Raw genomic sequence first — 72,089 nt, 5'->3', positions numbered from 1 at the left:
TGACTAAGCATTGGTCTTATTCATAGAAATGGAAATTACCAGAGAAAAGGATGAATTGTATTTGATCCTCTTTTCAGAGAATGGGATGGAGTGTGACCATTCAGAGAATGAGACGGAGTATGGCTATTGGATCAGGATAATTAGTTATCACTACCAGAAACTACAAAGAAAGACAGGTTCTTTTAACCTACTGTGCTAGCCCAGCATCCATGTACTACATTTGGTGGTCGTCTTCTTTCTTGCCCCAAGGATGTATATCACCTTACATGGGTGGGAACAGAGTCGGTATGTGTGTGTGTGTCTTCATTTTCTTCAAAAATAAATAAATAAATGAATAAATAAATGAAATTAATTAAATTTGGAGTTTCAAAACCAAAATACCAAATTACAGTTCTAACATATATGTATTTAACAGTGTTGCCTCAAAAGTTCAGACCAATAATTGACAAAGCTGAAGACAGAAAGATAAACTCAAATCAGAGTGGGACTGATAAATACACATCTCGCTGATCGCACAGAAAACATGAGAAGCCATAGGAACTGCAAATGCGGTCAGAAAATTTCATCACCAAACTTGCACTTAACTATTGGGAAATATGATCTCTATCAAATTCACACGAAAGTATTCCCAAAACTTCATGAAAGGGAAAAAAATTAACCTGCAAATGCACTCTTTCTAGGATGTTAATGGTCAAAGATCACAATCTTACATAAAGGATAATGTCATGATTAAAGTATGGCACTCACAAAATTGACAAAACAAATTCCTAATTCTTGGTACCTAAGTGTGACTGCCTTTGGTGACAGAGACTTTACAAAGATGATTGAGGTTAAGCAAGGCTAGTCCAGAATCTAATATGATTTATTTCTTCTTAAGAAAATAGAAGTTGGGATGCAGAGGGAGACCCCAGAGGAAGGACTATTAGGACACTGTGAAGAGATAGGAATCCACAGACCTCAGAAGAAATAATCAGAATCCTTGGTATTGATTAATTTCCTTACAGGTAATCCTTATAAATAAGAACCACAAATCCAATGATCATGATAGAACTGATTGTTATATCAACAGTGCGAATTCACCACCAATTCCTTTAAGTCCCTTTCAAAAACTGAGGAACACATACCAAGTAGGCACTCATGAGCCTCCCATATATCATGATGACCTAATCATTGGGAATTTGAATGATTAGTTCTGTTGAGGGTTATCCATTATTTATTATCATATGCCAATGCTTTTCGCACGATTTTAAAATTCTTCCATCTCCAAACCCTAAGCCGCACAATTAGTAACTGAAATGGAGAATTCTATTGTTGAAAGTCAATAAAATAATTAAAGTGAGTGAAACTTATTGTATAGCTTGCTGTGGGGATTTAACAGTTTAGAAGAGGACTGTTTCATCAAGAACAGAAACTCTCAGGACATTCTAGTGCTGTTTACAAAACTATTACCTGATAATTAAAATGCTTTTACAATGATTACAGGGATTTCAAAAGGAATTAATTTTTCTACATCATGAATTTCTATAACCCTATTCAAAAGAAGTAACATTGGAAGAAAATGATTTTATTTGACATTGAAATGGGACTTCGTAGTATGAACAATTGAAGATTCCTTTCATTTATCCTTTTAAAGTCAGGGAATATGATGGAGAAACATAAGCCAGTGTGTGGCCAATCACTTGACTATGTAGAAATTAGCTAAAGAAATAGTGATTGCTGTTTAATCAAATTACTACTGAGAAGGATACACAAATAGTAACTATGTGCTATTGTATATATTTTTATATATATAACCTATGCAAATAATTTATTATCACAAAGTGAAGAACAACATAATGCTAAATTATTCTCCAGATTAATTATCATCAGATGTGGTCTATACAATGACATGAGGAAAGGAGGGTATAGAATTGTACAGGATATCTGACACATAAAATGAATCATCTCTCTGCCATCCTTCGCTGTTTTAATGCAGATCAAAATTGTTACAGTCATTTGAGTATATTTAATGTTTTAAAAGGTAGTATGGAACATATTGTTTCATTACAGCATACTCACAGGACTTGATTGTATTTGTTCCCCTTTTTTCCCATCTTTTCTCCACACCCCTCCTGCTGGTCTCTGCCCTCACATACAAGTTCACGCTTCTTGTCACATATATTACAGTAGGCTTTCTTCCCACACTCCTTTAAGACCACTTCCCTCCTTTTCATGGTCCCAAACAGTTCCTCTCTCTCTCTCTCTCTCTCTCTCTCTCTCTCTCTCTCTCTCTCTCCCCTCCCTCCCCCTCTCCTCTCCTCTCTCCCTCTCTCTCTCTCTCTTCCTTTCTCCCCTCTCACATATATACACACATACACAAATAAAAATATAGAATCCACATAGGCAGGAATTGCAAATATGATTTTACCTTTTAAATGACTGAATAAAATTGTACTTATCATATTATTAGGTTTTCTTATACATTCATCAGTATATTCAACTGTAAGGTGGCTTTACAGTTTTTGAAAATACAGAGCGTTATAAGGCAAAAAGTTATGCTTTCCCACACTGGCATCTTAACTGCTAATCTCATTCTTTGAGCCCATGATTTTTTGCTACCTACCCTTTTCGGTGTTCTGTTTTCCCCTCCATATGTACTTATGAGCCTGTTTTTCAGTTGTTCATTTTAGATGATTCTGAACTTTCCATCTCTGTGAACCATAGCAAATTACTTACTCATACCACACCCCTCCCTAAATTGAGAAATTTCCCGTTTCCTTCCATGGAAGAATTGATGGTTCTTTTTTTCCCTTCTATGATCTGTCATCATAAAATGAAGTAATTTTCTGGTCTTATATTTTTATCTATCATGAAAATAACCCCAGTACCTCGAAGAAATGAATGAGAGAGCATTTCCATTTTCCAAAATACTCATTTGAATTCCATTTTTTATTGATGATAATTATGTTTGTCACTTGAATACAGTTGTTACAAAAAAAACCCTCAGAGTTAATGGCAGGCAATATTAGTTGGCAAATATACTTCTTCCCCACTGTAGAGTTACCATTTTCCAGTGGCTTATATATGCATTGTATATATACATTGTATATATACATTGTATATAATACAATGCTGGAAGGCAAAATGTAAGATTCATTCATGAGAAAGGCTTAGACACACAGTTGTACTTACATGCACACTGAACCCTTCTGTTAGGCAGAATACATACTCTGGTATTGTGAAATAGAATAAGTAGAATAGAAACTTAGAGATATCGTACATACCTATCTCTGGACACTGAGGTGAGCTGTAGAAATAACTCCACGCAAGGGGGTGTGGAACAGTAATGAAAACAAAGGTGATTTTTAGAAAATGCTTTGAGCAAATTTGCCCTTCATGTGCTGGGGATGGGACCCTGGGCCTCATGTATGCTCTGTGGACATGCTACCACTACCCCAAACTCTCTGTCCTTCTCCAGCTTTAATAATACATTCCACACTCTTGTGGAAATTAAGTCATTTTTTCACTTAGATTATGTTAAACACTTGAAAATACATAGTAACTTAAATAAACACAATTCATAAGTGTTTCTATCTCTAGAAACCCAAAAGATGTGTGCCCTTGCGGTTGATCTAGCTGACTAAAGATGCCAAAGACTCTCATCCTTTCCCACCATCGATGTCAATTACCTGCTCTGTTGACTCCCAGCATGCTTATCTGTCATTTCAGACTCAGCAGGGATATTTTCGCAGTCATGATAATGCTCTGCTTAGGGATTCCACTAAAATACCTGCTATGAATAGAAGAGTAGAGTGACAATTCCAACTTGTCTCCCTGTATGAGTCACTATTTAAAGAGCGAAACCACCGTTTCTCTAGCATGTCCCCAGATAACATGAGAGCTGTTAGGGTTAGTGAGAGCAGCTCATGTTCTGACTGGGGCTAGATTTAGCTTATGGAAATCTCTAGCTGACTCATCTATTCAGCCCAAGACTGCTAACCAGAAATGCTGAATAGAGAGTGCTGCTGATCCGTGCCAGAGTCCCAATCCTTGAAAAGTGTAAGAAAAATACATGCTTGCTATTTTAAGCTACTAATTTATAGCTATTAGTCCCGTGGTATAAAACAATAATCTACTGCGTAATACACTGGGAAGTGCTTTGGTACTCCCAAGACCCCATCATACCTGAAACTTTTTATGTGCATCACTACCCTTAGGAATCTATAGTTAGTAAGGCTTAGATGTTTAAGGAAGAAACTGCCTCATAAATGACTTTAGGCCCACCTCATGAGCAAGCAATAAGATTTGTCAAGGCAACAATTAAACATAGAGAGAATTGTGATTTGATGGTGTCAAAGGAAAAGAAATATGCTTACTGGTAGTAGTAAGCTACTGGTAGTAGCTATGGAGGTAGAAACAGGCAGTGATTTCATTAAATTTAAACTGTTTTAAATTCGCTCTCAGAAAAAGAGAGCCACTGGAACCATGGAGAAATTGCTCACCGAACAAGAGCAGAAAATAGATCCATGTGGTTTATGCAGTGGACTTACAGGCATTCTCTTCAATTTCATCAAGTTATGTCCTGGGTTTCGATGGTTTGTGAGGACATGGTTTTCTAATGTGAGTCAGCCCAGATAGAAACAATGGAGACAACAAAGCAGACTGTGGTGTCCATGGAGATGCGCTGTACAATGCTCTCTTTAAGGGACTCTGTTGTGCGGTTTACATTTGAAACTCATTTAGCATGACAAACAAGTTCAATGACTGAGCCAAGGCAGTGTGCTAGCTTACAGGGCATGCTTATACCAGCACTCATTTCTTAGAGTGGGAATTATTTGCCAGCTCCCTCTAGGCCTGGATGGGATGCACACCTAAGAGCACTGTGGTTCTCTCTGTTTCTGTCCAACACAGAGTGGCTGTTATGTTTTCTTCACGTTTGAAAGCTCTTCCCACTCTACCTCCTCCTCCATGCCTAGTGACAGAAGGAGTGTACACTGTAGCTAAATATGCCCTTTCTGAAAAGCCCTGAAAAAGCAGAGGGAAATCTAAAAAGCAACTTAACTTTTCATAAATTCAGGGGGAAAAAACAAAACCAAAACACAAACATAAAACAAAACAAAGCAACAACAAAATACTTCCAGCGAACGTTCTGTTGAGCTTCTGTTACCTGGACTCTCAAACAAAGAAACTAGGTGTTTCATCAAATTCTTTTTCTCAGAGGTAAGAATGGATAAAGAAAGCCGCCAGAGACAGCAGCAAGAGGCTAGATTACTCGTATTTTGGGGGCATCATGGCAGTAAGCAGGAGGGAAGGATGCCGTGGGTTTCTTTTCCTTTTTAAATGCTTTTACTTATGTTTTTGAGAATTTCATGGAACATAATTTCATCATATTCTTTCTCCTCTCCAAATTCCTCCCAGATCCTCCTGCACCTCCCTAATCATCCAAATTTATGTGCATTCCTTTCTTGAAAACCATGGTAGGTTCCTGACACATATACAGCAGAAGACTGCCTGGTCTGACCTCGGGAGGAGAGCCAGACCTAATCCTGGAGAGACTTGAGACCCCAGAGAGTCCTGGAGCCTGGCAGGGGCAGGGTGGGGGAGTGATGCTCTTGGAGACATGGAAGGGGAGGAATGGAATGAGGAACTGTGGGAGGGCAGAACAGGAGAAGGGTAATGACTGGACTGTAAAAAAATAAGAGCAATAATAGTTTTTTAAAGACAAAAAGGATACAGTCACATAAAAGATGGCATCCAATTTGTATTGGCCAACTGTTCTTCACACGGAGCTTGCCCTGGACTATGGTTGATCTATCCTCTGTCACGCCACTGAAAAATTAACCTGACTTTCTCTTCCCTAGAGTCTCTCTACTGCAAATAGCTTCCTGGTGAGAGGTAGGGCTCACTTCCCACTGTCCTTGTCAGGAGTAGGTTCGGCTTGAGCTTCTGTGTCTCTTACATGTGTAGAGAGAGCAAACTATGAAGACCATTTTTTTTAAAGGAGGAAAAACATTGAAGCTGCTAGAAAAAAAAGAGTGTTGTGAATTGTGGTATAGCAATATGAATAATTATTGATGTTACACCCAAGAAAATACTTAGGAATAAATATTAATAAACAAAAACCTCATGGGCATTCCTCTATTAAAAATCATGGTAGGTCCCCGACACACATACAGATGAACATACTACTGAAAGCAAAGGCTTAAAATAAATTCAGTAAAAAATATTTTAAGATGATAAAAGAAAACAAAATAAGGCAAAATTTAACACATTTCAAGGAAGTCAGTTTTCCCAAGTTTTCTCTGACATCACTCTGAAGAGATTAAGACTTTTACACAGACTTATACACCTGCTATGCTTATTTCAAAATTTAGATCCATTTCCAAATTCTCAGAAGCAGAGGAGCTGGACCAATGAGAATCTGCAGCAGTGGTCAGAAAATGAGTCAATACTGAAAAGATGACATTTCAAGTTTCATGGACCAGGTGCATCCATAAAATTTACCTTTGCTCTGGCAACAAACCCAGCAGCCATTGGCTCTGTGGACGAACAGCCAGGGCTGTCCACCAAGATACTCTCATTTCCAAGGATAGATGGCAGGCTGCATTGGGCTCTATCTCTGAGCCAAAGCAACTACCGTAAACTCTATAATACATATAACAACATAAAAAAGATTTTAAATATAGAAATATTAAAAACTAAAGACTGAACCAAAAGGATGCAGTAAAGGACTAAAAGGAAAACAGATAAATGTAAAATACTGAGAAAATTAATATGCCTAAAATCCAGTGCTCAAAAATGTACTTTTTCTACTAAAAAAAAAAAGGAAACTGTCTGACTTAATAATTTTTAGGCAAGAATTATTTTTTTCCATCTTTATTAAATTGGTTATTTCTTATCTACATTTCAATTGTTATTCCCTTTCCCGGTTTCCAGGCCAACATCCCCCTAACCTCTCCCCCTCCCCTTCTATATGGGTGTTCCCCTCCCAAACCTCCCCCATTACCGCCCTACCCCCAACAATCACGTTTACTGGGGGTCCAGCCTTGGCAGGACCAAGGGCTTTCCCTTCCAATGGTGCCCTTACTAGGCTATTCATTGCTACCTATGAGGTCAGAGTCCAGAGTCAGTCCATGTATAGTCTTTAGGTAGTGGCTTCGTCCCTGGAAGCTCTGGTTGCTTGGCATTGTTGTTCATATGGGGTCTTGAGATAGTTGATTTAAAACACAAAAATACTAAGATGCAAAAAGATGACAAAATTATTCTCACTAGTATTAATTAGCTAAGAAGCCATGTGACTCTGACTAAAACTCAGAGAAACCTTAATATAGAAGTCTTAGGAGAAGCAAGGAAAGTTATATAGACTCGTTTCTAAGGAAAATGTTCATTCTGTGGCTCTCTTTCTATCTCCTAATGGGGTTGTCAGCCCTATTTCAGTACATAACTTGTTTCAATGGTTGCAACAGTACAGTGTATCTTGGAATTGGTCAAGGGAAACTCTCATCTTGTTATCCACAGGAGTATGTTGGACATGATGATCCTTGTATGTGATGTAACTTTTAAAGGCTACTAAAAAAAAAGTCTGGGTCTATTAAAATTGGTTAGTATGTCAATTAACATTATGAAAGACTGACATCTTATTCATCTCGATCCTTTAACTAATACAAAGACATCCACATTTATATGTTTAATAAACTTCAGGAATAATTTGCTTTTTCTTTAACTATAAAAATCTTACCTGATTTTATTTAATTTATTCCTAAGCATTCCTAAGCAAAAATGTTCTTATTGAAAATTATTTTTTCAAGTCTTGCTGATAACATAAATAATCCAGTTAACTCTCATGTGGTCCTAGTGCCCACCAAAGCTGACAACTCCATTTGGGAACCATTCTTGGAGTGAAGAATTAACATTTTTCTCTTTTCCTGTATTAAATATTCTAATATTCAATGTGATATTTTTGTAGTTACATTCATGAAGGATATTGGTAAGTATTTTTGTGTGTTTATATCTCTCTCTTTCTGTGTCTGTCTGTCTTTCTCCCTCTGTAAGTGTGCATTTGTGTCTGTGTTATTGTGTGTGTGCCAACTTTATAGCTTTTGAAATCAGAATCACGCTTATTTATAATAGAATTGAGAACCATTTCTGCCAAACTCTTTATTTTCTAGAATAATTTAAATTGAAGTTATTTTTCTAAGTGTTTATGAAATGCATTTTTTTTACAAATTACAGGGCAAGAGACCACTCAGCAGCTGAGTTTGTTGCTCTTGTAATAGATTTTTAATTTAGTTCCCTGAACCTGCACTGGGGAGCTCACAACCACTGTGATTCTAACTATAGGGGACCCAAAACCTATGGATTCTGTGGGTACTGTGCTCACATGCACGAACTCACACACACACACACACACACACACACACACACACACACACATTTTTGAAATAAATACAAAGATAAAAGTATTTCCTTCACATAATTTCTTGAGAAAATGTAAATTGCTGCTCAAAATGTGTAATAACTAGTCACAGCTGGGACCGTCTCCTATGAATTACACATTCATGTCAATGAAAACTTAGAACTTAGGCCAATTGTTTTCATATTAGTGGAGGTTCATTGGGGAGTTGTCTGACCTGAACATACAGGCTATGGAGCCTCGTAAGTGCAGGGTGAGGAAGATGCCTCCAATTCCCTGGGTGGTGGTTATATGTCAAAGTGTGTGGTATTTACGTGGTTTCACAGTGTCCTCAGGATTATGTGATGATGCGGGAAGCGAGGGGCTGCACGCAATGTGTAGATTTTTATTAGACGAGAAATGTTTTCAATTGAAAACAAGGTTAAAAGCCTTCATTATTTATTGAGCCTTGAAACCGCTATCTGCCCCTTGAGAGGTCAGCAGACTATGCCTGAAAGACTGCCAGGATTAACTTCTTCATTTTTAAAGTGCTGTTCTTCATGGACAGCCAATGAAGTCACATACAAATAAATACAAACACTCAGCTCGATTACCCTTAAAGTCATCTCGTGGATTAAGGCATTACATGTATAAGAACATTCTCAAACACTGGAACATTTTAATGACACTTGAAACAGGATGTTGGACTGACTTTCTGGAATTTTTATGTAAATGTATGAATGTAAATATCCACTCACAATTTCCATACAAGGACTTACATGTAGAAATCCTTCATCAGGCCCTTTCCCTCACGTAAGATCTGGAGGCTATTGATACAAGCTAAGTACTTAATGCCATGTGTTCATATTATTAAAATATGACTTAGTAATTCTTCTAAAATTGACTTATCAGCTTTGTATTTGAACAACATCATCACAGTAGGGGGAATGATAGGACCGAGAATGCCCCTCTCTAGCAATCTATGGGGTATTAATGATGGAAAAATGTGGAGAAACCTCCGGGTTTATTCTAAGCAAATGAGGAAGCATCAAGAATGAATGTTATCTTTTATTTTTCAAAATAACGGTTAGTTCATATTTTTCTTTGGCAAGTTAAAGAACCCCTCAGCACTGCCGATTAACAGCGTGCAGTTGGAATATGAATTATGGGCTCAGCTATGAAGCACAGACTGTGGGAGGCGACTTGGTATAAAATCTCTCATCCAAAGACACAAATGTGTAAAAATAGAAGCGTTCTAAAAGCAGAAAGCTTCACTGCAGGTGTCAGCTACTGGCAATGTCACGTAATAAAGCAGTTGGCATTGATCTATATCTTCCTGAGCCCCGTGGCGTTCTGCAGGCTTATTAGCAAAGTGTGCCTTACAGGGTTGCAAGTTTGAATGTCTTTCTCAGGGTGAGTGAATACCTCTCACAGCGCAGAAGTAAGAGTGCCCTTGCTTTTTCAGCACCTGTTATAAAGGGCTCCCAGTGGGGTGAGCATAGAAGGCAGAGCTAAGATAAAACTGACCTTAAGATTCCTGGAGGTCTTCAGTTCTTGCACCTGCATAATGTCAGTGTTAAAGTATGGATGCAGTCAGCTCTCAGGGTCATGGTAGGTTAATGGAACAGCCAGGTTTGAGCACAACTTGCAGTGGCTAACAGCTCTTCCACTGTGACTATATGGTTGCAGCCTGAATCACTATGACTCTAAGCACAGGATGAAAACTTCAGCAAACTTCCTCCAAGTGCTAAGATAACAACCTCAGCCTCCCAATCATTAATACCCACTGTGGCCCTCTCATCTCAGGTAACACAGCTCATCTTTCTCTCCTTGTTTCTTTAATGTGTATTGCCATCTGAAACAGGGAGCCCAGCATGGAATAATCTTTTTTCTTGTAATATTATGTTGATGTTATCTGTTACAAATCTAAGTATGTTGGTCGTAGGATTTAAAAACTTTTTCTGCCCTGTTCTCTAAGTAAATTTCAAACTGATTCTAAGATTTAAGGCATCACAAATGAGCACACTTAGCTAAAAGGTAGCTCACTGGTATAACTGGCTGTCATGTGCAAGTCCCTAGGTTCAACTCCCATCAGTAAACAAAACAAAACTAAGCCAGAAACAACCTATAATGCAGTATGAATTTCTGGTAAATATAAGAGGAACATTAGGATTAATATAAGAGCTTACATTATCTACACTGGACATTAACAGCTGTTGGCAGAGAATGCAATAGTTTATACAAGATGATGGCTAGAAGCCAAGCTTAATTAAATACAAAATTATTTCTAGAAGCTACTCCAAAACTGACAATTCTGACTCACAAGGTCTAGCTAAATGGTTGAAGCTGCTCCAGACATTACTGGAGAGACACTTGAAGGAATGTGCTCCTGCCATCACTGTAGAAGTCAGGCAGCAAGTTCACTGGCGAGCACTCGTGGCGTGATGGTAGGGCTGTGCATGTGTGTAGGCTGCTGAGAGAACTGGTCAAGCTTCACCCCGCCTATGTCTGTGATCCTCACAAAGGGTGCCTCCTCTCTAAGTGTTCTGTATCATTTGTTTATTTCATTCTCTTTCACTTTAGCTTCTGTTCAAATGAGAGTAGAGCAGAATTTTTCCCACTGAGTGAAAGAGAATATGTACCTTTTCCTAACTACCCATCGACAAGGCGCACACTGAATCTCTAAGGGCAAATAACAATTGAATTTGAATTTGCCAACATCCCTTAATATTTTAATGATCATTTGCTCTTATATTCAGTTTTGAGAATATAATTTGAATTTAATATTTGAAAAGCATGTTAAGTTACTGGAAAGAGCTGTGTAGTGCCAATTTTATGGGGGTGCCAATGTAGTAAACATTAAGTTTTACCCATTTCACAAAGCTAGACGAAAGACTTTGAGTGCTTTAAATGTAAAAAATTGGTGATGTTTGAAGAGATGTTTTAGACATTGTAAAATATATATATTATATATCAGCATCACACTGTATCTCACTAATATGCATGATTTTATGATTGTGTGTGAAGCTTTTAATCAATTGTAAATTGAGTATCATAAAAACTTCTAAAAATAAGCAATGAATTAGATAATAGATTTTTTTCTAAAATCTAAGTAGAAATTATTCATGGTGCATTAATCCAAATCTGGTAATTAAATGAATCCAATTACAGTGACATTCCAAACATATTTAGTTCAGGATTTACTTCATTGTAAATTCCCAAGCTGCCTACAAATTTCGGACTTGATGATTAACTCTAGACTTGCTCGCTACACTGTATCACATGGGTTCAAATACACAGGAGCTGGCAGAACATTTATTCAAATAGAGACATAAATGATATCATTAAATTATCAAAATGCCTCACTTTAAAGCACAAAAAGGGCCTTAACATACATGTAGTATAAGTATCTTAGTTATAGTTTCATTCCTGCAAAGATATACTGTGACCAAGGCAGCCCTTATAAAAGCAAACATTTGAATAGGGCTAGCTTACAGTTTCAGAGGTTTATCCAATTAGCATCTTCACAGGAAACATGGCAGGATACAGGCAGACACATTGCTGAAGGAGAAGCTGAGAATTCTACCTCTTGATCTGAAGGCAAAAAGGGGAACGCTCTCTCTTCCATATTGGGCAGGGCTTGAGCACAAGGAGCCCTCAAAGCCTGCCTACAGACTGATACATTTCCTACAACAATGTCACATCTATTCCAACAAGTCCATACCTCCCAATAAGGCCACTTCCCATGGGCCAAGCATATTCAAACCATCATAGTAAGCAAAAATAGACTCATTTAAAATGCATTCCTTTATTAAATAGTCCCCAAACTGTCCAATTTCAAAAGTAGATATTATTTTGCTTCAGAAGATTTTTTGGCATTCCTTGAAAATAGCACATGCATAATGATACTTTGGTAGAAGAAACCCTTCCCAATATAGATGTCTCCACTGTGGCTAGTGAGGGCCGTTTGTTTCTAGTCAACGAAAACTAAGACTGCAACATCACCAGGAAACTATTAGGCAATATACATTTTATAATCCTGTGTCTGCTCCCACTATGTAATTTTATATTTTAGATTATAATTGATGAATGATGTTAATAAATACCCGTAGATTTTTATTAACCAATCTGATTACTTATTTATCTAGTATGAAAGGTCATCTACCTTTTAGAAGACTTGAGTCCCTACCATTATTAGCAGTATGCTCACCTGAGACCAATTATTTTAAATGTCTCCACCTCAAGTTCGTGATGTATTTTTTCTATTTCTTTATTGCTAATATTCTATAGTCGAAGCATCATCATCATCATTAAATAGTGATTTGGTTACAGATTTCATGTTTGATAAACAGACTTTACTTATTTTCAATATTATTTTTATGTGCATGCACTGACACCTGTGTAGTTACTATGTGATATGGTTGTATATATTATTTCTGCACTGTATGCATTATTTCCATGTGTGAAATTGTTCTATGCTATGTCTTTCTATGTATAATGGTCATCTACATGTGTGTTATGTTTGTGTGTATGTTACAGTTGTTTATGTATGTCATAGTTATGTGCTTTAACTATATTAATAAAAGTTAATAGCCCTATTCTGATTTGATCTACTACTTTCAGGTTTCTTACTTATTTTCCACCTTGTTCAGGCCATTTGATTTGACTGATAGAATAGAGAACCATTCTCATAACTCCTATGAATGGTTCCTACTGCTGAATTTCTAGTTGAAGTTTAGTTCTACTGAGGAAGCCTACTTAGCTCCTAAGTATGAATTCCTCATCTTCTGTTCAGAGGAAAAGGACTTCCAGCAGGTTTGAGTTTCTGGAAGCAGGGAAGAAGGAAACAAAGGCCATGAAGGATTCAAGTATTAAATCATAGGAACAATGCACAAACCCACAAGACAGAGAGAGAGAGAAAGAGAGAGAGAGCGAGAGAGAAACACAAAGACAGACAGTGACATACACAGAGAGGAGACAGACAGAAGGGGGAGAGAATAGGGAGAAAAATATGTGTGAGACAAGATGAGTAAAGACTTTATATCCAGAAGGATCTCCAGAACAAAGATTTTTCAAGATAAGATCTTCTCTTGTAAAGTTTCTTCTAGCATCTAGGAACTGGCCCCTCTGCCAAAGTCCTTGAATCTGTCTGTTGTGCTCTAAACTACTTAGTGATTTCTAAATGAGAGGTCTCAGTACCGAGTGCTCTTTTCAAGTACTATTTCATACTTAAAAGTTCCCAGCCTGATTTTTCTGGTACCAGGACTTTGAAGCCAATTACTTCTCTCAGTTTCTTTGCTTTAAAATCAACTTCCCATACTGCTGTGCTTTTTTTTCCCATATCTGAATTTACAAATCCAATTGTGTGTGTGTGTGTGTGTGTGTGTGTGTGTGTGTGTGTGTGTGTGTGTGTGTGTGTGTTCCAGATCCTTCCAATACATGTTTTCCCTGTCTGCAGTTGTGGTTACTATTCCTATAATTGAGGTAGGACCCAGATTGATTTTTGCTATTTTTTCATGCAGGACATTGCAATCTTGGAAATATTGCAGAGGCTAGCACTGGATCCATTTAGGACCACTAGATTCAGGTACAATCCATCCCATAATCACTACAACCTTAATTGTTGCATACTTACCTTAGGACAACCTGAAAACAAAGCACAAAGAGGATGAGGACATGCTCTGCAATTTCCATGAAGGACTCAAACCTGTGGACTTAGAACCAAGTTCCACCTTGTAAAGTTTCCACCACCTACCAACTGCAAAGCTGAGGAAGAGTTTTAATACATATTCCTTCATGGGGAATCAAAGATCCATATCATAGGGTATAATTTTCATGTTAAATCATAGAAAACACAGGCTCATTGTCTCAGTCTATTAAATTGCCTAGGCTGTATGAAGTAATAATCACAGGGTCAATCAATTGCAAAGTGTGATATAGAAACCAGCTGCCTGTCACAAGAGTCAGACCAATAACAGACTCCATCCTGTCTTGTACTGTACCTATGCATGAAGAAAGTGGACCTTCAGCATGTGAACCCCCAAAATGTCTAGAGAGCACAACTTCCAATCTCTTCCACAGTATTTATTATCACTGAAACTGACAGCCTTTTCTTAGTAAAAATTTGGTGTGGGTTATAAGAAAATGTTATTGAGGTATCCACAGAAAATATTCTTAGTAGTTAGTGTATAGAAACAATAATATAAAAGAAATGCAAGATTTACCTTTAACTAATCCTTATAAATTAAACATCATCAAGGAGATTAGCCCTTTTATCTGCTTATGACTACAGATTTTAGTGCTACATAATTAATCGTCCTTTAAAAGTTTTGAGATGATTAAAGAGAAATTTCTCCAAAATTAAATTTCTGTCCATTTCATGTGGAAACTTCTGAGTTTCTCTTTAATGCAGAAAATTCACTAAATATTATAGCTCAACGTGATGGAAATGTGCCCTGTAAATAACATAGCACCTCTGGAGGGCAATAATTGGCAAGGTTTATCAATTCTCAGCTCTTCATAAAGTTTTGCAATTCAGGTAACAATAAATATACAGATTAAAAAGTGACAGGCAAAACTAAATCAACTAAAATATGTCATATAAGTTGCTAATATTATAGTCCAGGCATGTTTGAGTTACTGCAAATAGCTAAAGAAAACAACTGACATTTTGTTGTCTCTTGTCAATATTCACTGCCTATAGATGATGTTCACACTATTGCCAATTATCTGTTCACACTAACTGTATTTTAGGAAGACCAACTTCAGTTACCAAATGCAAATGTTATTTAGAGCCAATGGTTTAAATTATCTCTAGATATTAAAGGGACCTCCATAAAAAAAAAACTGAGGTTTCAGGAAGTCCCTTTTGGATACAGGGTGGACTCAGAGCTATCGCAATGCATAAGGAGACTCTTGTAAATTGCCTTCTTCATCAACCAGCCATCTTATTGAAAAATGCTAGAGTTCATTTGATATTGCCAGAAGTTAACAAAATACCACATGAATGTTTCCTCGTTCAGGTCTTAGAAAAGTGTTCTAAAGTCTCAATGACTAGCTGTTTTAATTTGCAAAATAACTTTGATAAAACAACAAAACATATTCCTCTCTCTCTCTTCTCTCTCTCTTCCTCAGTCCCCCTTCACTCTCTCCCTTCCCCTCCCTCTTCTCTTCTCCCCTCTTCTTATCAAGTCCCTTCTTACTCCTCTTCCCTCTCCTTTTTTATTCTTCCTTTCTCATTCTCCCTTTCCTTTTCCCTTAGGAAACTTAGACCCAAATAGAAATCCCACCCATGTGCCAGGCTGTACAACTTCCCCACAAACAAACCTGGTTTGATGTCCTTGCCCACACTTTCATGGCCCTGACTCACTCACTATTTATTTTGAGATTTGTAGGCCTATTCAAGTCTTTTACGAAACAAAGTTGTAAATAAACAAAGGCACTGGTACTCTGCAGAGTGTCAAGAGCACAGTCACTGACTTGTTCTACTTCATACTGAGGACTACATCCAAGGGACAGACTGGTTAACCAGTCCCCGAGCTACATAAACACTACTTCAATGACAGCTTTGTTGTCAAAGCAGGTTAAATTCGTCTCACTTTGTTAAGATTGTAGAAACGCCTTTAAAGAAGTTGATTTTGCATATTTGGACCTGTCCTGACAGCACAACTCGCCAAGAAAAACTGTGTGACTAGGTACCTAAATGCTGCTCTCAGGGGATTCAACTCAGCTTTTTCTAAGAATATTACTGGCCAAAGCCAACTTGGCCTTTCACATCTTACACGTAACAATAATTCTCTGAAATGCATGTGGATTTTTTTATGCAACAAGCTTTGAAAACATTTGCTAAAAGGTTCTACCCAATTAATTAGAATAATTCACATGGGGTACATTAGAATAGGAAAGATTAACATTTATTTTTATTATTACAAAGTAATCACAGGACAAGAGTCGTGGGCAACAGCACACCACTAAACACTAGTTTTACTATTTAGCCTTACCAGAAAACTAACATTAGAATTAATTTTGGATTATGACTGCATAAGTAGAGTTTAACATGTTACAATTCTTTTTGAGATGACTGATTAATTTCTTTGCTTTGATCTTGTTTATTATATTCCTTACAAATGCTACATACCTAGATGGCTCAAGTTTAAGCTGAACTATAGTAATAGTTGAATTGACTACAAACTCCAAAGTCACAGTGACTTATATATAATTGTATATTTAATATTTATATATTTAATATATATTATATATTGGGAGAGAGAGCTCGCCTTTTTGGATTACTGAGTTCAGATCTCAACACCCACATAACAATCCTGACATCATCTGGCACATGCCTTTAACTCCAGGTCTGAGGGAGGAAGGAATAGGAGGATTACTTCTGGTATAGACAAGGAAAAGCAAAGTCAAGATTAATGAGAGATCCTACCACAAAGGAATAGATGGAAAACAATAAAGAAGCATATTTTCTTCTGCCCTGCCCTGTCTTCACACACACACACACACACACACACACACACACACACACACACACACACACACACACACACACACACCCTTGGATTCTATATTCACATGGACATGAAGATAAAGAAATAAATTTTAAAAATAAATAAGCAAATGCTGGAGAGATGGCTTTGTGCTTTTGAGCACTTGCTGCTTTTCTAGAGGACCAGAATTTGGTTCACAGGATTGACATCAGTTGTTGACAACTACTTGTAACTCCAGCTCCAAAGGATGTGATGCTCTCTATAGCTTCCAAGAGCACTGGAACTCATGTGGCCTGCGTACACACATATACGAAATACATTATTTTTTTTAAAAGAAAAACATTTTAAAGGAAAAGCTGATGATATGTGTTATACTATCTCATGAACCTGAAATCTTCCTGTCTTTGTAGTATGCTGAGAAACAAGGCTGCCAATCTTGTCTCTGAAAGTTGCCTGGCTGTAAAATGTATCATGGGGCATAAGGATACATGTAGTACTCCGTGGAATTTACTGTCAAGTTCACAAATTGAAAATTTCACAGGATTCCTGGAAATGAGGTTCAGGGGGAACAGGTAGATTCATAAAAAAAGATCGATCTTTATAAGAAGATAAGCTTTACAGGATCACTTTCGTTAAAACCTCTGTTTTTCATGTGACCCTTACATGACTTTGGAGAGGCATGTAAAATCTTTTGGTTCTATACACAATCAAATTTAAAGTGTTTATCAGCTTTTCAAAACCATAAACAAAAACAACTGAATATCTAGATAGGAACAATTGGTATTAAACTATAGAATTCCACAAGATGAATCATGAATACTGATGGTGACTTGAATAAATCTGGTAGATTTGGATGTTCCATGAAGACCACTAGTTTCTGAAGCCAATCCATTGTGAGGATCCTGTTTCCTGTAAGACTTTGGGCTTTCACTGACTACCCCAACTCTGTGACTTTCCATTTGTCAAATTAATTTGACTGCTGTCATATAGACAGAAGTTCTGTCACCTCCCCAGAACTCTTGTATGACCTTTACTACAATATCTTTCCACTCCACTGGGATATACATTTCTCTAACTTCCTTCACCAACACATTCTCTACAGACTCACCTAATAATGAAAAGATTCCTTCTCTTTCTGTTCATCTTTCCAGGTTAAAAAAAATACTGCATTGCTAAACAGAAGGGAGCATTCTCAATGCATGGTCACTGTTGTGCTTTGTGAATCTAGGATGTCAAGTGAACCAACATTTGAAACTTACAAATCTAATATATATAAAACTTGTTTTATATATATACATATATATATATTATTTTTTTAGATTCAAGTATAAAATTTACCTTCGAATTTAGATCAATTGTGGACATTATTAGAATAATTCTTTTCTAGATTATGTAATTTCTTAAGTTGGCCTTAAATGATATTTGTTTTCTCTATGGCAAAACACTTGGAATCTGTTATGTATCATAATGTATAGCTTTTTAAAGCAGGGCTATACCAGATGTGACAGCAGTATACATAACCTCAGTGAACCACAGAACAGAACAGACAATGTAACATCGTGTGTGTATTTGTGATGTATGTTTTCATGAACATGTGTGCATATGTTTGCAAAGCTCTATGTGGGAGCATGTGGGAGCCACAAGTTGAAAGCAGGTGTCTTCCTCCATTGTCCAAACATGTTTTTAAAAACAACTGTCTAGTTGGAATGAAAAGTTGGTTGAGACCACATGAGGCTGGCATTGCAGCTGTTTCTCTTGTTTTGTAATTGAATCCCTCATTCTCTCTGTGATGAAATCAAGGATAACACTTGAGCCTTCGCTCTATCAGATCCATGTTCCAAGCACCAATCCCTGAGGTTGCTTAGAAACAGCCGTGGGTTTATTACACTTTAGTACATTGCTCTGGCCTCAAAACCTTTCAGATATTTACTAATTTCACCCTTTCAAGGAAAATAGTTTATAAAAGCAAAATGACAATATATTGTTTTAAAATATATATATTTAAAATATATAATTTTCTGTAAACAGTAGAAAATTCAGAGCCCAACAAACACATTAAGATATTTGTAATATATATGTATATATTTTGATTGTATAATTATTGATTTACTTTTATTTTTCTAATGTTCCTAATTTTCAGAATTTATTACCTTAATCCATTATTTTTATGATTTATAAACTTGTTAATTAAGCTCATCTAAAAAATGTTCTTACATCAAATATGCAACTCTCATTTTTAAAGTGTTATGCCATATATTGCCAAGTATTTACCATGTATTTATCAATATTTAGGGAGATATAAGTAATACAAGTAGCTATAACTATTCTTTTTATTTTCAAAACTAATGGATCCCAGAAAACATCCTTTTGAAAGAAGTTCTCAGTAGAACTAAGGTAATCAGACTGGAGAGATGGCTCAGGGGGATGGTGTTTGCCACTGGGCCCAGCAACTTATGTTCTTCGCCTAGGATCCACATGGTAGGAAGAGAGAACTGACCCTTGCATGTGACCGTCCCGCATACAAATGCATAAATCATTTATAAGCTTTAAGAGAAATTAAAACACTGCATAGAAACCCAACACAAATGCAGCAAAAAAATAAAATAAGGGATTGGGACTGGCTTTGCTTCTAATGTTGCCTTAAAACATCATCTTCGGGCCAGAATGTCAGATTCCCTCCTTTTTATATTCATCAAGCCAGTCCTCTTCTCACCTCAGCCTCTCCCTACTCTGCATCTCAGCCTGTCCCTCCCTTTTCCACATTCCTACCTACATCCTTCCCATTGCCTCAGAAAAGGGAAAAGGAAGGAAGGAAGAAAAAGTTAGTCACAAGTGATTTATGTAATTCTCATTTGTAGGGACATGACTGTTAATATGTATTTAAAGTAATTACCAGAATACATAATAGCAAAGAAATACTTAAGCTGTTATATCCACATTCAGGAGTTCAATCTTCAGCAGCAGCAGCAGCAGCAAAACTGATGACAAGCCAGGCATGGCAGCTCATGCCCGCAGACTCAGCACTCCACTTAAGCGGCTGGGAAGTGAGACTGCTGTGCCTTTGAGGCCAGCCTATACTACATAGGATCTAGCACCAGATAACCTAGGGCTGTAGTGAAAGGCCCTGTCTCTTAAGAAACATTGACAAAAAAAGAGAGAAGAAAACTTAAGGCAGAGTTGTTGTCTAGTTTTGTTTTTAAAGTATTTCCAGGCTTAATAATTCTAGTACTTTGGTGTCAGAGGCAGGAGGATCAAGACTTCAAGTTTATCATTAGATGCATAAAGAGTAGGTCTGCCTGGGACACATGCAATCTTATCGCGGAGTTAAAATAAAGATTATTTAAACTACTTTTAACACATGTATTGGAGAAAATGTCTGTTCCATGTGTCAGCGTATTCTTCTTTTGTAGAAACACATTTTTGTCTTTCCAATATTTAGAAAGACCAATGTGGGTTTCACAGGTCAGAGTAGCCTATGGGCTTCTCATAAGCAAATACTGACAAAGTAAGACACAAGGAACCGATGGCAACATTCATGTAAACCAAACCAGGTTCAATGCTGGAGTTTGAAGCAAGAGATTGGTCTGAAGGCAGCCTAGGTTTCAAAACAAGACTTTGTCTCAAAACAGCAGAGAGAGCACTAGATGTCCTGGGCCTATTTGGGCCACAAATGTGGTGATTCATACAATTTAGTAAGAGCAAGGAAAAAGAAATGGGCCCTTCTAGTTACTATATAGTGCATCTAAGTGAAACATTCAAGTGGGTTGAAAAAGCCATCAAACACATAATCAGACTGAGGAAACTCCTCTGTTAACTTTAATTCCCCTTATCTGTTATTAATGGTATTATATATATCATGTCTCAGGATCTGAATAACCCCATGCAGTCCAATGTAGCTGCAGTTAGAACCACACAAAGCTAAGGAGTGTGGGCAATGTGTGCAGACTAAGTCTGATTCTGCCCTGGCATGTTTTTTCCTGTTAAAAAATATTGTGTCATTCATAGAATAATACTGAAAATATTTGTTTTAGTTATGAAAGTCCAAAAACCAAAAATGTTTGGTTTAACACTCATAATCCCTCAGTTCTCAATGCTGAGTGAAGATCCATTTGCCTCTATTGTAGCCTCATTCCTACAGGTAATGTGAGAGATCTCGGGTCAAAAACAATTTCCCAGCAGACTAATTTTTTGCGAACTTCAGCAGGAAGTTTTAAAGGGAAGCGTAACTTTCAAAGCCTGCCGTAACACAATTCTCATGTCAGCAGACAGCCTCTGTGGAAGCAGGAAACCCTTTGCTTGAACACCATCAAAACATGGTAAGACACAGACAAGATCTAAAGAGCAAGAAATTAGGAAAGTCAAAATGACAGATTCGCAACAGTTGCTCAGTGTAATTCTTCTGCAACTCGGATAGGACTCTGAACAAAGCACCCAGAGACGCTGCAAACCGTCAGATCAATGTAATCAGTCCTGATGGTGGCTCCTACAGCATGTTACCTACTGTCTAACTGATAACATGCTGCTCTGTTGCAGATTATCTGAGAAAATTAACGAGATAGAAGGCTTATTTTGCCTTATTATTCTAGGTAGTCAAGTCCCTGAATGCTGACTGGCCCCATTTCTATTAGACCTGTGGTGAGATACAGACAGTACTTTTCACAGAAAAGGGGAATGGTAGAAGGAACGAGGTGCCTCAAACCTATGCATAACCCATTGCAATGACCTAAAGAGCTCCCAATTAGGTCATCCTCTTATATCCTCCTTTACCTTCCAAAAGTTCCTCTTAAAAGAGTAAGTCTTGGACACACGTGTCTGCACACGACATATAACATTCAAATTACAAAATGCGCTGAGTTTCCATAATTATGTCATTACTTCGTGTAAACACTGTTTGTTTTCAGTTAGAGATAAATAAGATTTTTGTTTTTCAACTACAAAATTACTGTGTGTTATATAAGGAAAGTCTCATACCAAATCCATTAGATATTTATCAGTAAGTAGGTAGGTAATAGTCATATGATAATTACATAAACTCAATAAGGTTTAGTTTCATAAAATTTATTCAGGAGGATGAATAAAGTTTTACCAAGAAACTATACTGCCAAGTTAATGAAGTAATGTAATTACTTTATCCAGTCTGAAGTAGTAGGTAGTCAAAAGCAAGATGAAGAAATGCTAAGCCTGAGAGTAATTTTAAATTGTAAGTTACCAAGTTCTACCTATTCTTTCAGTATTTCTTTTTCCTTTTGATGATACTGGAGATTGAGTACATCCCCTTGCCATTCACACATGCTAAGCAGAGCTCACAGAATATTTTGGTCCTCAACCATGCAAGACCAAATATATTTCCACAGACCCTCCAGTCAATGCCTACCTTCAACAGCCAGATTTTCATCAATGAAAAGTAACAGCAAAAATTGGGTGTGGTTATAAGAATATTTATAATCCCAGCATTGGAGATACTCATGGAGGATTGCCAGTTCATGGCCAACCTGACATATACACTGTGAATTTCAAGGTGTCCTGGGTTGCACAATACCCTGTCTCAAAATGCATGAATACACGTATACATACATACATACATACATACATACATACATACATGCATACATATATACATACATAATTTAGATTTTCTAGGTTATTTAGTCATCCTTTTATATTTGAACTGGGTAAGTCAAAATAGATTTAGGGCCACCTTTCAGAACTTCGGGTGAATTTTTTGTTATTTTCTTTTGCTACTATATTATTTGGTTCCTCCTCCTCTTCCTCCCTTCTCCTCGTCCCTCTTCTCCTCTTCCTGAAATTCTAACTGAGCAAATACTAAATTTTCCAAAATATGTACAGTATCTCTGAATAAAATAACCAATGTATTAACCAATTGCACCTATGATATGAATGAAATAAGTATGTGTGTCGTTAAAGCTGCTTTGATAAACTTCCAAAATTAAGAAAACTGCAGGGAATAGAAATCTGTCTCATAGTTGAAGAATGGGAAGTCTAAGAATGAGGCATTTATGTTTGTTTGTTTGTTCATTTTTGAGAACTCTATGTATTTAGGGCCCACTTCCTCACAGAGAGCTGTACAGTGTCTCCTGGCTTCCCGAACTAGTCTCTTTCTAGGTATCTTGGATGCTATGCATAGAGGTATTGATCTCAATCATGTGGGCTCTGATGTCAGGAGCTACTCACTTCCCAAAACCTAATACCATCACCTTGGAGGTTAGAATAAATTTGAAGTTAATGCAGATCTTGAAATAAATACAGATAACAAATCATATACATTTTAAATATACTTAATATAAATGAATATAAATCATTGAAAATATTAAATTGATACTTACCTGGCAGAGAAGATACCATGATCATGGAGGTCGTTTTCCAAGGGCGAGGCTTATCCATGGCACTCTAGATGTGCTGACCCCTGCGATTTCCCCAAATGCAGGAAACCCAACTGCATAATTTGTGGTAGTGGGGGACTGCATTCGAGCTCTCCCCTGGTTTTATAAAAAAAAAGAAAATATTAAATTGTTGCACATATTTTCTGAGCACAATCTCTTTGTTCTTTAATTGTGTAGTGAAAACAGACTAAAATTATTTTTGTGTGAATATATATATATATATATATATATATATATATATATATGAATGCACATATGGGTGAGTATGTGTGCACATGTGCAGGGGCCAGGGTAGGCAATCATTTTTCTGCTCAATCACTAAAGAATCCACTGAGGCAAGGTCTTTCCCTGAAGCTGAAGCCAGGCAAAGAAGAACAAGCCCAACTGTCTTTCTCTCTTTACCTTCCTCACATACAATGTTGAGATTATAGGAGATGGCCACTCTTGGCTTTTTACATAGGTGCTGGGACCTGAAATCCAATCCTCATTCTTCCATGGCAATAGCTCTTATATACTGAACCCTCTCTCCAGCCCATAAGAATATTTTAGATAGAAGACAGCATGGAAATAGTAGGCTATTCCCATGAAGTGTTTAGGTATTTTCAGTAACACAATGTAGATTATATAAAAATACTTATCATTTAATGTAGATTGATATTTATAAGCAGGTGACGACTGGCACAAGTTAGATCAAGGCCATGATTGGACAGTAAAAATAAGGCGGGGACAAAGCTTTTGTAAGGCAGGAGAGAAGGGGAAGAAGAAAGAGAATCAGGACGGAGACAGAGGACCACCCAGATATGGGTGGTCTTGAATTTTTAAAGTAGTTATGTATATTTCTTAAGGGATGGATTTCTGTAGACAAATTTATCTTATCTAGGTGGGCGGTTTACATCTTTATCAATTGGTGTGAGTTTATTGTGTGGATGTATTGTGGATTGAGAATTTAACATATAAATTTGATTTTTGGGTTGTAGTTTCTTGAGTCTTGATTTTACCGGATAGTTGGAACCGGAGTTCGTGGCTAATAGAGAGCCATTGCCAGGAGAGATCCTAACCAGAGATAAATTATGGATAGTTCCATATGGCCCCATGGGTGCTGGAACTTACCCTAGAGACCAGCGTGGCATTGCCACGCCGGAATGGCTCACAGACTGCCTGAGTCAGAGAGTACTTGGCGACAGCGTGAAGCTGCTGAGATAAAGATACTCCATGCTATGTGGCCCTACAGGTACCAGTGCTAGTGAGGATTAAAAGGTTCTCAGAGAGTACTTGTGGGCAGAGTGGACGACGGCACACAGATCGCCTGGGCCTGAGAGCACTTGGGGGCAGCGTGCAGCCTCTGAGATAAAAGTAATCCACAGTGCCATGAGGCCCTACGGGTGCCGGTGCTAGAATGGGTTAAAATATTCAGGTATTGTTTAATATTGACCACAACAATTTAACATGTACCTTCTTTCTACCACTTTCTACTTCTAATCTTCATCATAGACTATCAGTACAGAATTAGTTCTGTATCACATGAGAGCGTCTCTTCTGATCTAATTTAAATCTGGAATGTCCTCAAAGTCTTACATGCTAAAGGCTTTCTTCCTAGTTTTTGAAACTTCTATCAAGTAGAGAAACAATGGGGAGGTGTGGCCAAGAGGAGTGAAACTCAATCACTGGGGATACGCCCTTTAATGGGATTTCTCTTTCTATACTTGGCCATGACATGGAATGATATGCTCTCACCATGATGCACTGTGTCACCACAGGCCCAAAGCTATATGGTTAATAATAGACTGCAGTCATTAAAAATAGGAGACAAATGAAACCTGTTCATTCAATTGATTGCTCTCTTATATCCCCTAAAAGCTAACATATCCTCTTTAAGTATCGACATCACTCAGTATGGAGGGAGGGGCTTCTTAGGAAGTTATAGTGTTCAACTAAAGTAACTGAAGGTGGTTATTCATTTTTGGTCATTTAAAGTAGGAGGTATTCTTAGCCAGGAATCAAGAGGTAAGCTCTGCTGGAGTTTGCTAATGTAATACATAGCCAAGCACAACTACAGAATGTTTCAGGGTACAGTTGAGCTGTGAATTCTACCTTTGTTGAAATACAGCTGATGACTGGCAAAGCAGCCTCTAATTTTAGCACTTGTAGAAGGCATTCCTGTGATGTTGGTAGAATTTTAATAGTTTAAGAGTTGAGATGTTATGATTGGATCTTAAATGATTCCCAAAACCCATATTTTAGTTGCTAGCTTGGATGATGCAGGAATATAGTGGCTCCTCTAGGAGGCAGAGTGTAGTCGAGGGGACTTCAAGTCATTGGAGGTGTGACCTAGAAAGGATATTGGAACCTGGGTCCCTTCGCCCCTTCTTCTCTTTGTTTGTATATCACAGACACTGTGAAGTGTGCATCACCATGATGCCCTTCCTCCACACAGGTGTCAGATCAACCCTGACAGTTGAACCAAAAAGCAAAACAAACAAACAAACAAATAAAAATGTTCCCTCCTTCAAAATTGTTGTTTCAGGTGTTTTGTCACAGTGACAGGAACACTGAATAAGCATAGGCATGTTGTAAAACAAAATATTTCCTAGGGTCACTCAACAGAAATATACTCACCTCAGATAACAGTCCCAAAATAGACCATAATATGGATAGCACCAAAGTCTGACTTAATAAACTTACAAATTTGGGGGGAGTTATTTAGGAACATGGTTGAGAGGTTATTTACAAGGGCAGAACTCACTTTAAAACAGCCATATCACCAAATGCCTCCCCAGCATGAGTGCTAACTCACAAAAGCTGGAAACCTAGAGTGTACACAGCCGGGAGGATAAACAAATTGGAGACCGCCCTTACCATATGTTAAGGCAACCTGGCTGCTTGCAGTCTTCTTTGTAGCTCAACTCCATTCTTCTTAGAGTGACTTTCACCTTTTATTGTTTACTATGAAGTGGAGGTAGAGTGGGGCACGGTGAATCTTGTCAGTTTCAGGGACTTCCTGAATTGTTTACCTTCCTATTTAAGGAGCTTCCTCCAGAATGGAATGTTTTAATCTCAGAAGAGGCTAGTAAATACAAGTTGCTAGTATATTAATGTTGCCATTATAAAGTGAGATAGACTTTTATTTAGAAGGAGAAACAAGGAAGGGGAGAAAGAAAATCTAGTAATTTGTACTCTTATCACAATACAGGGAATAACTTACCTTTTAAGAAAACAAACTATTTTTATTATATATTGTGACTAGTTGTTTCATGTTTTAATAAATATCTATAATTTGGTTTTAAAATGCCTTCTCAATATAATTTAAAAGATCTACCCTAGAGATCCAGTAACTATCCAAACCACAGAAAGACAGTGAATTACAGGAGACTAAGGAAACAAATCAAACTTATCTTATACTTTCAGAAAATGACCTTCCACTTCTGAGATAAGCTCCACATCTTCTAACCCTCACTATTACTCAGAAGCAGAGAAAAATAAAACCTTGTGTGTGTGAGTGTGTGTGTGTGTGTGTGTGTGTGTGTGTGTGTGTATGTATGTGTGTGTGTGTGTGTGGCTGATATCAGTGTGTGTTGTTTTGTTTTTTGGAAGGGGCAAAGTTTTTTTTCTTATAAAAATTCATAAGTTAGCAATTAAGTAGAAAGGAAAGAATAGTTGGGGGGAGAGTCAGAGGGAGGAAGAGAGAGAGGAAGGGAAGAAAGGAAGGGCAGAGGCAAGAGGGACAGAGGGAGGGAGGAATGCGCTACTGGACTTGGCTTCTACCAGGAATCTTAGTGTTTGCCTGTTCTGGACATTCTTGGCAACAATGATAAGTTGGCTTCCTGAAATGGGACTCCCTAAAACTACAAGCCTGGAGGTAGGTTCTTCTCAGACCTGAGGGAAGCAGTGTTCCCCTCATGTCAGTAGGATTTTATGTATTAAGAGTGAGATTCAGGGTTTAGGATTCCAATAGCTGTTGTTCCTTTGGTTGGTGGGTCACACTGACAAAACCTGATCTCATGGAGCATTGAAGTGTAAGATGAGGGCTCACATAGCCTCTTCCTCACTGAGGAAGCTCAAAGGGTATAGGGGAAACCACAGAATTGACTGAGCATCCTACCTTGTACAGTGAATCATTCCAACATGATGTTTCATTAAATACGTTTCTGGTATATGAATAGGTTGGGAAAGGTTGTTGTTGTGGTTGCACCATTTGAATTTTTGTAGCCCAGTTTCTTTTGTTTGCTTCTGCTATGAATCAGCCATGTGACTTGTGAGGAGTCAGGAAATAGTCCCCAGTTGATGACAATATCATAGTTTATAACAACTGTCACAAGCTCAGGTTTGTGTTAGGATAAAACATAAAACAGAAAGTCAGAGCTTTTTAACTTGGAAAACATGCTAACAGACAAACCAGGAGGAAAACTGGAGATGCTTTAGTGGAAAGGCACACATCCCTGGACCAATGATATATGTGTGTGATGACCTCATGTCTCTAACTTAACATTTTCTTTGTGTTACATTTGCATGATAAACTACAAAGCATTTATGCTAGAAACTAATGCCAGACTGTCGGTAGACTTTTTAATCTACAAAAATAAAACATAGGCGTTCATTTATAGACTTATATTTAATTGCTCAGCTCACGTACTTATTGACCATTCTTGTTGAAAATGTGTCATAAGCTCCCACATGGGTATTGTGTTTATATGTAAGCATCTAATTAGATTACCAAATGAGAACTTTGTTCAGAGTACTTTTTGATCAAATGGAGCCCATTAGTTTTCATTGGCTATCCTACTTTATTGATTTCCTGCAATCTGATTTTATAATTCTTGTCTCTGCTCACCTCATTAAAACGCAACTCTTAAACGTTCCTCCCCAAAGCTTATTAGGGCAGGGAGACAAACACTTGCAACAGGGAGTTTGTACAGCAAGGAATCTCAAAGGCTGACATGAAACATATTCCAGGTAAACTTGGAAGATCAATTCACTTCTACATTTCAATTATATGAGACTATTTGTAAAAGGGGTGGTGTGGGAATGTGTTGAGGGAGTTTTATACTAATATAATTCCATCCTGCTATTTGAAAAGCATGTTGTCCAATAGAAATTGTTTGGATCCAGACTATATTGCCTTTAAAAGTATAATCCCAAGCCAGTTCCCTACTTAATTCACTTCTGAGATGCACTGGAAAACAAAATGAACTTCAAAGAAAGCAACCACAGGCCTCTCCAAACTTTGCCAGCTCACTTTATAGGCAGCTGATTGTTTGGACATTAAAGTTCATCTGCAAACCTTAATTGGAAGCATCTAAATTATTCTCCTTATAACATTACCACTATGGAAACTAAGGCTGAATACAGCACGTGAGTCATAAAGCACGGAACATTGGTATTTGACGTTTAGCTGTTAATGCACTACAATCAAAATGACTTCAAAAGAGGAAGCTTGGGCCCTTCATCACCTTGGGCTAACTGCCTGGTCTTCCATATACCTTTGTAAGCCAGAAGACTGAAGAAACCCGCTTTCTGTTAATGAGAACACAGCCCAGTTCCAACAATAAAACTTCAAAACCTGCGTGCTCTATGCAAGTTATATGAAAACACATTGAGTACACGTTACTTTACCTTATCCCTCTCATTAGCAAGCAGATGCTAGCTATCGTGCTTTGGGGGATGAATTTATCATCTCTTCTTTTTAAGATTCGAATAGCACTTGAGTTTATATTAGCACGCTACACTCTTCCTTTTTTGCTCATAGACTCAGCTCTATGTTCCTGAGATCATGTGCATTAAAAACACACGCAGGAAAGCCGGGATCTGTATCTCTAGTCTTATTTACATTTTCATTCTTAAAGATTCTGTTGGCATTGGAAATGTTCACCAAGATTGCTTTTCATTGACAGGTCACAGAAAAATGTTAGGATTTACTCACAGTAATGTTTTGTCTATCTAGGAATTCTTCATTTCTGGTTAAACCTGAGAATGAGGGTTCTTTTGTTAAGGGCCATATTTAATAGAGATTTAAAATGGATGATAGACTGCAGCAGTCCCTATGCATTAAAACTAGGCTATACAAGAAGAGGTGGGGGAACCTCTTGGTGGAGGTGATGGGCGGAAGCCCCTTGAGCCCAAGCCCTCTGATTCTACATTAAGCAGGCCCTAGACCACACACAGGCAGCTTTCCTGGCAGCCCTTCTTTGCATATTTATCTTCTTTATAAAGCAGATGGTAAGAAGGAATAAAAAGTTCTCTTCACCATAGCAGGATCTTATAAATGAAAATCATTTACAATAGAGAGAATCGCATCAATAAAACATAAAATAGATTTAATTGTTAGCATGACATGGAACTCAATCCAAAATCACAACTCAAAAGTAAGAAAAGTTTAATATGCCTGACTCACTTTTGTAATAGACTATTTGCTGCTCCTGAGACACCACAGGACCATCCCCATTTTTTTTTTTGCAGTGGGTAGTAGTAGTGTGTTGTTCATGTTTGGTCTGACCCATTACAGATTTTATGGTCTAGTTTAACTCAGAAGGATAATTCCAAATAAGGAATTATAAGGATTTATAAGCTTAGTACTGGGACCAAACATACTCTATTTTCAAGCAAAAGGAATTTCCTTAAAATGATGAATTCATGACCATGCTATTTTCATGGCCTGAGAATAATTTATAAACAAACCCAAGAATGAGTATCATGTTTGTCAGAACCAAAGAAGTTGGAAGCTTTCGGGGAGAGCCTGTTTACGGATTTGTGAAGGTGGAAAGAATAGCATTCTAAGCACACAAACACATTCAGTAGCAATTAGCAAGAACAGACTAGGCCAGAGAGAAAGTTGATTCCAAACCAAGTTACGAAAAGTAAGAGTTCTGTGCTGACCAATGCTGGTGCTGGACCTTTTCCCAATAACCTTCGTTTTGAGTCTCACCTCATGATTCCATTTCATGGACATAACACTGTAGTCTATCACTCAAGGTGACTATAAGTCTCTTTTCTTTCTTTATGTTGCTTTCTGAGCTATGTGTTTCTGAGATACTGGCCTCTGGATACTATTAAATTGCCTGAGACTGATCATTTCAACATGATACGTCTATACTTTCTCCCATGGGAATACTAAAATAGTTTCTTAAGAAAATAGTTTACATGCATATAGGTATACCTAGATATATTTTATGGCATCATCTTATGTAGACTCAACCCTTTGATGTTCCTACTCCTGCTTCCCCAGAGCTGAGATAACAGGCATGTGCCACTGTGCTCAGCTATAAAACACATCGTTTCAGACTTTCTATGCGTGACAGGCGTGCTGCTAGGTGGTTTGCAGACATTACATCACCAAACTTAAAAAAAAAAAAGTCTGCAAAACGGAAATTATTGTTCTTACATTGCAACCGGACAGAACTGAAACTCAGAAGAGTTCAGTGAGTCCTCCAGCAGAAAGATTAAAGCTTTCATGGACGACAATAGACACATCACCATCCAAGCAAGACTCGCAGACTGGGAAATTTCATTTAGCAATGCTGGATGCCCAGCTAACACCTTGGCCAAATATTTCCTTTTCAAGACCTCTTTTGATGTCTTTACTTTCTCACAGCAGACATTGTAAGTGCAATAGATTTAAGCATTGCCTCTTCTGCAGTTGCTTTGCACTCCTCAGCATGTCTTGATCTGATTGTTACCCAGGTATTCTCTTGCTCTTGCTAGAAGCACTGTCCTGGCCCCATTTGCATGTCTTTATGGTCTTCAGTTAGCACAGTAGAGAACTTTTGTTCCTGAAGCTCTCCATTCCCAAAGTGCCAAGGATCACACCCCCATGCCATTTCTTTTATGTGCAAAACTTATCCCACTGATTTATTTTGACCTGCTACACTTTTTCTTTGACCACAACTCTATGCACATGTCCATTTACTTTGTCACACACTTTGCCATAATCCCCTCAAATTCATTGTTACAAGTGGATACACTTTCGGTTCTTCTTCCAATCCATTCTTCCTGAATCCCTCATCTTAATATATTCAACCATATTCTCATTGCCTGTTTCCAACATATATTCATTATAAGGCACTCTTCTTATGAAGGCGCCATATCGCAGTTAGTCATCACCTCCCATGAGTCTCTTGTGTCATCATTCCCTTTCATCCTTGTTGCTTTTCTTTCTGTGAGACCCAGAACAGGCTTATCTGTTGTATGTCATGGAAAATCTCTTTTTCCTTTTTATCTACTCATCTACATTTAATGTTTCATAGTATATTGTACAAGGAGGACTAAAGGTATTCGGTTGCTTTTTAAAAAAGACAAAATCAAAACAATGGAAAGACTCATTTATTCTAATGCTTAGCAATAGTTTCTGTGAGGATTCACATAATAAATACTAGCAATATGCCACAATCTCTTCATTTCAGCTACACAACTCTAGGTAAGAAAAAGCTACCACGGACTATGTAAATGAATAGGCATGGCTGTGTTACAGGCTTCATGCCACAGGTGGTCATCCCCTAACTTAGACAATACCATCAGATTCTTAAGCCCATTCCCCTTGGCCCTCTCCTGCTCACATTAAACTCCAGGCAATACCAACTACATTATTCCTTGACCTTTTTGTGTTTTTTCTTGCCTTGCGTCCTTAATCTGTCCTTTTCTCCTTCTAGATTTCTTTTACGAACACAATGACTTTTTGTGATAAAGCTCTTTGTTTACTTACGACATTTTTCAACAAGTATCCTCTAATTTCTCTCACATCAGCTTCCACATGTTTATATATAATTTTCCACATAATTCTCATCATCAATTTCCTTTATCTTCATCTCTGACTAGTACATGAAGGCTATATGCTTTTATCACATTGTTTATCTCTATATGGTAGATTTCATAGATCCTCCTTGTTTATGAATTTACCATACTGCCATGTACTTTCAAATTCATCTATCCATGATGGATGGAGATGAACAGAAGTGATGTGAAGGAATTGCTTAGCAAGGGAAGCTCTTTAGAAGCTGAAGAGCCTGTCAATAAATTACAATTCTCTCAGCAGCAGCAATAGAGAAATTCAAACATAAATGACATCCATCTTTGCCTGTCGTACTGTGTGAATCATCCAGACAGACCAGCAGACACAGTCTCATTCCACTTCTTCAGAGCCTAAAATGGAAGGAAAAATTAGACTTTATACCATGAAGATTAAATTTTAAAACTTTTGGCATCTGAAACTATAATAAGCAAAGTGAATATTTGATTAGTTGATATTAGAAAGAGGTGAAAAGTAGAAAACCAGAAGCAAGACGAAGAGAAAGTTTATGTGAAATGTTTTAATAAAAAACACACTTTTATAGATACTACTTTATAAAGACATGATTTGCATTTAAGGGAGCAGTGATTCTATTTCTATTTCTATTACAGACACTATCTTATAGACATTCTTGTCTCAGACAGATGACATTAACATGATACAGTCCACTTGTCCTGCTTCTAAGAATAAAATACACATGTTCACACACAGTCCTAATTCACGTAACATTGGCTCCTCTAGCTTACTTTCCATCAGAGGGAAGCTGTTGTTTCTATCTGTCCCTAACAATGCTGAAATGACTGGGACATTGCTTTACGAGCTCTGGTTTGGACTAAACTGCATTGGTGTATTCACAATATCAGCTGAGAACTATATAATTGAGTATTAGTGTTTTCTTTCAATAGTTAATATACATAAATACATATATGCAGAAGGCCTAATGTATAAGATAAATTACATTATATTACATTACATTCCAGGATCACATGCATACATACAATTGCATTACTGATACAATGAAACCATTTAATAGACTCAAATTTATTTAGCTCTTCCACAACTGAAGTAATAGTAACAACAGACACAATAACATAAAATTGTTATAGAGCTTACTAGGCATCAAATATTCTATTAATTGCTCTATAAACACAACCCCTCCAACTCATGCACATAAGCCATTACTACTCTTTTCCTCAGATGACTAACTGAGTCAGAGAGTTTGCAAGCCTGTAGAATTGCAGAGAGTGACATATAGAATGAAAAGCTAATCTGTGTAGCTTCTGATCATGTTCTGTGGACTCTCAGTCAGTTTTACGGACCTTATCCACATGCAGATAATGAAGAAAACAAGGATAGATTGTAGCTTCATGGTTGATGCTTATTAGTCTACTCCAGTGAACCCAATTACAGTTCAAACACTGGAAGCCACTGGGCGATTTTCTCCTAAAAATAGAATACAAAGTGAAACATGAATCACCAACAAATCCTAGAAAGAACTTCCTTAAGACCACTGTCTTCAAGAATATCAATCAGCAATCTTAAAGAAACAATACATGAAGTAAAGGTATAGGCAGATTGCTCGGGCATACAAGTTTAAACCTGACAACAGTTTCTTTTATGAGAGGTGATCTTTGGGAAACTGAAAAAACAATTATTAGCCTAACTGTTAGTAAGCAAGAGGAACGGATGTGCTGTTCAAAGGTGTGCACAGATACCGGTGTGCTCATTAGAATATCCTAAACGGAGAAGCAAGACGAGCCCTCTGTTCAAGCCATTCCTTGGGGGAATTGAAAGCTCCAGTTTATGTAACTAGACTAAATTTTATGATGGTCGCTTCCTCTGTTCCTGATAGTTCATGGTAGTGTCACACATCTTCATCCTAAATTTGGAGGAAACTTTGTACATGACTTTCACCTGGCAGTGTTAGCCAGCTAGTGCTTGACTCTGTTCCCTCCCTTTGCTGACCTGACCATAATGATGTGCCTCATGGGCTACCTTTGTCTGTCCTCAAAGATGCAGACCACATGGGTGAGGAACCCAAATTTTCTTTGTTAGTCTATGAGATCACAGTTGTCTGTGGTGAGGTTTTCCTAACCTGACAATTAAAAATCCAAAAATACCCTCACAAATCTAAATTGCTATACACACACAATACAAAACAAAACAAAGCAAAACCTCTCTGTCTTTAGTTTTGCGAGCAATCCAGATTTTAAGCGGATGGTCTTTTCTCCTTTTTAACTGAACTAGCAGTAAATTTAACTCATCTATGAATAGAAATTTACTTCCGGCTCTCTACATTTCTCCAGTGTTCGTGACGTTTTGTTTGTATGTCTCAGTCTTTGATAGCTGTGCAGTCTCTCCAACCTGATTTTAAAATATGCTAATGTCTTACTCAAATACAGTCAGAGATTCCTTTAGGTTTTTTTTCTCCACTGATTATCCCTGGGTTATATTGTATTTGAATATAGAACATAAAATGAACGAATATCACATTAGTATTAGAAAAGAGAAAACTGATCTGTCCCCGTGAGTAAATTCTGTTTGTGCTCAGTGATTTTGCTGAATGATCCTGTGTCTCTATCTCGTCCTTGGTAGACGTTGGAGAAGTCCCAAGAGACAATCTTGCCTTCACTTTTAGCCTTCATCATTTTGCACCTTTAATACCTTGAACCTGGAAGGTATTACAGATGTTACAGGGCCTAGACCTTGTGTAGTTTTAGGAGAATACATAGAGGAAAATAGAAAATGTCTACCAATAAATTACTCCTTCTGCTTTTGCTCATGTAGCCACTGTACATGGTAGCTACTTGTGACACACAAACTGGTAGTATCTATACGCACAGTTTGTGTCTTATATTATCTCATCATTATGCGACAGTAGAGGTCGAAGCAAAATTAGATTATTTTTTGAAATGAGGTTCGATAAAACTTTGCTACAGGAGAGAACTCAGAGAGTTCCAGGAACTTAAAGTAAGGCAGCACTTCTGACCTTGAAGGTCTTGCTGACCCCTTTAACCTTTCTAGTCTGTTCAGATCACATTTCTTTAATCCCAGGAGCAAAGAAATTTGATCATGCAACACAGAAAGAACCCAGACCTTAATTACTACCAAGAAAGAAGAATGTGAAATATTTCTACTATGAGTGGACAGGTTGATAATATTAGGAAATATCAGAATGAATTCCCAATAAATTATCCCGCTGCATACAGATATAAAACAAATCTTCAAACTGGCGACTGATCTTGCCTGGTTTTCACTTAAGGTACCACATTTAGTTTCTCCAAAGAAAAAACTGATATGGCTTAAGCAGAAAGGGGTTTGGCCATCTAGTGTACCTTGGTGCATATGGAGGACTGCATGCTGGGTGAGATACATAAGACATAGAAAGACAAGCCAACATCAAAATCATACAGGAAGCTCACAGAAAGACTGTGACAAGGGAATGGAAGGTGGGTAGCACGTAGAAAGTATTGATCAAAGTGTTCCACGTTTTAGTGAGACTAAATGGATGATTCCTGGAGAGGCAATCTACGGTATGGGGAATACAGTTCGTAAAACCACGTTACACAGTTAAAATGTACTGACAATAAGTTGCTCGTGTTATTGCAGACACCACACACAAGTGACAGCCATCTAATGTGATAGATATGTTACTTAGCTTGGTTTGATGGTCATTTCTCAATATATTCCGGTATCAAACTTTGTATGCTACAGGCAGCCGTTGGTCAACTGTAGCACAAATAAAGCTGGCAAAAATTAAACGAAGATGTAAATTTTTAAAAGACTTAGAGAGTCTTAAGTCCCCTACCTGTCACACCAGCAGATACTCACCTATAGTCTATGTTCAAAACAGAGGCTGAGGGCAACACAGGCATATGTCACAGGCTTTCATAGCTCTCATATTGCACTTCAAGCTATGAATCATGATCCACAGATGTAGTCTACTATGTTTTCTGTCTTTATTCAGTAGTATGGGACAGAAACCACCCATTAATTGCACATACTCATTAATGACCCTGAAAGTTAAAGAAATAAAGCAAAGGGCCGTAATTGTCCTGTTTGCTAGACAATGCTAGTCTCTGTCTGCTGCCAAGTATTTATGCCCCACACGTTGTTTGTATTCTTCACCTTCTTTAGCCAGAACTGAACTACGAATTACATTTTGAATAAAATTTCCTCCCAGGAACTAAAAATGAGGCCTCCAAAAACCTTCTCTCATAATTATGCAGTATTAGTTGAACAATGACTTCTGCCATGATAATCAGGATGGTAAACACTGAATCGGCCAGCTGCACCACAGCTTTTGGTTTTGAATCTTTCTGAACCTCACACAGGCTATGCAAATGCCCAGCCACTGCGTTATAGTCCCAGTCCCATACTCTCTTTGTAATTGATGTCATGTGCCTCTAGCCAAGCTTCCTACCTTAAAAGAATTCTTTGCCTTGCCACTGTGCTGATGAGTTTGATATTATTTCAAGCTCCACCACTTCCTAGTGCATATTGCATAACCATATATTCATAATACATCAGTGACTTCCAGCATATGATGAATTCCATTATCCTGAGAAGAGGCATGCCTCCATAGCACTCAACGGCGTCCCACCTTTTGCATACAAATAATAACTCTAGATCAGAAATATTTTAAACTGCATTGGATCACCTAAATGAAAGTTATGCAATAATCCACAGACTCAGAGATTCTAAGTAACAAGGAGGGCGACAGGAGACATATGCATCTCCCTGGGAACAGAAAGTAGAATAGATTCTGTGGGTGGACTAGAAACTGGTGGGGAAGGAGGGGACCAGGAAGAAACATGTGGTGGGGTTGGTGAAAAGAGAGGCCATAGAGAGACAGGTGGCTGGAACTGGAGGGCATTTGGGAAATAATGTGAAAACCTAGTGTAGTTGAAACTCCCTGAAATCTATGAGGATGATTCTAAATAGGACTCTTAATAACAGGATACAGAGCCTCAACTGTCCATCTTCTGTACCCAGACAAGAGTTATAGCAGTGTCACTGAGACACCAACCCAGACACAAACCTTTCAACTTGCAATCTGACCTTTCTTCAACATGTACCGAGGCAATGGTGGACAGAAGTTCTAGGAGTAGCCAACCAGTGACTTGTCTAATTTGAGCCCCACATGGCCTAGATTACCAGGAACTGGAAGTTGAATAGCCCAGAGACCTAGGGTAGAGTCAAACATAACTGACAAAAACAAAACAAAACAAAAAAAAAACAGCAAAAATGAAATGATTGCTAATGACGATGTTCTGCTGTTCTTATGGATTGCCTAGTCTCTCCATCAGAAAGGCTTCCTCTGACAGCTGATGGGAACAGATGCAGAGACCCATGGCCAAACAAACATTGGGAATTTGGGGGGGAGTGAGCCCGGGTTGGAGGTCTCCATCTTGGAACTCAGGAAACGAGGAAGGGCCTGAGTAGGGGGAACTGTGAGAGTCAAGAATGTAAGGACACAGGGAGATCGTCGCCTGTGGAATCAACGTGGGGGTTCATAGAGACTGAAATGGCAGTCAGAGCGCTGCTTTATGCATGGATCTAAGCTAGGCCCCCAGCATATGGCTGGTGGCATGGTGTTTTTTGAGGACTCCTGACAGTGAGAGTGGGGTGTCTCTGATTCCTTTGCCTGCTCTTGGGACTTTTTTTGTTCTTACTGGGTTCTTTTGTCCAGCCTTGATGTGAAAGTTTGTGCCTGATCTTATTGTATCTTAATGTGCTTTGTGGAGGTTGTCCCTAGGAGGCCTGCTTTTTCCTGGGTGTAGACAACTGAGGTGGGGGACCTGAGGGAGAGGAAGTTGGGGGTGGGCAAGAAAAAGCAGATGGAGGGAAAACTGTACTCAGGTATGAAAGAATAAATTTTAAAAATTAAAACTTTTACTGGAAAAGACTGACATTTAAAGTAAGAAATGGATATTGCTGGTTCGTAGGCTCATACACAGAATATTCACAAAATGTTACCTGAAAACCCTGTTATCTAAAGCGTCTTTGTATGTTAATAACATACTCAGCTCTACACAGTAGAGTCTCACACGTGCCTTATAGAAATAACAGTTTTGGAAAGGTATAACTTTATAACAAAATTGCAAAGCACTTAGTCTAGAATGTTGTCACTTAATGAGAAAAATATTTCCATGGGAGAACTGGATTCCAGCTTTGTGAAGGCTCCTTAGGCGGGCTGGTATATGTTGCACATTCCAGGGATTATCCGTGGTCACTAGAGGTGAGCAGAAGCTTGCTTCAGTTTCAATTGCCTTAGTATGCGAGAAAGTGAAAGCTGATTTGCATGCTGACTATGAGCTCTGGATCTCGCACAGACTGCCTAACAAACCCGTGAAAAACACCCTAAACAAAAGCACCTGGCTGACTCCTGATGTCACTAGCTCACTGTGGGGGCTCAGAGCTCTTTGTAAGCATTCTGCTGCCTTCCTAAAACTCAAGCCACATAAACTACATCCTGCGTGTGGTGCTTACCCAGGAGAGTCAATTAACTACCAAGATGTATTAAGTAATATTAGGCCACCATTTAGTACATGCATAACATAACTGCAGAAGTTTTATGGCAATAAACAGACCCATGGGCTTAGAACCTGAATTAAGCATATGTTAACCAAGTACTTCCAGTATGAATATATCACAATGAGATAACTTCAGAATTTAATAACTATCAAATATATTACCTCTATATGTAAGACCCATGCCAAAATTTTATTCTAATAGAAAGATAGTCACATTCTAGAATATCTGCACGACAATGCAGGACATATTTTATCCACAAATATAGTATTCTCAAATGTACAATATTAATACAGTTAGAAGATAGGAATGTAGGTTAAAGGAACAAACTGAACAAACATGAAATTGAACTTCAAATGTAGTGTATAAAGAATATTAAAATTCCATTTTCTAGGTAAAATTTAGTTTTAGGTCTGCATATGTGTGGACCATGTGCGTGCAGGTCCATGGAGGCTAGTGTCAGGTCCCCTGGAGCTGGAGTTACAGACAATTGTGAAATGCCCGATGTAGATGCCAGGAACTGACCTTGGGTTTTCTAGAAGAACAGCAAGCATTTTTAAATGCTGATCGTTCTCTCCAGCTCACGATAACAATTTAAAAAATAGTTCACTATTTTAAAAAACTATTATAACATTGCTTTCATTATAAAATGGCTGTGTATGTATGGGGAGCAGAGATTCGGTTTGGGTTTAAAGTGATAGGGTCTTATTTGTAGCAAAAGCTGACCTAGTGCTCACTGTGTGCTCCATGCTGGATCACACTCACAGCACTCCTGTTTCGTCTGTCGCCTGACTGGGGAGGCCAGCATGTGAGCTTCTATACATGGGTGAAAATCTGTAAAAGAAGACCTGCAGCAAACACAGCATCAAATGCCAATACTGTCTGTGCAACGTTAAAGAGAAAGTCTGTGCTTATACATAACGCGAGCATTAGGCATTAATAGTATCTGTGTAATGTCAAACAGAAAAACATGAAAATACACAATACGCTGTGTCTTTTACCATGACTTCTCAAGCTGAATGTAATAATAAATGTCTTCAGGTAGGTTTTCATTGAGTCAATGTTCACTTGAGCATAGAAAAGATTTTGCTTTTTTGAACATACAAATTCATATTGGGTGTAAGACTAAGTGAAATCAAGATGGTTTTACTTGTTAAAATACTGCAGATCGTTCCTAGAGCAGTTTAAGATATTTAACTTCAATCTTTATAAGGTCTCCCCAGAGTCTCATTGCATGGATATATTTACTTATGAAATCTCAGAGTAATTAGGATCTAGGATGTTTCTGCAATTTTTATTTTCAGATGACTAACAACATTGGAATACATAATGCCTTTGTCCATACAGCAGGAACTTTTTCTAGAAAAGGAAGTGGTACTAAGTGCTGGTCAACGCTGCCTGCCTACATAGAAATACGAAAGGTAGTTCTTAGTTTTCCAAGAATCCCTTAATGTCAAGTATAGTCAACTTTTGTAGACTTTATTAATTTGATGACAAATTGGTAATCATTTATTATTCTATGTATTAATACTTTCTATTATATGTATATGTTAAGGCTATGTATTATGAACCATGTATGTTTCTATTGTTTCGACATGTCACATCTCAAGAAGAACTGTTCTTATCATTCCCATTGATCGTTATGTGTTGTGGTTTGCCCTGGAGTTATCTGTGTTTTGCTGCTAATTCCACTGTCCCAAGGACAGCTGCCTAGTCAGGTACTCAGAACTCAAGTGACTTCACCAGAACCACCTCCCCATTGAATTTGTAAAGTACAGGTGAGGGGCAGGTACAGGATAGAAGGAGGCCTGTCATTGGAGGAGAAGGAAGGGTGGGTGGGAGAGAAGTTTGAAGGAAGAGGAGGAGACTAGGAGGAGAAAGGGAGACGGAGAGAGGAGAGAAGCCGTGGCAGGACAAGATGGCAGGAGATGTTAAGATTCTGCTCTGTGTATTTACAAGTGGTTATTAATGTTCTCAAGGGATGGATGGTACCGGGCTTTGTATGTTTAAGTGGGCAATTATATCTTATCAATTGTGTCAAAGATTATTGTGTTGTGTGTTCTTTAATGTGTAGATTTAAGGAATGTAATGGAGTGTGGGGCAACTGGTCTGGGCCACCGCGGAGTTGGGATGTGTTTCCGCCAAGATATCTAGCAGATATCATGGGGCACTGAGGTGCCAGAGCTAGCAGGGTAAAAGACAATGATACTGTTTTATTTTTATATTTTTACAACAACAGTTATATATACTTTTAGAGACTCCCAAATATTTATTTTTAACAAAATATATATTCATCAACAGCTTTAGTTCCTAGTAAACAATTAATTGAAAATGTATATAATAATGAATAAATTAGTTATTTATTTAAAATTTTTAGATTATAACTACATCATTTTCCTCTTCCATTACCTACCTCCAATCACTTCCATATACCCCTCCTTGACTTTCTTTCAAAATCATAGCCTCTTTTTCTATTAAATGTTTTTGCATGCATATACATATACACATATTCTGTAGCTGGCTTTCCCCATAAGTAGTAATAAGAGTAGAAACCTAAGCATCAGGAAGAAATGTGTAAAATAAAACAAGAATATTTGAGAAATAAAAACTGGGGATGTATCCTAGTCCACAGATGTACAAAACACTCCAAAGAACCATACACAAACACATGAGAAAACATGGTACTCAGAGACCATCACAGACTCACAACTACTCAATATTAGAAATCAAAGACAATAAGTATATGAAATACCAGAAAAACTATTTTAGGACCCTACTTCTAACAAGGATTAATGACAACAGAGTGAACTCAAGTGAGCATTAGACTGAGATAAATAAATAAACTCAAGATCTAGATAAGAAAGTGATAACTCAGGGGGTGTAAGTAACAGCTTGGATAAAAGATTCTAAAACACAGAGGGAAAAAATGTTGGGAAATTCAGATCGTATGAAAGAACAAATCGGAATTACAGAGAATGGGTGAATCAATCTAACAAAAGGAAGCATGGACAGTACGGTCCACAGCCAAGTCCACAGAGGAAAGATGTCAGAGACAAGAAGGAGCAGTTGATGCAACAATCCATTCAGAAATATACAACAAAAAGTGAATGAATTCAATGGGATAAATATCGGAATCCACTTCTTAGAAAGCTTTGGGAAACAAACTCTAAAGTCATGGCCAACGGACAATTTATTCAATTAAAATATAGTTTGTTTGATTTTATTATAAGTTTAGAGAAATGCACTCAATTTTGATTGTGGTGCATTATCTCCTTCCAATCACTCCACGGGCAGCATCTGAAGTAACTTCGTTGAAGGTAGGATCTCTGATGGGAACGTTCTCTCAGCTCCAGTGCTATTGCCCTGGTGTGGCTTGTAGAATAACCCTGTAATGCTCTGAGCAAGGCCTCTCATTAAACAGAAAGCTGATGTTTCTGCTTTAGAACTACTTGTGCAGGTTCAGGAGGTTTCTGATCATTAATGTCATTAAGATAAAGGTTTTAGTTTGTCATATTCATTTTGCTGTTTGCTCATTACGTTTTCAAATTATAAGGCAAAAACCTCAACCCCGCACTTTGTGATGAGGCCAAGGAAGTCTGTTACATTTATATATTACATTTATATTTTAACTAGTTCTCTAAATTTATACAAAAATGAAAACTCCTTTAAACATAATACATTATACATAACTTGATTGCCTCAATTCTATCTTGTATAATGTATTAACAAAAATCATCGCTCTGCCAGATACCAATGTTGTTTTACAGCTGCATTTGTGTTTACATTCTAATAATTCTGTGTGAACATTTGATCAAGTCTTGTCATGTGATGGGAAGTGTCAGTCTTTCTTACATCATTAGTGAGTGGCACTCTGGATGGCCTGCTAACGCATGCTGTTAGCACAAAACATTGCAAGAGACAAATCAGTGTGCTGCTACCCCTCATCTTCACGGTAAAGACACAACATGTCATGAGGAAAATGTCACCAGCATGTCTCACCCAGAGCTATTCTCAGCAAGTTCAATAAAATAAGTGGATAAACTGCTTCTTTGAGGAAAGGGAGATGTGTCAGAAATATATGGTTCAGCACTCAGATGCGAAGCCATCAACTCCCCATATGGCTGTTACCAAAAATCATTAGCTCTAACATATTTTAAAGGCTGTGTTCTATCTCTTCCGCCTTGTGCTTTTCCGTAAGCATGAGAGAAGGCTAAGTCACACATGTCATGCTGTGATATGACTTGACTAAGGAATTAATGGTCTAAAGCAATTAAAGGCTTCTTCCTTCAAAATGTGCCTATGAGAATCTAGTTAGTTCTATTTCTTCACGTAACATTTCAAAGCGAAAAAGTAAAACATGAATATTAAATATCATTAGAAATAAAAATTAAATAATCTAAAATTTCTATTTTAAGTTTGAAAATGTTTATAGACCGTTTTCTACTTCTACGGATATGCTATCATGTGCAGACTAGTATGTTTGCGTGTGTACATTTACGTGACTCTACCTACCTCTCTGTTACACATACACATATCTTCAGTGCTTCAGCTCTATATTACCAATTGGCATGCATTCATACATGACTATATTGTTTGGAGTGTGACAATCAGTTCTAGTTAAAATTCAGAGACCTAAGTACCTCTAGCAAGAGAAGAGAAGAGGAGGCCCCAGGTCTTCTTTTGCTATGGAGGAGTGGTACTAACAGAGCTTCGACACTTTAACCCTTTCTTAGAAAGTCTGAGAAGTCAGCAAGGATGCTACACAAGAAGAGCATGGGAGTTGGCCACAGCAAAGGTTGTTGGGAAATCTGGACCATATTTCTCTACAATACCATTATGGAACTCCCAGTTTCTCCATGGATAGACGAACAGAACGGCAGGCCTTCTGCCTCGCTGCTTTCCGATTGCCTACACGACTCTACACATTCTACTTCCCCAGAAGCTACAAAATCAACAGCAGAGCTGCTTCACATGGGGCAAACTCACCTCAGCACGTCCTCCTGCATATCGGAAAGAGAAGATTGAAGAATGTCCTATTTTTTACAAGAAGCCATCCAAGTGACTATCCCAAGAATACCCTGAAGAGATCCAACATGTTCTATATTCTTTATACCTACTGAGAAAGTTAAAGTAGCCGGCTGGAAGTTTTACTGTGTGTCTTACTTTGGGTCTTATTGTTATGAAGAGGCACAATGAAAGTCACAAATACATTTATTTATTTATTTATTTATTTATTTATTTATTTATTTACTTTTACACTTCAGATTTTATTCCCCTCCCAGCCCATCCTCCAACTGTTCCATATCCCATACCTCCTTCCCACCCTCTATCTCCACCAGGATGTCCCCACCTCACCTACCCCAGCAGACCTCTAAACTCCCTGGGACCTCCAGTCTCTTGAGGGTTAGGTGCATCTATTCTGACCAAAGCCAGACCCAGCAGACCTTTGCTGCATATGTGTTGAAGGCCTCATCTCATCTGGTTATGCTACCTGGTCAGTGTTCCAGTGTCTGAGATCTCAGGGGTCCAGGTTAATTGAGACTTCTGGTTCTCTTCCAGGTTCACCCTCCTCCTTAGTTTCTTGCAGTTTTTCCCTAATTCAACCACAGAGGTCAGCAGCTTCTGTCCATTGGTTGGGTATAAACTTCTGCATCTGACTCTTTCAGCTGCTTGTTGGGTCTTTTGGAGGGCAGGCACGATATGTCGCTATTTGCAAGTGTTCCATAGCCTCATTAATGGTGTCAGGCCTTGGGTGCTCCCCTTGAGCTGGATCCACCTTTGGAACTGTTGCTGGACCTTCTTTTCCTCAGGCCCTTCTCCATTTTCATCCCTGCATTTCTTTCAGACAAGAAAAATTATAGGTCAGAGTTTTGACTGTGGGATAGAAACCCCATCCCTCACTTGATGCCCTGTCTTTCTACTGGAGGTGGGCTCTATAAGTTGCCTCTCATCACTGTTGGGCATTTCATCTAGGGCTCCCCTTGAGTCCTGAGAATCTCTCACATCCCAGGTCTCTGGTACATTCTGGAGGGTCCTCCCAACCTCCTACCTCCTGAGATTGCCTGTTTCCATTCTTTCTGCTAGTCCTGAGGGCTTCAGTCCTTTTCCCCCACCCAATTCCCAATCATGTTCCCCTCTCCCTCCACTGCTGTCACCTTTCTCTCCCCAGTCCCTCTCTCCCTCCTCCCTTATAGTTGCTTTCTTCTCCCTCCCAAGTGGAACTGAGGCATCCTCACTTGTTGACTCTTTTTAGTTCTGCAGACTGTATCTTGGGTATTCTGTGCTCTTTTATTTTTTTGCTAATATCCACTTCTCAATGAGTACATACCATGCACATCCTTTTGGGTCTGAGTCACCTCACTCAGGATGATATTTTCTAGTTCCATCCATTTGCCTGCAAAACTCAGGATGTCCTCATTCCTAATAGCTAAGTAAGTAGTTTCCATTGTGTAAATGAACCACATTTTCTGTATCAACTCTTCTGTTGTGGGACATCTAGGTTGTTTCCAGCTTCTGGCTATCACGAATAAGGCCACTATGAACATAGCGGAACATGTGTCCCTATGGCATGGTGGGGCATCTTTGGGGTAGCCCCAAGAGTGGCATTGCTGGGTCTTTAGGTAGGTGTATCTCCAATTTTTGAGGCACTTCCAAGTTGATTTCCAGTTTTCAACCCCACCAGCAATGGAGGAGTGTTCCTCTTTCTCCACATCCTCACCAACATGTGCTGTCACCTGAGGTTTTAATCTTAGCCATTCTGATTCGTATAAGGTGGAATCTCAGGGTTGTTTTGATTTGCATTTCTTAAATCACTAAGGACTTTGAACGTTCCTTTAGATGCTTCTCAGCCATTTGAGATTCCTCTGCTGTGAATTCTCAGTTTAATTCTATATTCCATGTTTTGATTGGGTTGTTTGGTTTTTTGATGGTTAGCTTCTTGAGTTTTTTATATATTTTGCATATTAGCTCTCTATCAGATGTGGGGTTAGTGAACATTTTTTCCCAATCTGTGGGTTGCAGATTTGTCTTATGTCACTATGTCCTTTGCCTTACAGAAGCTTTACAGTTTCATGAGGTCCCGTTTATCAATTCTTCATCTTAGAGCATGAGCTATTGGAGTTCTGTTTAGAACATTTCCCCCTGTGCCAATGAGTTCAAGGCTCTTTCCTACTTTCTCTTCTATCAGACTGAGTGCATCTGGTTTCATGTTGAGGTCCTTGATCTACTTGGACTTGAGCTTTGTGCAAGGTAACAAATATGGGTTTGTTTTTATTTTTCTACACATAGACAGCCAGTTAGATCAGCACCATTTATCGATGATGCTTTCTCTTATTCATTGTTTATTTCTGGTGTCTTTGTCAAGTGTACATAAGTGTGTGGTTTTATTTCTAGGTTCTCAATTCTATTCCATTGTTCAACCTGTCTGTCTCTGTACCAATACCATGCAGTTTTTATCACAATTGCTCTGTAATATAGCTTGAGGCCAGAGATGGTGATTCCCCCGGCCGTTCTTTTATTGTTAAGAATTCTTTTCACTATTCTGGTTTTTTTTTCTGCCTATACAGATGAATTTGAGAATTGTTTTCTTCATATCTTTGAAGAATTGTATTGGGATTTTGATAGAAATTGCATTGATTCTGTAGATCGGCTTTGGTAAGATGCCCATTTTTACTATGCTAACTCTGCCAATTCATGAGCATGGTAGATATCTTCATTTTCTGAGTCTTCTTCAATTTCTTTCTTGAAAGACTTGATGTTATTACCATACGGTTCTTTACTTGTTTGGTTAGAGTTACACCAAGACATTTTATACTATTTGTGACTATTGTGAAGGGTGTTGTTTCCCTAATTTCTTTCTCAGCCTGATTATCATTTGCATAAAGGAAGGCTACTAATTTGTTTGAGTTAATTTTACACCAAGCTACTTGTAGTTGTTTATCAGCTGTAGCAGTTCTCTTAGTATATGGGTGTGTGTGTGTGTGTGTGTGTGTGTGTGTGTGTGTGTGTGTGTGCGCGCGCGCGCGCGCGCATGTCATAGCAAATAGTGAGATTTTGACCTCTTCCTTTCCCATTTGTATCCACTTGGTCTCCTTTTGTTGTCTAATTACTCTAGCCAGAACATCAGGTGCTATACTGAATAGAGAGGGAGAGAGTGGGCAGCTTTGTCTTGTCCCTCATTTTAGTGGGATTTCTTCAAGTTTTTCTCCCTTTAATTTCATATGGACTGTTATTATGTTTATGTATGTAAGATGAATTCCTGATTTCTCAAGACTTTTAACATGAAGGGATGTTTTTGTTTTATCAAAGGCTTTTCAGCATCTAATGAGATAAATCATGGGATTTTTGTTTGTTTATTTGTTTACCTCCCAGGTCTCTGGTACATTCTAGAGGGTCACCCCACCTTATACTCCTGAGGTTGCTGTTTCTATTCTTTCTGCTGACCCTCAGTGCTTCAGTCCTGCCCCCCAATATCTGACCATGTTCCCTTTTTTTCATACAAGACACATGGATTATTTTTCAAAAAACAAGAGAATGTTATAGACTAAATATTTCTATCTGTCTAACATTTTATATTAGAATTGTAACCCCCTAATGTATTGGTATTAAGAGGAGGACCCCTGTGAGGTTATTGGAAAATGAGAGGCAAGCTCTGTGACTGTTAGTTTCCAAATGGCTAATTTTTCCTTATGAAGATGTGAATATGTCACAAGATATATTTTGAAGCAACTATTGTGAATTTTTATGAAAAACTATCCCACTCTACACTTGTCAATCTACATGATAATAACAAAAAAAGAGTCTAGGTAGATGATTTACAATAAATTACTTTTCTGCTTGTGAATCTGGGCAACTGAAACTCAAGAAGTTTCTGGGTTGCTCTGTGGTGAAATCTGCTTCTTTCTTCATCAGCCATTCTGGTGCCATTATAAAACCAAATACCAGAGACCTATCTTGCCCTTTTTATCCATTAAAAAACACAACCAAGGGCAAGTGGAGAGTAGATAGAGTATTTTTTTTTATAGAAAATGTCACAATATGTGCCTAAAACTTGCTATGTGATATATTTACATCTTGATAAGGAAAAATAAATCATTTGGAAACTACTAATAATCATACAGAAATTATATGAAATAATTTATACAACTTTGTATATGTGGCTGCGGTGTGTGTGTGTGTGTGTGTGTGTGTGTGTGTGTGTGTGTGTGTGTGTGTGTGTGTGTAGGAGAGAGAGAGAGAGAGAGAGAGAGAGAGAGAGAGAGAGACAGAGAGAGAGAAACAGGAGAGAGAAGTCAGCTTGCAATATACTCTATCCTGACCCCAAATTCTACCTTCCTGCTTCAGTGTCTAGTTTCATCACACTTCATAAAAAAGACAGGAATTTTTGTTGGGATATTATGTAATTCATGAAGAGTTCAAACTATAACATAAGACTTGTGTGTTACAGATGGCAATTACATCGTCATACAAAAACAGATAAAAGTCATTGAATAACTAATTTTCAGTATTCTAATTGAATGTAAGGCCAGTGGGAGTGTCATAGGCCACACTTGCCACTTATAGTGGTCCACTCTAATGGTCACTCATGTCAACAAAGGACTCAGGTGGTGACTATGAAAAAAATCGAAATAACTCTTCCAGAGATTCTTTGGACAAATAGAGGATAAAGGTTCTTTTCTTGGGCTGAATAAGTGAATAATGTAAGTACCACAGGCAGGTGGGTAAGTCATCTCCTATTCTAGTCCTCTGGCCACCTCAGTGTAAAATGACATCAGGATCTTCCCCAGCTTTGTCTCTCATTTCCTACCTAGAGGACTTTTGCCTGTAGAGCTGAATATGATATGTAGAGTCACCAGACTAAATATCCACCCCATACCTCTCCCTTCTTCAGCTTAATAGTTCTTAAAATATTGTATATATACTTTAAGCCTATATTGCATATAGGCTACACATAGGATGCATGCATATTGTTGATGTAAAGATAAGAGCGATGCTTTTTCGTAGGGATACTTTTTATGATAATATGTGAGCTTGTTCATACATGGTATCCTATGTGGTTTCTCTTTGTGCTTTTTATGATAGCGATTCTTATAAATTGAGTCTAATCTGTTGAGACTTCTAGGTTCATACATTTAGTAAGCAGGAACTTGCGGGTGGAAGGCTCCCTGGCCTTATGACTCTGTATTCCATCTCTTCCGTGTCTGCAGCTGAAACTATTCCATATTCTGCTCACAGCCAAGACTGCTGGTCTCTCATGTGATTTCTGGTGTCCCATCCTAGATGGTAACTCCTAATCTCTTCACTTTGAACTACTTTCCAAGATGGCAGACCGATGTACTGAATTATTCTCTCTTTATTTCCTTTAGAATACCCCCCAAATTAGATTGTGTGCCGGGCCAGCTACAACTTCCAAGAATCCATTATTAAACACAGACTTTTATTTGTGTTTTTACTGAAAATAGTTTTGTTATTTTCATGTAATGTATTCTGATTATGGTTTTCCTTCTCTGAATCAGTCCCAGATCTGCCCCATATCCCTACTCACCCACATCCATATCCTTCTTGCTCCCTCTCAAAAGAAAATAAGTGAGCATTAAAATAATAATAATATTAATATTAATAATAGTAATAAACAAACAAGCAACAACCTGAATAGGACAAAACAAACACAAAAAAGATTTCACAAGAAAATCAAAGAATACTCAAAAGAAACACATATCGATGTAGAGACATACACATTGGCAAACACAGAAATCTCATAAAAACCCAAAATCAGAAGGAAGCTTCCAGGTTATATAAACAAAATGCCTATAGGGAAAGGAAAAATTGAGAAAATAAAATGCCCAGACAAATCATGGAGAAACAAAAGCAAAACCAAATCAAACCAAACCAAAACAATAACAACAATAACCAAACCCCCCAAAACTACCATTGAGTTTGTTTTGGGTTGGTCATGTACTTCTGGGCACCTGACCTGGCTTTAAGAGTGGTTTGTATACCCAGTGAGCATCTTTTGGAGAAGACTAATTTGTCATTTATGAGTAGTTATCAATTAATTATAGCTTGAGGGTTGGGAATGTCAGCTAGAAACACAGACATCATTAAAAAGCAATTTACACAAACTCATAAGTACTCATATTTGAATCAGAAGCATTACTCATGTGAAATGTTATTTTGTGCGAATGTATTCTTTGACTACCATCTGTTCTTGGAGTTATTTCTGCGTGTGGAATTCACACATCAAAAGTTCTATACATGGAAGGATACAGTCTTAACTCTGTGTTCAAAGTCGTGCATGCTTGTTTCCAACAAGAGCAAGCTCCACTCGGAGGAGCCAGCTATATTAGTAAAACCGGCAAACAGGCCAAACAGGGCAGCCTCCCCTGGAATACCAGCGGGTGGTCTCTTTGCTCTGGGCTCATTACTAACTCTTCTCTGGATCTACAGTTTTTCAGAACTCTGGATGCACTTTCTAGGTCCCTTTACTTAGTAATTTGTCGATAATTCAACTGATCAGATGATTACAAGCAATTGGTTTATGAGGAAAAGGAAATGCCCAACAAGTACTCTAACCAGAATGCCTTCGCCTGGCGAAGTCCACTGAGTTTTCCTCTGATGGGTCATTATGACTCTGAGTGACATGTCTTCTCCCTGTTCCCCAGACTACTGCATCACATGCTAATCTACACATGCTAATCTACACGAGGCTCCTGGTTTTGTTCTTGGCAATTCAGAAATGTATAACAAAGTCCCTGTGATAAAGGCTTTTTACTTTAAATTATAAATTCTTGTCTCATCCTTAATCTCGTTAGGAAGCAGAGAGAGTGAGTAAATTTCACTGGAGAAACTCCATGTTACGGAGATAATCAGCTGTGAGGGATAACTGATCAGCTGCGAGGTATATAGTGATCCCATTTGAGAGATATTGGGGCTGCCCACCGGAAGAGCAAACTTGGTCAGGAAAATCCCCTGCTTGATTAGGCCTGCAGCTTGTTTGGGAAGGAGTGGTTGAGGCTCTGGGGATGGCAGAACTGGGCTACTGGTGTTTCTGGGTGGAAGCTGGTCCACACTCAGCAGACAGGAAGGAAATGAGCCAGCCTGCTGGGTGCGGGCATTCAGCCCATTAAGCAAACCCACAGAGGAAGTCCTGGTGCTGCTAAAGACTCTAAGCCTGGAGCATTCAGTATTAGAATGCTTCAAGTGTAACTTTCTGAAGGTGATCATAGGGCTTGATCTGAGCCTATGAGGTCACCGTGTCCCCTGGATACGTGGCTGGATAAAAAGGCCACCACATGTTCTCACCACACACCCACATCATGTACGGAATAATGCATCAGAAGCCAGAAGGGTAACGCCAAAGCAAAGCCACGCAGAGGAAAAGAATAACAGAAAGAAAAAAAAAAAAAAATCCCATTTTTTTTCTTCAGCGTGACTCTCGCGCCCTCTATTGGCAAATTTGGTATCATGCGGCATTTACAGAGCTGTTTTATAAGGAGGGTGTGTTTGGGGAGTCAATCTGGCATTGTGTTCTGTCTCGATCCTCACTAGGGGGTCTTGGCTGATACATTTGTAAAGTTAGTCCCTCCATTTTGTAATGGTATCTTTCCTTGTCATCTTGCCCTATCAAATTTGTGAGTCGGAAATTTAGGGTTCCCCTGATTCTCCTGACTCTTTGGCGACTTTCTCCATAGCAAACATCTGCCTCAAATCTCCTCTCTCTCTCTCTCTCTCTCTCTCTCTCTCTCTCTCTCTCTCTCTCTCTCTCTCTCTCTCTCTCCTCTCTCCTCCTCCCTTATGTCATTATCTATCCTATGGACGACTCTATTTATTTCTTGTGAAGAAGTAGCTAAGGGCCTGTAGTTCATGAGGCATTTTACTTGGCAGTCGAGGTAGGTAGGTAGGTAGATATAATCCATTTATGTTATTGAAGTTTGAACTGCACTCTAGAGGTAAAATAACAACTCTGTCAATTAGTAACAATAGTAATTCCAAGCATAAATATTGAAATAACATAACCATGATAAAAATAATGATGACAACAGAAATAAGAAATTGCTTATAACCTGTCAGTAAGATTTGGCCTAAAACCCTGACACTAGCTAGCTTCCTCTAGTGACTAGGTGGAGACCCTCAGGGGAAAACGAGGAAGGCCATCCCTTCCAAAGAGAGGGAGCAAAATCTCTGGAGTCAAAAGTAAAAATCATTTAAGACTCTGAAAATTATCTTAAGAATCACAAAAAATGTGTTTGGAGGGAAGGGAGTCTGCAAAACAATCCAACCCATGGACCATGTTAAAACTCGGGAAACATGTTAAAGATGTAGGTATTTTCTCCAAGACCTTTGATAGGATCTCCAGTGGTTCATCATTTGGCTCCCTTTTGGGATTCTTTTCTGCTTCCCCTCTAAACCAAATCTTGCCCTCCAGGTCTCCTTTCTCATCACAAATATCATAACCACTTACCTTTACGTGATCTTGAGATAAGATCTATCCCTTCCGAGTTTCCAGTTCCAATGGGGTGCCCACCCTGAAAAAAGGTGCTCAATGATTCTCTATTCCATTACCTGGTGCTTAACTCTCTGTAATTTTAGGGTACAGCTCTTTTCTACTCTCCCAGTCAGCTTGCTTGCTTCGTGCTTTAAGACGACTTGGTGTATTAGTCAGCTTTTCAATTACTAGAACACAAACCTTGAGATGGACCTATCAAAAAGCAGAGAGATCTTTATTTTAGCTCATTGTTTTGGAGGTTCAAGTTTAATATCAGACGCTCGACTTCCTTCAACCCCAGATGAGTGTCATGCATCATTATGGACTCAAATACTTTCTGGTCAAGACAGGAGGCAAGAAAGAACAGGGATCCCACAGTACTCTTAGACATATGCAGTCAGTGACTTCAGGAGCTCAGGCTGAGCCCTGCTACTTAATTTCTAGCATTTCTTAACAGTGCCAACCTGGGACCCAAACTTATAACACACAAACTGGACTGGGAGAAATTTTCATCCAAACCATAAATTTCAAGAACCTTGTAAAGAACTGAAGAATTGTGGCATCAGACAATGAGGAATCTAAGCCCCCTGCCCCTAGCAAACAGTGGAGACATTTTCCAACATCTATGAGAACCAACTATCCCAAAGAAGGAAGAAGGTGAGTAAAACCCTAGACATGTTAACTGAAATTTCATGGAAGTATGAACTAGAGAAAAAAAAGCAAGTATGATGCACCCTGATTCCAGATATTAAATAGACCCAGAGCTATCCACATGAACGCATACCCAATCAAAACATTCAGGCTCTCAGTCAGTCTGAACTTCTCTACCAATTAAATTTCACAGGGATAAATTTAGACATTATCTAAATACCAAGATAGGTTTTTTTTTTGTACTTCATTTATTACAGTGGTCTGGGAAGAAATTTCATATATTATCATACAGTGGTCCAGAAGTCACAAGTTCTAACTGAAAGTACTACTGAGATGTATTAATAGTTACTTTTAAAAAAAAGGTTGAGAATAGATTTTTTAATATAATATATTCTGATTATGGTTCATTGCCAACAACTCCTCCCATATCCTCCCTCCCACCCACCCAAATCTCATACCATTTCTTGCTGTCTTTATCTCATTAGGATCCAAAAAGTCATATTATTATTATTATTATTGTTATTATTATTATTATATTAGAAAAATAAAGACAAAAATCAGTGTAAGACAAACAAAAGAAACAGAACCAGAGGAAAAAACTCAATAAACATGTATAGGCACAGAGGCACATATTTGCACACAGAGAAATCCCACTCAAACACAAAATTAGACATCATAGTATCTATACAAATGGCCTGTAAGGGAAACAGAAGAACATGAGGAAGTATCATGAGACAAAGAACCTCCAAATATCCCACAGAGTTTGTTTTATGTTGACCACCTACTGTGGCGTGTGATGCCTGGCTTTAAGAGTGGTTTGTATGCCTAGTGACAGGCCATTGGTAAAAATTAATTTTTATTTGTGAGGGCTTTTGGTATTATCTTCTGGGTTAGGATGGGGACTTATATCTACTTCCTGCCTTCTGAGACCTGATCAGACCCCGACCTGTGTGGGTCCTGGCATGCCTAAATTCATACATGTTTTGGTCTGGCTAAGTTTAGAAAACTTTGTCCCTCCTATCAGTCACTTTAATCACATGGACATTAAAATCTCAGCTCACACAGGACCCCTTGGGGAGTTGTTCCTAACTGCACAGAGTGGTTATATCTACCACGCTCAGGAAGTACATTAATGCTGATTTTCCTTCAAAGACTGTTCCTGTGCCTGTAAGCTGTCATGACTCTCTCAATCTACTGAACACTGAAGCCAAACAAACAAGCAAAAAAAACCAAACAGGTCCAGGAGCAGAGCTTGCAGCGCGCTACTAATGTTGTGTGAGTGGACTGCAGAGTGCAGAGTTGGAGCACTTGGAATGTGTACCTATTTTTTTGAAATCATGAAACCAGGACCTCAAACACCATATCATTTCTGAGGTGTACATAGTGAACACAGAGACTTCTGAGCAGAATAGATGGACAGAGAGAATAGAAAGTCGACTGAGGTCCAGCAAATTTTTTGAAAATGTTCTCTTTTTTTTTCTGCCTTTTGAATCAGTAGCACATGCTCTGGAAATGGTAAAACATAATATCCAGAAAGGTTTTGTCTTCACTCTCCATCCAGAAAACTTACTGTGGTGGTTTGAATATGGTTGACCCAGGGAGTAGCACTATTAGGAGGTGTGGCCTTGTTGGAATAAGCGTAGCCCTGTTGGAGAAAGTGTGAGGGTAAACACAAAAACAAGACAGAAACAAGAGAGACAAAGACATAGGCATAGAGAGGAGAGAGAGAGAGAGAGAGAGAGAGAGAGAGAGAGAGAGAGAGAGAGAGAGAGAGAGAGAGAAGAGGAGAGGTGTGAAGGTTTTAAAATATCTTACAGTTCCTATCATTTTAACTCTGACAGGGAGGCATTAGATAAGTGGAATGTCTCAAGTATGTCAGATTTTATGCAACATTTATTGAAAAAGACTCATCTTCTTTTGTGAATAATGTCAGAATATTGAAAATTTAAAAAGTTAAGCATACAAATGACAAATTCTGATAAGAATAAATTTTGTCATCCAGAATCTAGAAATGTGTTCATGTCCAAGTCTTTTTTTTTTTCTAAAGACAATTGGATCAGTCTTCCAGAGTTGTCTAAGATGTCCTTCAAAGGAAATCAAGAAAATCCAGTGTACAACATTAAAGACCAAAGTAGTCATTCAAGAACAGGAGAAACATCAAAATAAGCATCTCATGTTAAACAGCGAAGTTAGAGCTACTGAGATTCCTAACACTATGGCAACTCTCAGTTAAAACCCAACAGTCATGCAGCTGTATAATTCTCTTCAGGCATAGGAAACCTTTTGAAAACCGAAAACAAAGTTATGATCTACAAAGGTCATGCTTGAGAACTGTGCAATCTCATTATGAAAAACATTACAAGAACATCTCCTAGTGTTTGAAGCAAGTTTAAGTTTACAGTCTTAGGTTGGGCCACTTGATAGTTGTCTGAAGGGACCCTGTAGGCAGGGGCAGGAAATCTAATAAGCCTAGGCTTGCTGAGTTCTAGGCTGACCTTGAACTCAGGAATATGCCTGCCTTTGTATCTTTCTGACAAGCTGACTCAGTGCATCTGCCTCTGCTCTACTAGGTTCATGAACCCCCTTATACATTCATGTGGCATCCTTATATTTTGATAGTTGAGAAATTATGTCACCCCATACCTTCCACATGGCCAAGCAGGACTTTTGGCACTTATCTAAAAAGACAATACAGCCAAATCTCCATATTGTCTTTGAAAGGTATTGTAAGAATAATAGTGAGTGCTTTGTTTTAGTGTAAATAACTATGTGACCCTACAATCAAAAGTGAAAGTAAGGCTTGGTACACTTTTCTCTGTGCATTTCCTCATTGTGCCAATTAGTGAGTGTCAACTGTAGTTGTAGCAAATGAAAGCACAAATATATAGCAAATATATAGGCTTTTCTATAGAAAGAATATAGGATTTTCTATAGAAAGGCTTCTATTTTCTTCTTACAAAGACAAACCTGTGCTTTTGGAGATGCCATTTGTGAACCTGAGAACTTCCTCTCAGAGACTGATTATCTGAGAGTTTTATTAGCAGTGGATGTCAATTGATATCAGTAAGCAATTTACATTAATTTTCTCCTATTTTACCAAGCCAACAGTAACACACACACACACACATACACACACACACACACACACACACACACACACACACACACACACACTTGAAAAGACACCATACTGAGTCCACCATTTAAAGTTGCTCAAATGTGCACATGCTTAGAGATGACCATTTAGGATTAGATAATGTATCATGGGGCTAGTTGCTAGGAAAGACTGTGTCTCCTCTCAGCAGCCACTATTTACTGTGACTTTTCACCTTTGGGTAGTGGCTTAGGAGATTTCCCCATCCATGTTGGGATTTCAGCTGCTGTTGTCACTCTCCCAATCTTGGTCAGGTGACCTTACTATTTAGATTTCATGAGTGCAACTCCTTGTTGTACATAGAAGACACCATCTCTCAGCATTTGTCCTCATCCTTTGGCTCCTGCAACCTGCCCATCCCTCTTCTGAGGTATTCCCATTGGTAATGGCCACCCCACAGTCATTTGTTGTCTACCTATTGGCTAGTTGTGGGTTTCTATGATGGCTCCTGAGTCTTTCTGACCTAGAACACTTTCTTTTTCTCTTCTTGGTTGTCTCTGACATTTCTGGATCTGTAGTTTGGTTTCTGCCATTAATCTTGTGAAGAATACAGTCATTATTATCTTACATATTTTTTCTACCTCTAGTCTACTGACATTGTCCCTCTGTCTATAGCATGACACTTGTAGGTGTCTCACTGTACTTATGTATTCAGTTCTGTTTTGTCTTCCTGATTGCTGTTTGATTGGTCTTTGTTCTCTTTCCCCTTCAGTTTTGGAACTTTCATTGTAATATGTTATTGTTGTTGCTATATGAGTCTGTTACCAAGTCTCAAGTCCCTCAAACATAAAGTTAAACTTCAAAACTTGTGGGGGGGTTTCCTCTTTTAAAAAGATTCTCATTTGTTTGGTTGGTTGCTGGGTTAGTTGATTGGGTGGTTTTGGTTCCTTAACATGATTTATAGCTCTATGTCTTTACAGTATGCTTTTTACCCCACTAGAGTCCTTAGCATATTAATTTTAACTTAATTCCTAGTTCAATATCACTTTGACTCCTGAGTTCACATTACCTCTGATGCTTATTCTTATTCTGTAAGCTATTGGGTATTTTTTCCTTTGAGTAGATCTTACTTTTTTTCTGGAGAGTGAAGCATAATGCTCTGAGTAAATGTAATTGTGTGGGTAAATAGGCTTTGCTAATGTTTGCAAAAGGAAGCCTTCCGTAGTAGAATCTAGGTCAGTCTCTTATGAGTCTTTGCTTTTGGAATATGATCTTTGCATATGTTTCTTAGTCACTAACCTCCCACATTAGTGGCAGAGAGGCAAGAGTGAGCTGGATTTGGGAATTACTCTTCCCTGGGTCACTCAGGCTTGGAAAACAAAACAAGAGGTTGGATCTGGTTCATTTTTATAATCATAAGCCATTGGGAAGGTTGGGGTGTTTCTGTGTATTTGGAAAATGTTTCCTTCCCCTTCTGACTCTCAAATGGCTTTTGCTCTGATATTGTGAGCTCCATTGAGTTCATAGATAGGAAATTTACAAAAGTATGGCCATTGTGGGGTTCTTATAGGTCTTAGTATTCAGACTTGTCCACAGTGCACTTCTAATAGCTAAATGACGGTAGTTCAGGTTTCCTGCTCCCACTGACTCCTTTGAGGTTGCCTATACATATGTGGTTCCGGGTATCGCCTGTCTTTCTGGTGCTGGAGGCAGTGGCTTGCCCCACATTCTTCCCTTTCATACGGAACCTGGACAAGTTGTTAAAATCTTTGTCAGCTCACTTGACCTCTTGTCAGGTTCATGATGCTTTTCAAGCTCCACACGTGCTGTGAATGTGTTTGGCTAATGGGGTAGTGAGCTTTGGTGGAAGGAAAGCAATCGCTAGTTGTATACTAGGTCTCAGTTCTTAGTGAGTCCTAGCCGTTGGAATATAAACTTCGCTTGGGTTTCTTAGGTGCCTTCTTCCCCATCTATGTAGAGGGAACTGGAGCAGAGTAGAGATGGATATGCACCTTTCCTGGAAGCTGAAAGTCTACGTGAATTTATGGCATCTCTGTTACAATTTTGATTAATTATTTGCTTCAACCTCCTTACAGTGGCTGCCTCTGCCCTTGAGAGATTACTCTGCTCTGATTATTGTCCTATACTTAATTGACACTGTATTGTCAACACTGGCAAATGATTATTGTCTTTTTAGAGTTAGACTATGAGTATGTGTAACCTCCTCAGACTTCCATCTGTGGTGTGGATGTCTGACGCTGCTTTGAAGATTCTAACTTCTCACTCTTCGGGTCTCTTCCACTCCTGGGTTGGCGTCTAATGATTTCCCCCTTGCTGGCAGTTGTATTTTTCTACTTTGATATTTTTTTCTAGACATCTCTGACTGTGATTTTACCACTGACTATGTGCTTGGCATTTCTATCAGTATCGCCATGCTTTATTCTATAGTCCATTTATAGTGCTTGGGTATTTTTAAAATCTGTTAGAAGGAACTGGAGCATCCTCTGTCCTAGTTTTTCCTACTACTAAAAGGAAATAACAGTGTTCCACCCAATTCCTCCTGGATTATGTAGTTTTCTAATTTGTCTGGTTAGAACTAACACTGTTTCTGACCTTGAACCATCTTTTTGGTTAATAGTAACTTTTGGTTAAGCCTTTTACACAATGTCTGGCTTTTAGACTCAAGGGAGAGGCCTTATAGCCTTCTGTGCATTAGTTTTTCAGTATTCTACTCTGCCATTCCTATCTTCATTGGCCTTTTTATATTTCAACTTTCAGTCTGCTCATCTCCAAAGGACTCCGGGTTTTCTTTGTTGGGACATGGACCTCTCACACCCTGGCATAGGCAGCTGACACAGGTCTCTTACTTACTGTCCTCTCCTCAGAGATATCTGTATAAGCTGATGATCAAATGCTGAAAAACTTGCTTTGTCTAGTTTATCATCTCATATGTGGTCATAAGATAAACTTTCTATCATTCCATTTTGACTAGAAGAATATATTTCATAATTCAGTATGAAACCGTTAATGACTCCAGTATAAAAAGAAAGACAACTAAAATTGAAGCAGAACTTAAAAATTAGGATGATAAAATTTTCATCAACCAAGGCCAGTGAGACTACTTAGCAGATAAAAGTTCAGTCTTCAAGAGCCACATGCTGGAAGGAGAGAACTGACCATCGAATATTGTCTCTGATTTCTAAATACATGTCATGCCATGCATGCCCTGGAAAAAAGGGGGGAAAAGTACCAGAAAGTGGTTTGAGGTTATGAACACTAATTGCTTTACAAGGACTAAGGGTTAGGATCACAACTTCCAAATCAGGTGGGGCAACTGTTTCTTCTGTCCTCCCCTGGCATCTGCACACCTATGGCACTCATATACACAGACGTGCCTTCACAGGAACAGAAATACAATAAATGTAAAGTTTTTAAATTTCAGAAAATCCTTAAGTCAATATTTGTACAAAATTGTAATGTCTCATGACAGTATGTTATAACCAGGTCTAAAATTCAGGCCATGGCTTAGTCTTTAAGAAAGAATGTGAAAATGATGTTACTTTGTTATACTTTATAAAATATTATACAGGCTTGAAATTGATAAACAATACAGATAAAGCCAACATAAAACAAATTAGTATTTATTTTTCTATCTATTGTCATTTTAAATTTATTTGACACAGTGTTTTTCTAGAGGCCAAGATGGACTGGAAGTTACTGCGCATCCCAGACTGGCTTTGAACCTGCAGCAATTCTGATTCAGCTGTGTAAACTTTTGGAGGGCATGGCTCACCTACCTGGTTTGTGGTAGAGTTTCTAAACCTCATGCAATGTATCTTAAAATAAAACATATCCAAATCGCAGCTCAAAGCGATTTTCTATGTGATTTTTATGTAGAGTTTTTCAAATACTGTAAGTATTTTATACTAAATAATTAGATACCTCTCACTGAAGCTGCTCTTCTAAATTCTGTTGGCAGTTTACACAATTTAGAATCCCTTAGCCTATATAGCTTGCAACAGCAAATTTTCTGGAAAGCATTATTATATTGATAGTGTGACCTGCACACACACAGTGAGAGAGAGAGAGAGAGGGAAAGAGAGAGAGAGAGACAGAGAGACAGAGAGAAGAGACTTATGAGACTTTGCTTGCTTTTATTTTTATATTGCTTTATAATACATTTAAAGCTTTTTGTGTGAAAATACAGGAAACTTAAAATTTTTCTGATGTCAAAAAGATAGATAAAATATACAGACATTACATATGGAGGTATGTAAGTAAAATTTGGACACAGCATACAGGGAAAAGTCATATATACAAACTCAATTGATTGTACCAAGCATTTCACAAAACATTTGTGCATCAAATTATCCCATTCTTTTGAATCTTGAAAGATCTGGGAAATTTATCCACACATACACATATATTATGTATGTCAAGAGGGCATAAACCAATAATGAGTGCCTATACCTCCTGAATCTAAAATCATCTGATGCTTTTAGAACAAATACAATAAATAAAAGAATGTTCATATCTGTCTTTTTTTTGTACCATGTAATGTTCATGGAAAATTTAGTAACAGAAAGGTAATTCCAACCTTTGAGACAGGCATACTAATGTTAAGTAATAATGGTTTTAATACAGCTCTACTCAGTTCTAATTTTCTTCAGGGTAGAATTGAGCTTTCCAAGGCTGGAGCATTAATGGTGATTTAAATTTCATTAGGCAGTAGATCTCATACTCTCGGTGTATTCAAAGGAGTGCAGTACAGTCTCCTTAATTACAATCTGGATCATGAAAACATCTTAAAGTGAGCTAATAAAATGACTGCAGTCAATATCTGAGAAACTTCAGAGACTAAACAGTCTCCAAGAATCAACAAATGAGAAAATACTCAGCACTTACAAATGTGTCACAGGTGACTACCTAAATGTATTTCAAAGAATTTCTTTAATACTATTAAAATATATTGAAGTGAATTTTCAAAAAAATGCTTTTCTTTTTCCTTTTAAGTACAGCAGTAACCCTAAGGATAATCTTCTGGTTTAGTGCTTAAAATCTAAATGAACCATAAAAAACTGTACTTCTGTTTTCAGCAAAAAGTAGATTTAATTGAAACTTGGGGACATGACAGAAGGATTCATTAAGACACTTACAAAACCTCAGTCTCTTTATGTAGCTTTTGGTGGTAAAGAGGTATTGGCAGAATAACTACAGGTTTGGTAGATCTAAATCTCTTTAGCAATTATTCTGTTCATAGTTGATTAATTTGGTCATTTGATATTCAATTAGAAAGAAGCCTTGGCTCTGTTTTGTATTTTCCTATGCAATAGCACATAAGGAATTTGACGGAATGTAAGGCTTGTAGAACATAGACTTAGCGTGACCTAGCTCCCTAGGTGACATGTGTCTCCCAGCCCAGCTGTGACTTCAGTCATCACCTTCAGTCAGGCCAATAGATCCTTTAGAGCTGCAAGAAACCAAAGGACTTTATCCAGCACTGTTTCATTCTAGAAAGAACTATGCCAAAGCCTTTTTCTGTTTTTCTTTTTCATACTGTGGGTTATCAGAAAATAGAATTTGTACAAGGTTGTGTGTATCAGATTAGTCAGAAAAGAGTCACATTACCTCGTCAAAACACATAAAACAGAAAGGTGATCATTTTCACAATTATGACTTAAACTCATGCTTAAACCCTTGGCCATACAAAGTAAAAAATGGTGGCATTTATTCTGTCATGCAGTGAAGGGGGTATTGGTTATTTGAATAGCAAGGCTCAGTCCTGCCACAATTAAATGTATTCTAATGGCAGGAAAGTAGGAGGAATAATTACAGGAGATATTAAAATCACACCTGAAGTAGCTACCAAAGCCTATAATCAGGAATTGAAATTTAATAACAAGGAAGTATAGAATATTTGATCTTGTAGCATTCGTACATAGCTCTGCTGAGGGTTGGTTTTTGAAGAGTCACAAGTGAGGAGTCCAATTGTGTTAGTGATGGCGTTGCAAAGAAGCAATGCATAAAGCTGATTGGAATTTTGTCATGCTGTAAGAGATCATCATGGACTTATTTGTCTTATCTTGGCTGATCTCTACTGTCTGTTAGACAATGGCTAGAGTACTGTAATCCATCTCACCGTTCTTTCTAAACATCTCATTTACAAGGAACTCTAGTGAAGTACATCTCGATGAGCCACAGAAGTTTTATTTAAAAACAAGGTATTTGGAAAAAAAAGATGTAGGACTTCTGTGAAAGCTATCTTCAATTTGGAAGAACCATAACATGAGGAAAATAGCTAGTTTTTTTAAAAAAAATTTGTATATGGGTAAGTTTCATTGAGCTCTTCTTATATTGAGGACATAAAGACTTGTATTCTTAGCATTTATTGATTAAATGGAACTTTTCACAGAGTTCAAAACATAGTGTAAATCAATCAATGTAGAAGACTATTTTTATGAAATGGAGTGTCTTCTTTAGGATTTTATTGCTGTGAGCAGACACCATGAGCAAGGCAACTTTCATAATGACAACATTTGACTAGGGCTGGCTTACAGGTTCAGAGGTACAGTCCATTATCATCAAGGCAGGAACATGGCGGTGTCCAGGTAGGCATGGTTCAGGAGGAGTTGAGAGTTATTTTTTAATTGGATATTTTATTTATTTACATTTCAAATGTTATCCTGTTTCCCAGTTTCCCCTCTGCAAAGTCATCCTCCCTTACCCTGCATCTATGAGGGTGCTCCCTTACTCACCCACCCACTCCTGCCTCACTGTCCTAGCATTTCTCTACACTGGGACATCAAGCCTTCACATGACCATGGGCCTCCCCTCCCACTGATGCCAGATAAAGCCCCTTTTAGTCCCTTCCCCTACCTCCTCCATTGGGGTCCCTGTGATCAGTCCAATGGTTGGCTTTGAGTATCTGCATCTGTATTGGTCAGGATCTGGCAGAGCCTCTCAGGAGACAACTGTATCAGGCTCCAATTAGAAAGCACTTCTTAGCATCAGCAATGGTGTCTGGGTTTGGTGTCTGCATGTGTGATAGATCTCCAGATGGGGAAGTCTCTGGATGGCCTTTCCTTCAGTCTCTACTCCACTCTTTCTCCCTGTATTTCCTTTAGACAGGAGCAATTCTGGGTTAAAATTTTGGAGATGGTTGGGTGGCCCCATTCCTCAACTGGGGTGCCATGCCTAAACTCTAGATATGGTCTGGACAGGTTCTCCCTCCCCTTTGTGGGGTAGTACAGCTAATGTCATCCCTGTCGGGTCCTGGAAGGCTCTTGCTTTCCTGGCATCTGGGACTTTCTGGTTGCTGCCCCTAGTTCCCCATCCCTCATTGCTACACAACACTGTTGAATTTCCTAACCCTCTGTACATCTTCTCCTTCTCCTGCTGGTGGGATGGCAAGCTGTCTCATTGCCCCTGCCACAATGACACAGTTTCTCTAACAAGGCCACATCTACTACAAAAGGCCACACCTTCTAACAATGCCACTCCCTGGGCCAAGCATATTCAAACCAGCAGATGGAATAAATAGAAAAAGTTACCAATAGACAGACTTTTGACCAATTTTTGAAGAACATTTGGACATTGAGAATTTTGACAATTAGGTTTGGTTGCATGTCAGGATAGTTTAACATATTCATCTTGAGCAAGTTTACACGAATCTTAGCTAATTTTTGTTCATTAATTCACTTAATGCATTTTGTCATCTTCATAATCTATATGAGACTTGCTCAAAATCCTATTGTTAGAGTCATAAAGAATAACAAAGAACATTCCTAGCCCTCTTAAAGCTTCTGGTGTAGAGGAAAAGAGATGTAAAAATAGGATGTGTTCTGAAACAAGTGACACGGAAATGAGCGAAGGAAAAATGAGAATACTGAGCAGGAGCAGGGATCAAAGGTATCAGTGAGTGTATCAGTGAGATCACACAAGCACTCATCTGAATGATAATAAAATATCCTCCATGCACTGAGTGGGAACATAGCAATCTAGACTCCAAGAACTAAGGAGTGTGCTGAATCTGTTCATAAAAAAAAAGAAAAGAAAAGAAAAGAAAAAAGACAGTAAAATGAGGCAGCGAAAGCACAAAAGGAGGAAGAGCTAGTCTGAGTCGAGAGTTCGAGAGCATTTGCACATTTACATTGTCTAGACTTTCTTGATGCAGCAAAAGGTAGTCTCTTTTAGCAGTAAATGCTATTTCATGAACACCAGTCTCTGGTCGGTGTAGCTGCAAAAATAGGTTGTGTTCTGAAATATATGAATGAGGCCATAGCTATCTAGTTAACCGGACACAGTGAGAATTACTTTATTTCTCAGCTGCTTATAGGAAATAAACATCTGTTACTTAGAGACCATCTGACCAAGGACGATTTGTTACAGCATCTCTTCCCAGGCTCATGGTTATCACCCTGGTACTAAGCACAGGGCCTAGGACTGATACACAGAATTCATGACTAACAAGCCAAACTGCCTCGTTCAGACTAAAGGTCATTAAAAGATATATTTTAATAACCAACATCTTTCAATTCATTTTAAGCCAAAAATACTTTGATTCCCATTGTAGAAAATAAATCTCTTTCTTCTTTCTTTTTTCTGTTCTAATTTCTCTTGGCAAAAACCTCAGGTCTAAGACTGGAGATGAAAATTGCTATAAAGAGAGCAAAGACCAGAAAGTTACCAAAGAGAATATTTTGTAGCTGGAAAACCCCTTCAAATCTGAGGAAACAATGGTGTTTAGAGCTCAGAGCTTGCTACAGAGCAACAGTGTTCCAAAGCTGCTCAGGATTAAGTCTGGGCGCAGCTGTTTGGAGCCTGCCAGCAATTAGAAATCTTTCTCTCTCACTGACAAATCATTACTGGAATTCATCACGGAGAAAGTATCAGCTACTTAGAAGAAGCATTTAGAATGTTTGAGAACTGTCACAAAGCAGTCATCCTTGCATCAGTGACACGCATCAGGCAGGATTTAGCTGTGTTCTTGTGGACAGGCTATCTCCTCCTAGACTGGATTACCACATGGAAGGGCTGTGTGTCCCTCTCCCCTGGAGCTTGATCTGGATCGATAGCTTACAATTTAGGATGTGTAAGAATTGCCTAAAAGACTGCTGGGAACTTCCTTAGGTCTCTGAATCATGCAGGAAAGGTTGAGGTAAGATATTTGACATCCATAGCATCACAGGGGATTCAAGGACAATGGGGACCACTACCTGTGCAGTTCTGTCTGAAATATATCTGTGTACTCCATTAATTGGATTTTATTTACTGGAGAATTTGAGTTGTATATGCTATTAGTTACGAGCTGCAAAGTCTTAAGAATGCCGATCAACAGGAACTTTAATTAGTATGTAACATTACTTGTAATGGTTAACACTTACTGAGAACTGGATTTACCTGACAACTTACAGACATGGAGTGTTTTGTGCTCTTCAGAATCTGAGTAGTGGGCATTACTATCACACTCTCTGGATGTCTGGATGACGATACAGCCTTTGGAAACTTGTCTCTAGATGCTGAAGCTTCCTTTTAGCATAGAAAGGATAGAATCTGGGTCTCCTATAAGAGAGTTTCCCAGAATAGAATGAACCCAGAAATCTTGTTAATATGCAGACTTTGTTGATCACATGCTGATAAACAGCAGCATTAACCCATATTACAAAATATTTAAGTGAAATTCTATTATCAAAGCCATAACATTGTTAATATAATCTCAAATATTGGCAGGGAGGTATGAACTTTTTGAGCCTACCTATATAAAGTGTGCATAGTTGTACAAAAGTGAGGTTAGGACAGAGTAAAACTATTTGATTATATGAGGTATAAAGATTTCACAGACAGAACATGATTAGAAATATAATTTATTTTTGGCTAATAGAAAATTACATTCCATTTTTAGTCAAGCCTAAGAAATTTATCTTCTTTGGAAAATAAAAGTGTTACCACCTTTCAGGTAAAAGCCAGATTCAACAAACAGCTTGACTTACACTGTGCACACTATGCATAAATTTAATAAATTTTAAATGTAATAAATCTACATATTATTTTACTTTATGAATTTAGTTGAGGATACATCTATAAGAGCATTTTATTTAGTTTATATTTACAAAGTTAATAAAGGATAAATTTATTTTCAAGGCTGTATAATTTTAAGATATATCTCTCCAAATAGTAGCTTGAAACATATAATGCAGTTCTTAGGTTACCATAGAGAAATAAAACTTAAAATTCAGAGGTATAAAACACTGAGACATTGCTACAAAAGATTACTCTCCAATTTTGATTTCTTTTAGAAGAGATTCTTTTTCACTTTGCTATTTATCATTTAAATAGAAATTGCTTTGGTCAAGGTATTTTGTCAGGGCAAAGGGAAATGACGTAAAGACACTGAGAACTATTCTTTTCTCTGTCTGATATTGTTGATTGCTGGAATAAATTCATCACAACTATTCAGTCTTAATCAGTAGGTTCTATCTGCTTCTCTTTCTTGTTCGCCTGAAGGCTTGGAGATTATACATAGCTACCTTTCTGTGGTCACCATGGAAACAACTTTATAGTCTGCCATATAAGGATAGTTTCTGTTTGTATTTTTTGTGCTGTTTGTTTTTTTGGGGTGAGGGAGGGCTATTGAAGGTTAATCTTTAGAATCTAACCAGAGGTTTGCCCATGCTCTGAACACACATGCACGTTGAGCTACACCCCCAGCTAATTAATTTAAAGACTAAAATAGTATCTGCTTCATTTGGTAGCAGCACTCAAAGTAATCATTTCAGTTCAAAAGCAGAAACTTGTACGAACTTATAGGAATCAGTCCAAGGTCCATTAAAGAAAAAAAAACAGGAGAGAACTGGGTAGAGTGACTCAGGAACAGCAGTTTGTGTCACTTGTTAGAATATTGAAATGTATCTGTTTTCTTGTGTCTGTCATGTAGCCTGCCCCACTATCTTCAGGATTCAGAAAGAACCTTAGAAAGACTTTCATTGCATAATGAGAATTACTTTGTGCTCAACTTTGGATAACTAGCTTACTTATAGGGTAGCCAATTCTCAGAGATGGAAGTATTGTCTATCATTCAAGAACAAGGAAAATCAATCTTGTACCTGTTGCATTCTGTGTCCAGAAACACCTAAAAGCCAAAGACCTTAACAAACATGGGAGGTCCCCACCCCCAACAAAAGAAAAAAAGAAATTCATCAAGATGAAAATGTGCTGCCAAGTGAAAAGTTGGAACGAATGTATCCACACTTAACTCTTTAGAGTTGGGAAAGGAAAGCAAATAGCAGGGCCTTTGAAACACTTATCTTAATTTGCACAGAGAAATTTTCTCACAAATGTGGATTTTCTAGCTTCAGTGTTTGTCCAGTACTCACAGAGTTAAATCTTAACTTTTCCTGTATAGGAGGAATGCATTAGGAAGAACAGAGCATGGGGAGGCTCGTTAAAAACCAAGAAGTGTTTCTCTGTGAATCATTCATCATCAACATAGAGGGACTCCTGAGGGAATATCCAAATACATAAGAGTGCAATATGCTCAGCTCCAAGTGGTCACCGGGTAAGAAGACCACGTTGAATGAGTACTTAGAATGCATTGCCTGTGCTCTGTCGTTCATTTCTTTTTGAAATTAGAGACTACACAAGATGGAACAATGCTAACTGGCACATTCCTGCACATTGGAGAAAACAATATCCAGCAATATTGCTGTGCTCCTTGTATAGTATTATAAACTACTTTAAAGCCAGTGTAGCACTGTAAAGTATCTTACCTATTTTTTAAATCTGTAATCTAAATATGTTTGACATTTATTTTTATCAAACCATTTTGAAACTAACCTTACCATCTTATTCTTTTACTTGTCCAAAAGGTCAATAAAATTTTTTGACAGGTTTTCATTTTATACTTGTATAAAAGTCATCATTGTAGCATTTGCGTTGCATTTAACAATAAACAACCTGGCATCCATGTACTGTGGCCACCTCGAGGAACATCCTTCATTAAATTTCTTTCCTATCGTAGACCCATTTTTCTCCTTTGCTGGAGAACTATGTTCAGCTCAGTCATGATGGACCACTCCATCACTCTAAATTTCACTTCCGCCAGCCTCAGTGTCCAAAGAGAATTTATAAGCATCTCTTTGTAAGTTATAGGTAAAATGGCGAGTCCAGAGATGGCATGTTCTAAGCACTGACAGAAGGCGTGGAACGTTGTTAAAAGTGTCATGAAGGGAACCAAAGACCGTTAATGTTGTTGCAAGATGACTTGTTTCTCTTAACTCTTTTTTCATTTTAGTGGTTGGGTTTTGATCTCAACTGTTTTTTTTTTGTTAAGATTAAAAAAAATAAGCAGGAAATTTTAGACTAAAAATTAAAACAGTGTGTGTGTGTGTGTGTGTGTGTGTGTGTGTGTGTGTGTGATATGTATGTGATTTAGCATTGGTCTCTGAGATCCCCATAGCAACAATGAATACTTAAGCTCCATCATTAATTGCTTCATTCCTATCTGGTACAGAATGCTTCTCCTTGGAGGAAGACCCCTTCCTTACTCTCAGACTTGCATGAATGTTATCACTGAAATGCTGGATTCTAACAAAAGGCTTAAGTCCTCGGTGTGCTCTGAAGTGGAGAACTCTAGCCATGGCTCCTGAGAAACAGGGGCAGTGAGGATCAAAGGAATAAGCAGCAGGTGGGGTGTTTCCTACCCCTTCTTTGCTCTGTACTCTGTTCACCCAACTGATGCTGTTGCCTTTCTCAATATTTTCAGCCATATATCCCCAAATAGTTTCTGGCATGCTGCCCTCAGCACAAAAACCTCATAAAAACTCAGCATGGGGCAATATTAGCTTTATTATCCTTCTCTGCAGGTATGGTGATTTCAAAAGTTAAAAAAAGGAACAGGCATGGTAGAAATATGACAAGGCTGTACAAAGACTGTAAAAAGGATGCTACCTATCTGCTGTTAGCCCTCAGAAAGCAAGAACTCCCCTCACACTATCTCCTAGAGCTTGAAGGTGCTGACCCAGGACAGGGTGTAGTTAGCTGAGAAACATCTCCAAACTATACATCTGAACTTTAAACTTCTTTGGATCTTCACTTTAGCTTCTGTTAGAAAAAATGCTAGACAGGTGCTTGCAAGGGGTGAGGCAGGGTATGTTGCAGGTATTTGCCTAAACCCTAGAGAAATGGTTCTCAATCTTCTTAACACTGCCACACTTTAATACAGTTCTACATGTTCTGGTGAGCCCCGACCAGAAACAGCAATTTTGCTACTGTTATAATCATATTATAAATATCTGTGTTTTCTCATGGTCATAGGCAACCTCTGTGAATGGGGTCACAACCCACAATAGGTTGAGAAGCCCCTACCCAAGAAAGATGTGTGGAAATCTTAACACACAATGCTCAGCACACCGTACATGGTGTAGTAGAGGTTGACTGGTATTGGCGCATTCCTCCTAAGATGTTCTTCCTGATGCAAGTTTATTATTATTCATGCAACTTCTAAGAAAATAAGTTTCTCTAAGTCCATTAGTGGAGGCATCAAGGACAAACTCTTTGAGAGTTTTCCCTTATTAATTTAAACTTCCTAGTGCAGGCTGAACATGCCCAGAAGCAGTTCTGTCCTTCATTCATGCCCTTCATTTTAATTTCTTTACAATTGTTGTCAAAATTCTCCTTTGATTTCAAATAGTATTTAGACATATTCAAAATTTGGTCCATTAATTGGCAGATTGATCTTTGTGTTTTGAAATTCTTTTTATCGTGTGTGTGTGTGTGTGTGTGTGTGTGTGTGTGTGTGTGTGTGTTTGTGTGTGTGTGTGTTTTCCTCTGGAGCTAAATCTATAGACAATTGTAAGTCACCAGATGAGATAGAGCTACATTCAATGCTTCACTCCTTCTTTAAAAGGGGAACAAGAACACCCTTGGGAAGGAATAGGGAGGCAAAGTTTAGAACAGAGGCAGAAGGAACACCCATTCAGAGCCTGCCCCACATGTGGTCCATACATATACAGCCACCCAATAAGATAAGATGGATGAAGCAAAGAAGGGCAGGCAGACAGGAGCGTGGATGTAGATCTTTCCTGAGAGACACAGCCAGAATACAGCAAATACATAGGCAAATGCCATCATTAAACCACTGAACTGAGAACAGGACCCCGTTGAAGGAATCAGAGAAAGGACTGGAAGAGCTTGAAGGGGTTCGGGACCCCATATGAACAACAATGCCAAGCAACCAGAGCTTCCAGGGACTAAGCCACTACCTAAAGACTATACATAGACTGACCCTGGGCTCCAACTGCATAGGTAGCAATGAATATCCTAGTAAGAGCACCAGTGGAAGGGGAAGCCCTGGGTCCTGCCAAGACTGAACCCCCAGTGAATGTGATTGTTTGGGGGAGAGCGGTAATGGGGGGGGAGGATGGGGAAGGAACAACACATATAGAAGGGAGGGGGGAGGGTTAGGGGATGTTGGCTCGAAACCGGAAGGGGAATAACAATTGAAATGTAAATAAGAAATACTCAAGTTAATAAAGATGGGGGAAAAAAAAGAACTACATTCAAGTCCTCTAGAAGAGCAGCAAGTACTCTACCACTGAGCCGTCACTCCAGCCCTCACTGTACTTTTGAGGTCATTCAAGAAATGGATACAAAGTCTCAGTGGTATCATCTGGAGATACAGCATGAATTGAATGATGTATTATTTACTTAAAATTTTTCTAAGAGAGCAGAGTCTAGAATTGCCAACATAGGCAGTGGTAGCTTTGAGACGTGATGGACTTGTTAATTGCCCTGCTTTTGATAATCTCTGAGCTTTGCTGTTTTTATATAGCTCTGCATGAAGTAACAACTTAAAAGGAAACATCCCCTCAGGTTCATTGTTTCTAACATTCATCTCATTTCCACTTCAATATATATTGTGGGGACATTTTTGAGGCAGAACATTCTACAATATTAGCATGTGATTGACAACAAGGAACAATGTCTAAGTGTGTATCCATAGTAATCCACTACGATTTTGCATAATATATATGGATGCACCTTAATCTATACACCAAATTGATAAACCTCTAAAATGTCCAGACTTTCCAAAATGGTGTGTGTTATGAATTAGAAACTAAGCCCCAGTAAGGACCACGTGGAAAACATTTTATATTCAGACCATAACAGCAATATATATACATACCAAATAATATAACAATTTATAAATATTTGTGTGCATGTAGGTATATGTAATGATATAAAATGTTTAATAGTACCAAAGAAAAGACCAGATCCACCAAATCATAATTATGATGTGCAATTTAATTTCCACAGTTTTCTTTGTAAATTTTGCTTTAAAAGAGGTCAGATGCGATGCGGTGAACTTAGGAGAGTTGTCTGAATGTGACTCCCGCAGATGTCACTGGAGAGCTGTGTGACACAAGAATTTGCAATTTTGGTTCTTCTTGTTTCAACTTCTACTGCTAGAAAATGATGCTGTCAGATATCCTGAAGTATCATTTTGCTGACAAATAGTTAGTATGTGAAATATGGGCAATCTGCTGTATCATACGCTGTAGTATTTAGCCATCGATCTTATCATCATTTTAAATACATAGAGTAGGTAGCATTTTCTTGATTAGGTTTTAATTAGTTTTTAAATGTACAAATAACTTATCAAGAAGCCATTTAATATATAAACCTTTTGACTTGGATTTTGGTGAATCTTCCTATTGGGAGGGAATTAAAAAAAAGTAGTATCCATTTTTCTCTTAAATAAATCAAGTTTTTAATTTGTCATTTAAAAAGGCCTCCTGACAAAGGAAATAAAATAATGCTAATAATATTTTTCTTTGAAGTGCCATTTCCAGATATATCACATATTGAAGTAGTGTTGAGGACATTTCTGAAAACATTGAATTTATTGTAAAAGGTAGCATCTAAAGCAGACTGTCTCAGAGAGAAAGCATCTCTAAAGTCTGAAGCTTTGGATGTGGAGAGCAGAGAGCGAAAAGCCCTCTAGTCCTCTGTTGCAAATTCTAGAATCATGCTGCTCATGTAACAGCAGCCAGTTGCCTATGCATAAGTAAATCTCAGTTCAAATTAGAATCTAACACAATTTAAAGAATCTTCTCCTTACTAGCTAAAGCCACATTCAAGTGATCAATGTATTGGTGAAGACAGGGGCTTCATTCTGAGAGAGAGAAAAAAGAACACCACAGAAACACTGAAATTATTCACGAAATTGCCAACAATCCACTGCTTGATGGACTCTAGCAAAAGCAGAAAGTTGCCCTCTGAGGATAA

General features: G+C 38.2%; 1 non-coding gene across 1 annotated transcript; it reads left to right on the top strand.

Annotated features, from left to right (window-relative positions):
* The first annotated feature begins 23,202 nt into the window (after nucleotides 1-23,202).
* Nucleotides 23,203-23,366, top strand: LOC116897449. The gene has a single exon (XR_004387483.1). It is a non-coding gene; the product is annotated as a U1 spliceosomal RNA (small nuclear RNA).
* The last annotated feature ends 48,723 nt before the right edge of the window (nucleotides 23,367-72,089 follow it).

This window comes from Rattus rattus, chromosome 3 (genome assembly GCF_011064425.1).
Source record: "Rattus rattus isolate New Zealand chromosome 3, Rrattus_CSIRO_v1, whole genome shotgun sequence".
NCBI lineage: Eukaryota > Metazoa > Chordata > Mammalia > Rodentia > Muridae > Rattus > Rattus rattus.
Note: the sequence above shows the minus strand (reverse complement) of the source record. Positions and strands in the feature narration are given on the sequence as shown.